This window comes from Zea mays, chromosome 1, assembly GCF_902167145.1.
Source record: "Zea mays cultivar B73 chromosome 1, Zm-B73-REFERENCE-NAM-5.0, whole genome shotgun sequence".
In the NCBI taxonomy this organism is placed as follows: Eukaryota; Viridiplantae; Streptophyta; class Magnoliopsida; order Poales; family Poaceae; genus Zea; species Zea mays.
The window spans coordinates 193,758,692-193,829,734 of NC_050096.1; the positions used below are offsets into that span (position 1 = coordinate 193,758,692).

At 50.8% G+C, this 71,043-nt stretch overlaps 3 protein-coding genes across 3 annotated transcripts; 1 reads left to right on the forward strand and 2 right to left on the reverse strand.

Annotated features, from left to right (window-relative positions):
- The first annotated feature begins 20,040 nt into the window (after positions 1-20,040).
- Positions 20,041-25,581, forward strand: sbp16 (SBP-transcription factor16). The gene is made up of 11 exons (NM_001350289.1): positions 20,041-20,374; positions 20,470-21,155; positions 21,397-21,590; positions 21,683-22,542; positions 22,648-22,722; positions 22,820-22,927; positions 23,018-23,135; positions 23,274-23,409; positions 23,499-23,643; positions 23,730-24,350; positions 24,432-25,581. The coding sequence occupies exons 2-11, from the start codon at positions 20,524-20,526 to the stop codon at positions 24,861-24,863; spliced, it is 3,321 nt and encodes a 1,106-aa protein (NP_001337218.1). The 5' UTR covers positions 20,041-20,374; positions 20,470-20,523; the 3' UTR covers positions 24,864-25,581.
- Positions 25,582-28,888: 3,307 nt separating this feature from the next.
- On the reverse strand, positions 28,889-30,651 carry LOC100273448 (dihydroflavonol-4-reductase). The gene is made up of 5 exons (NM_001147885.2): positions 30,406-30,651; positions 30,116-30,282; positions 29,828-30,022; positions 29,591-29,753; positions 28,889-29,519 (listed from the first exon to the last, which is right to left on the reverse strand). The coding sequence occupies exons 1-5, from the start codon at positions 30,524-30,526 to the stop codon at positions 29,161-29,163; spliced, it is 1,005 nt and encodes a 334-aa protein (NP_001141357.1). The 5' UTR covers positions 30,527-30,651; the 3' UTR covers positions 28,889-29,160.
- A 268-nt stretch (positions 30,652-30,919) lies between these two features.
- Positions 30,920-34,734, reverse strand: LOC100383206 (uncharacterized). Its single transcript, NM_001350290.1, has 3 exons — positions 33,385-34,734; positions 32,024-32,710; positions 30,920-31,908 (listed from the first exon to the last, which is right to left on the reverse strand). Exons 1-3 carry the CDS (start codon positions 34,537-34,539, stop codon positions 31,321-31,323), a joined length of 2,430 nt encoding a protein of 809 aa, NP_001337219.1. The 5' UTR covers positions 34,540-34,734; the 3' UTR covers positions 30,920-31,320.
- Positions 34,735-71,043: the final 36,309 nt, after the last annotated feature.

The window sequence follows — 71,043 nt, forward strand, 5'->3', positions numbered from 1 at the left end:
ATGTTCGAAGGTTCCCTACCCTCTGCCTCACATCGATCAAATCGTGGATTCCACTACTGGGTGCGAAACCCTGTCATTCCTCGACGCCTACTCAGGGTATCACCAAATCAAGATGAAAGAGTCCGACCAGCTCGCTACTTCTTTCATCACACCTTTTGGCATGTACTGCTACGTTACTATGCCATTTGGTTTGAGGAATGCGGGTGCGACATACCAAAGGTGCATGAACCACGTGTTCGGAGAGCACATTGGTCGAACGGTCGAGGCTTACGTCGATGACATCGTAGTCAAGACGAGGAAAGCCTCCGACCTCCTCTCCGACCTTGAAACGATATTCCGGTGTCTCAAGGCGAAAGGCGTAAAACTCAATCCCGAGAAGTGCGTCTTCGGAGTCCCCCGAGGCATGCTCTTGGGGTTCATCATCTCCGAGCGGGGCATCGAGGCCAACACGGAGAAAATTGCGGCCGTCACCAACATGGGGCCCATCAAGGACTTGAAAGGCGTACAGAGGGTCATGGGATGCCTTGCGGCTCTGAGCCGCTTCATCTCGCGACTCGGCGAAAGAGGCCTACCTCTGTACTGCCTCTTAAGAAAGACCGAGTGCTTCACTTGGACCCCCGAGGCCGAGGAAGCCCTCGGGAACCTGAAGGCGCTCCTTATGAATGCACCCATCCTGGTGCCTCCCGCTGCCGGAGAAGCCCTCTTGATCTACGTCGCCGCTACCACTCAGGTGGTCAGCGTCGCGATCGTGGTTGAGAGACGAGAAGAAGGGCATGCATTGCCCGTCCAGAGGCCGGTCTACTTCATCAGTGAGGTATTGTCCAAGACCAAGATCCGCTACCCACAAATTCAGAAGCTGCTGTACGCGGTGATTCTGACGTGGCGGAAGTTGCGACACTACTTCGAGTCTCATCCGGTGACTGTGGTGTCATCCTTCCCCTGGGGGAGATCATCCAGTGCCGAGAGGCCTCGGATAGGATTGCAAAGTGGGCGGTGGAAATCATGGGCGAGACGATCTCGTTCGCCCCTCGGAAGGCCATCAAGTCCCAAGTCTTGGCGGACTTTGTGGCTGAATGGGTCGACACCCAGCTTCCAGCAGCTCCAATCCAACCGGAACTCTGGACCATGTTTTCGACGGGTCGCTGATGAAAATAGGGGCAGGCGCGGGCCTGCTCTTCATCTCGCCCCTTGGAAAGCACCTCTGCTACGTATTGCACCTCCATTTCCCGGCGTCCAACAACGTGGCTGAGTACGAGGCTCTGGTCAACGGGTTGCGCATCGCCATCGAGCTAGGGGTCCGACGCCTCGACGCTCGCGGTGACTCTCAGCTTGTCATCGACCAAGTCATGAAGAACTCCCACTGTCGCGACCCAAAGATGGAAGCCTACTGCGACGAGGTTCGGCGCCTATAGGACAAGTTCTACGGGCTCGAGGTCAACCACGTCGCCCGGCGGTACAACGAGACTGCGGACGAGCTAGCAAAGATAGATTCGGCGCGAACAACGGTTCCCCCGGACGTCTTCTCCCGAGACTTACATCAACCCTCAGTCAAGACCGACGACACGCCCGAGCCTGAGAAGGTCTCGGCCCTGCCCGAGGCGCCCTCGGCCTAGCCCGAGGCGCCCTCGGCTCAGCCCGAGGCACCCTCGGCCCCCAAGGGTGAGGCACTGCGCATCGAGGAAGAGCGGAATGGGGTCACGCCTAATCGAAACTGGCAGACCCCGTACCTGCAATATCTCCACCGAGGAGAGCTACCCCTCGATAGAGCCGAAGCTCGGCGACTGGCGTGGTGCGCCAAGTCATTCGTCTTGCTGGGTGACAGGAAGGAGCTCTACCACCGCAGCCCCTCCGGCATCCCCCAGCGATGCATATCCATCGCCAAAGGCCAGGAGCTCTTACAAGAAATACACTCAGGGGCTTGCGGTCGTCACGCAGCGCCTCGAGCCCTTGTTGGAAACGCTTTTCGACAAGGTTTCTACTGGCCGACCGCGGTGGCCGACGCCACCAGAATTGTCCGCACCTGCCAAGGGTGTCAATTCTACGCCAGGCAGACGCACCTACCCGCTCAGGCTCTGCAAACAATACCCATCACCTGGTCGTTTGCTGTGTGGGGTCTGGACCTCGTCGGTCCCTTGCAGAAGGCACCCGGGGGCTACACGCACCTGTTGGTCGCCATCGACAAATTCTCCAAGTGGATCGAGGTCCGACCCCTAAACAGCATCAGGTCCGAACAGGCGGTGGCGTCCTTCACCAACATCATCCATCGCTTTGGGGTCCCGAACTCCATCATCACCGACAACGGCACCCAGTTCACCGACAGAAAGTTCCTGGACTTCTGCGAGGATCACCACATCCGGGTGGACTGGGCCGCCGTGGCTCACCCCATGACGAATGGGCAGGTAGAACGTGCCAATGGCATGATTCTGCAAGGACTCAAGCCGAGGATCTACAACGAACTCCACAAGTTCGGCAAGCGATGGATGAAGGAACTCCCCTCGGTGGTCTGGAGTCTAAGGACAATGCCAAGCCGAGCCACGGGCTTCACACCGTTCTTTCTAGTCTATGGGGCCGAGGCAATCTTGCCCACAGACTTAGAATACGGTTCCCCGAGGACGAGGGCGTACGACGACCAAAGCAATCGAACCAATCGAGAGGACTCACTGGACCAGCTGGAAGAGGCTCGGGACGTGGCCTTACTGCACTCGGCGCGGTATCAGCAGTCCCTGCGACGCTACCACGCCCGAGGGGTTCGGTCCCGAGACCTCCAGGTGGGCGACTTGGTGCTTCGACTACGACAAGACGCCCGAGGGAGCCACAAGCTCACGCCTCCCTGGGAAGGGCCATTCATCATCACCAAGATTTTGAAGCCCGGAACATACAAGCTGGCCAACAGTCAAGGCGAGGTCTACAGCAACGCTTGGAACATCCGACAGCTACGCCGCTTCTACCCTTAAGATGTTTTCAAGTCGTTCATACACCTCGTTTACATACGCCAATAAATTCTAACCATCAAGGAAGGATCAGCCTTGCCTCGGCAAAGCCCGACCCTCCCTCGGGGGCTAGAAGGGGCGAACCCCCTCTGCGTCAAAATTTTCCTCGAAAAAAGTCTTCCATCAAAACGACTTTCGCGTCTCCCGGCTATATCAGTAATAGGACCCCAAGAAACGAATAAGAGTGCATGTAAGCGGCAAGGCCGACCGAGCCGAGGGACTCCTATGCCTCTAGGATACGGATACCTCACTCGTCGCCTACCGCGAAAAATAACTCTTACTTGGGTAAGCAATCCTGCTACTGACGAACGAGTCCGGATACGCAAAATAGGAGGAAAAGAGACGCAGCCTTATATTACGATGATAAAGTGTTCGGGCCTCGGCGGCCGCAAAAGACACATATGCATTCAAAATAAACTGCTCCGGTAGAATCAGGCGTCGCCCGGAGAAGGGGTCGCGCCCTCGGCTTTGTCTCCACCCTCGGCGAGATCCGCCCCGGCCTCGGACGACGGCACAAGCGGGAGGATCTCTACTTCGAAGGTGGTCGCCAGCACCGCGCTTGGGCCCGCGGCGGCCGCGTCAAGCCTCTGGACTTCGGCTAGGGCAGCTTCATCTTCGTCGGGAAGGCAATACCCCTCGCTGACCCGCTCCAGATCCACGTCGTAGTGGGAAGCGAGCACGGCGAAGGCCCGCCTGACGCCGTGATGCAGCGCCTCGCGGAGTCTGCCGCGCGCGTGGTCACCCAAGGCCTGCAGGCGACTCTGAGGGGAGCTTCCCGAGGGGACATCGTCGAAACCAAAGACCTGGCAGAAGGTCGAGATGGCCTCGGACATGGCCGCGTGGTCGGCCTCCCTCTGCTCGGCCGCCTGGGCAAGTGCCTTGGTGGACTCATCGAGGGCAGACCCGAGCTCTGCAAATAGCCAAAGCAGAAGACTTCAAACATTGGTTGAGGAACGAAGCTGAATCAAAATCTTAAAACAGCCAAGACATACCTTCGGCTCGGGCACGCTGCTCCGAGGATGCGGCTTGGGCCACGGCTAGGTCTGCCGCAAGGGCTCTGGCCCGAGCAGACGCCTCGGCTAACTGGACTCCAAGAGCCTCAGCCCGGCTTTCAGCCTCGGCGGCCCGGCCCTGAGATTGGTCCCGCTCGCCGATGACCTGGCCAAGCTCCAACTGCTGCCGCTGCGCCTCTGCGCATGCCGCCGCTGCCTCTGCTCCCAGATCGACACAGAGCAACCGAAGGTCCGCCACCTCGACGCTCTGTTGGGAGAGGCGCTCGGTAGCCCCGGCAAGCGTGGTCCTCAGGGACCATAGCGAACCCCAGACGTTGGCCTCGCGGCGAATGAACGACGACTTGGCGGCGCTCAGATCCATCAGATCCTGAGGAAAGGAAGCGGGGCGTCACAAAGAATGCCTTGATCACGTGAAAGGTATGCTTGAACTCATTACCTGGAGGATCTTGGGAACGTCTCTGCGAAGGACCTCCAAGGTCGACCGAAGCGACCCCACCGTTGCCTCGGCACACTCACGAAGCCCGTCCCAAGACTGCTCCTCTCGCTCATCGTCAAGAACAAAGAGGGGATCCGAAGCCCCACTGGTCCAGAACCGGAGCGACTGACACCGCCCGTCGGGACTGCGCTGCGCGGGGACGAGGTTGTCGCTCCCCAGGATGGGTCGCGGTTCCGCGCCCCCTCCTCCGAGGCATCAGGTAGCGACGCCTCGACCATCTCAGCATCGGCAGTGACGGGTGACTCCACGGCCAGAACGGCAACGGCCTCGGCAGAAGCCGGTGCCAGCGCTGGCAACACGTCTGGTGGGCTCGAGGCGTCAGCCGCGCCAGCAGCCTCCCTCAGCACGACGTCCGCCTCAATAGAGGAGTCAGCCTCGGGAGCTCGCCCCATGGCAACTTGTGCCGCCTGAGCCCCCCGCTTTGGGGCGTCTTGCGAGGAGGTCAGCTGGCCGGTGAGGCCCGGCGCGACACTAGCTGCAGAAGCCGACGTCGTCTTGAGGACCTTCTAGGGAGCCAGACCGGTCGAACCGTGCCTTCGCTTGCTGAGGAGAAAGGGAAAACCAGGATCAGGACATACGAAGGAGGAGCCAGGACGAAGATATCCTAAGATACTTACCCACTTCGGGCCATGATCAATCGTGCCTGTGGGGAGGTCTCTCGAACCTCGATCCCCGAAGGTACCACCGAGGTCTGCCCCGCTGCCGGCTTCGGCACCATCCTTGCCTTGGGCACCCGAGGCACGGACTGCCCAGGCGCAGCCATGACGACCCAAGGATCACCCTCCTGCGCAGTCGGCACGGGCAACGGTTCTTAGAGAACAGGCGGCTCGGCCTGACTCCCCGGGGTCACCTCAACTACCTCGGCCAAGGGGTCAAGTACCCCCTCGGCCTGCCCCCGTTCTTCGGACCGGGACCCCGACGTCCCGGCCCCGGATACCGACGGCGCCAGCCCGCTCGGGGGCTGGCTCGACGACCCCTGGCCCAGCCTCAGATCCGGGCTGAGGCCAAGGCGGGCAGCCATGTCGTCGTCTTCATCATCGTCTTCATCGTCGTCGTCATCATCAGGCGTCTCCGGCGACGGCTCCCTCGGGAGCCCATCCCTCTCCTACCGACGACGAAGCCTTTCCAAGGCGTCCCGAGCCCGCATCCGCTCGTGGACCCAAGCCTTCTTCGCGTCCTTCTTCTCCTTCCTCTTCTCCGCGGCGACCCTCCGCGCAGCTCGGTCCACCGCGTCCTCCGGGACCGGTGGCAGGGAAGGCTTGTGAAACCCCACCTCCTGGAGATGGACGAAAAGTCTCGACTGTGAGAACCAAGGGCAATCCGACACAAGAAGGAAGAAGGAGCGGACACTCACCAGGGACACACACCCGCGATCGGGACGCATCGAGAGCTGGGAAAAGGCGCCGGTGTCTAACTTCCCTACCGTGCCGGCTACCCGCCTGTGGAGGTCGTCGGCGGGAAGGGGGTCCGAGGACATCTGCAAACCCTCCAAGTCGACCCCCGGCGTCATCTACCAAAGCGGCAACCGCCGCTCCGGCAAGGGGAGCACCCTCCGGTGATGAATGGCGGCAACCACCCCCGCGGCGGTGAGCCCTCCTTCTCGCAGCTCCTCCAGGGCCTTCAAAAGGGGCTGGAGATTCTTCTGTCTCTTGCGCGGGGCCCCGTAGCGCCAGTTATCGCTGGCAGCGGTCACCACTCGTTGAGAAAACGATGGGAGCCTCCCATCGTCATTTCGAAGATAAAACCACTGGCGCTGCCACCCTTTGTTCAAAGACGCGAGGATGGCAGGGATGTACTGCAGCGCCCGCGCCTGCCTCAACTGGAGGATGCAGCCACCGGCCCGCACCGCCATGTGAACTTTTCTTTCCCCCGTCGACGAGGCAAAAAGCTCCGCGGAGAAGAGATGGGTCCACAGGTCCCAGTGGGGGCGATCCCCAAATATCCTTCGCAAACCGCCACGAAGATGGCTGTTTGCGAGATGGAGTTGGGACTGAGATTGTGCAGCTCCATCCCGTAGACGTGCAGAATCGCCCACATAAAACAGCTTGCTGGCACTCCGAACCCCCGCTCGTGAAAGGAGACAAAGCTCAGCACATACCCCGGCGGCGGGGACGGGGCGGCTCCGCTCGGAGGGGCCATCCACTCCGGCTGCAAGTCACCGGAGAGAGGGCGAAGCAAACCATCAGCAACAAGGGCCTCCAGATCATCCGCCGTGACAGTGGAGAAAGGCCACGGGTCACGCGGCGAAACAACGGTCACCCGGTCGGCCATCACCAAGCAGAAGAGGTGGCGGCGGAGAGGATGAGGTGTGCGGTTTCCTTTCTCTGGCTATTCCCTCGGGTTGCAAAAACCTAAGTGGGAATCGAGAAGCAGAGTAAAGAACCGTCACCGGTCCCTCTCCCGAATATATAAAGGCCCAGGCGAGACCCGTTCAACACTTCGCCCGAACCCGCCGCGAGATTCAAAACTCAAAGCGAGACGCCCGTTCTTCGAACGGCTCGCACGCACAACGGCTGCCCCGCGAACCACTCGTCCTGTCGCATTGACTCTGCGGCAGGACAGGCGGCACCTTTGGCCGGCGAAGCAGGCGACGCTTCACCTCCGCCATGATGACCGCGTCAAAAAAGGTGTGCCACGTCATTCGATTTCGTATCCTTTTCCACTTCCTCTTTCTCTCTCTTGCCACAGGGATCGGGAAAGGGGATACTTCGAAAGGGATCCTTCTCCACGAAGGAAGCGGGCCCCGAGCCCCCTTACTGATCAGAGGTTCGAAGGCTGGCCCCTCGAAGGGTTCAACAGCCGCCTCAGAGCACTCGGGCTCCGCGCCCACTACTAGTCAAAGGTTCGAAGGCTGGCCCCTCGGAAGGGTTCAACGGCCGCCTCAGGCCACTCGGGCTCCGCGCCCACTACTGATCAGGGGTTCATAGGCTGGCCCCTGAAGGGTTCTGACAGCCGCCTCAGAGCACGCACAACGAGGGATGACCCTGGGTACGTTCGATACATAACCAAGGCTCGGGCTATGCTCCCGAGGTACCCTAGGACATTTCCGAGACCGACGGGAACGATTTTGTAACGGAATCCCACCAGAGGGAGGCATCGAGCCCTCGGACCCTGTCAAAAGGGGACCGGGTCCGGTGAATCACCCGCAGGTACTTTTGGAGCGCGCCTCCGGGCCACTAGCCGACCCCTAACGAATGGGGCATGGGCGTCCACTCGAATTACCCGTTAACAACTCACTGGAGACACCATGTTCGGCGCCCTCTGAGGGCAACATGGCGCTTTCCCCCCTCCTCCTTGCGGAAAGGCGACGCAGGGGCGTATGAAAAAAGCCGAGTCTGTCCTTGACCGTCCTCTCGCTCTGTGCGGAGGCTCGGGGGCTGCTCTCGCAAACCTAGCTCTGGCCAAACCGTTGACACCGTCAACATACCAGCCCGAGAACTTGGGACTCGACTATGCACCCGGGCTACGGCCAGTTCGCATGAGGGAACAACCAGACCAGCCGAAGCATCACGAAACGCGCTAAGACCTCGAAGGAGTCAAACCACTCCTCCGAGGCCTCGGGGGCTACACCCGGCGGGTGCGCTCGCGCGCACCCACCGGAACGAAACGCAACCGAGAAAGGCCGGTCCCCTTGCAAAAAAGTGCGACAAAAGCCTCCAAGCGAGTATCAACACTCTCTTCGAGGCTCGGGGGCTACTGTCGGGGACCATAATTAGGGGTACCCCCAAGACTCCTAATCTCAGCTGGTAACCCCCATCAGCACAAAGCTGCAAAGGCCTGATGGGCGCGATTAAGGTCAAGGCTCAGTCCACTCAAGGGACACGATCTCGCCTCGCCCGAGCCTAGCCTCGGGCAAAGGCAGCCGACCCCGGAGGATTCACGTCTCGCCCGAGGGCCCCCTCAAGCAACGGACACACCTTCGACTCGCCCGAGGCCCAGTTTTTGCAGAGAAGCAACCTTGGCCAGATCACCATGCCAACCGACCATATCGCAGGAGCATTTAATGCAAGGATCGCCTGACACCTTATCCTAACGCGCGCTCTTCAGTCGATAGAGCCGAAGTGACCGCAGTCACTTCGCCGCTCCACTGACCGACCTGACAAGAAAACAGCGTCGCCCGTGTCGCTCCGACTGCTGTGCCACTCGACAGAGTGAGGCTGACAGCAGCTAAGTCCAGCCTCGGTCGACATAGGAAGCTCCGCCTCGCCCGACCCCAGGGTTCGGCCCCCGTCTCGGCCTCGGAAGATGGACTTCGCCTCGCCCGACCCCAGGGCTCAGACACAGCCTCGGCTCCGGAAGACGACGGTCTCCGCCTCGCCCGACCCAGGGCTCGGACTCGACCTCGACGCTGGACAACGGACTCCGCCTCGCCCGACCCTAGGGCTCGGACACAGCCTCGGCCTCGGAAGACGGTCTCCGCCTCGCCCGACCTAGGGCTCGGACTCGACCTCGACGCTGGACGATGGACTCCGCCTCGCCCGACCCCAGGGCTCGGACACAACCTCGGCCTCGGAAGACGGTCTCCGCCTCGCCCGACCCAGGGCTCGGACTCGACCTCGACGCTGGACGACGGACTCCGCCTCGCCCGACCCCAGGGCTCGGACACAGCCTCAGCCTCGGAAGACGGTCTCCGCCTCGCCCGACCCAGGGCTCGGACTCGACCTCGACCTCGGAAGACGGACTCCGCCTCACCCAACCCCAGGGGTCGGACTCAACCTCGGCCTCGGAAGACGGACTCCGCCTCGCCCGACCCCAGGGGTCGGACTCAACCTCGACCTCAACCTCGGAGGAGCCTCCACCTCGCCCAAACTCGGGCTCGGACCGACCACGTCACAGGGGGGCCATCATTACCCTACCCCTAGCTAGCTCAGGCTACAGGGAACAAGACCGGCGTCCCATCTGGCTCGCCCTGGTAAACAAATAATGATGGCGCCCCGCGTGCCCCATGATGACGGCGGCGCTCAGCCCCTTACGGAAGCAAGGAGACGTCAGCAAGGATTCGACGGCCCCGACACTGTCCTTCCGTAGTGCTCCAGCTCTCCTCCGACGGCCACGACATCACATGAACAGGGTGCCAAAACCTCTCCGACTGCCACGACGGCATGTACTTAGGGCTCTAGCTCCTCTCTGCTAGACACGTTAGCACACTGCTACACCCCCCATTGTACACCTGGACCCTCTCCTTACGCCTATAAAAGGAAGGTCCAGGGCTCTCGTACGAGAGGGTTGGCCGCGCGGGAGAACGGGCCGACGCGTAAGGCTCTCGCTCTCTCTCTCTCTCTCTCTCTCTCCCACGCGAAGCTTGTAACCCCCTACTGCAAGCGCACCCGACCTGGGCGCAGGGCAACACGAAGGCTGCGGGTTTCCCCTTTGCATGTTTCTTCCCCCCTTCGTGCTCCGCCTCGCGCCGACCCATCTGGGCTGGGGCACGCGGCGACAATTTACTCGTCGGTCCAGGGACCCCCCGGGGTCGAAACGCCGACACTGTTCCAAAAGATTTGTTTGTATGCCAAATTTATGTTGATGATATTATATTTGGGTCTACTAACCAATCAACTTGTGAAGAGTTTAGTAGGATCATGATACAAAAATTTGAGATGTCTATGATAGGGGAGTTGAAGTATTTCCTTGGATTTCAAATCAAACAACTCCAAGATGGCACCTTCATCAGCCAAACAAAGTACATTCAAGACATACTTAAGAAGTTTGGAATGAAGGATGGCAAACCCATCAAGACACCCATGGGAACAAATGGGCATCTCGACCTCGACATGGGAGGTAAATCCGTAGATCAAAAGGTATATCGGTCGATGATAGGATCTTTACTCTACTTATGTGCATCTCGACCAGATATTATGCTTTCTGTATGCATGTGTGCAAGGTTCCAGGCCGATCCTAAGGAAGTTCACCTTAGGGCGGTGAAGAGGGTCATGAGGTATTTAGTTTATACTCCTAAGTTTGGGCTTTGGTACCCCAAGGGATCCACTTTAGATTTAATAGGATATTCCGATGTCGATTGGGCAGGGTATAAAATTGATAGGAAGAGCACATCAGTGACTTGTTAGTTTCTGGGGAGATCACTGGTGTCATGGGCTTCAAAGAAACAAAACTCAGTAGCTCTTTCCATCGCCGAAGCCGAGTACATTGCCGCAGGCCATTGTTGTGCGCAATTACTTTGGATGAGGCAAACCCTTAGGGACTATGGCTACAAATTGAGCAAAGTCCCTCTCCTATGTGATAATGAGAGTGCAATCCACATGGCAGATAACCCCGTTGAACACAGCCGCACTAAGCACATAGACATTCGATATCACTTTCTGAGAGATCACCAACAAAAGGGGATATCGAAATAGCTTATGTAAACACCAAGAATCAATTAGCTGATATCTATACCAAGCCATTAGATGAGAAAACCTTTAGCGAACTTAGAAATGAGCTAAATATACTTGATTCTCATAACTTTGATTGAAAATATTGCACACATAGCTCATTTATATACCTTTGATAATGTCTCTTTCATTTTGGTACAAATGCATATTTCTCATTATCCTTGTACCAAGACTACGACTAATGTGTTTCCAAGTGTATTTCTATACTAAGTCGTAGATTGAAAGGGAAATGGAGTATTCGGCAACGACAAGGCTTCCACTCCAACTCTGACGGTATCATTTACCCTTTGCCGCTACTCCCACACATCTCTCAAATTGGTATAATCCTTCACTCATATTTCCTTTACCAATAGGGGAGAAATAAAGAGGGCTCTCAAAGTCTCCGTTTTTGGCGATTAATGCCAAAGAGGGAGAGAATATTAAGCCCAAAGCAAAAGGACCGCACCACCACCGTTTCAAAATTTTCAAAATCAAGTTTTAATTGGTATTTCTTAATTAGTATTTATGCTTCACTTAAGTTGTGAAAATAAAATTTCAATTGGTATCTAATTTACAATTAATCCTTCAATTGGTATCTTTTCAATATTCAAAATTGGAATCTATTTCAAAAATCCTCTTGAAAGCTAAGAGGAGAATTTCATTTAGGGGGAGTTTTATTTAGTCAAAGGAAAAAGCATTTGAAACAGTAGGAGAAATTTTAAATCTTGAAAATGCTTCTCGCAATCTTATTCATATACCTTTGCCTATTTGCAAAAGATTTTGAAAAGATTTTCCAAAAGATTTGCAAAAACAAAACAAGTGGTGCAAATGTGATCCAAAATGTTAAATAAAAGAAAAGGCAATTCCAAGTAACCTATGCACTTACCATATGCAAACTAGTTCATCTCTGCACTTTATATATTTGCTTTGGTTTGTGTTGGCATCAGTCACCAAAAAGGGGGAGATTGAAAGGGAAATAGGGTTAACCTTTTCCTACAATTAATTTTGGTGGTTGAGCGTCCAACACAAACATATAGACTAACTAGTTTGCTCTAGAATATATGTATTACAGGTGCATAAGGTTCAACACAAACCAATAAATGATTCATGTTAGGGATCCAATTCAAAAGGAGCAAAAGGAACTTGAGTGTGCTATGGGCTGGCGCACCGGACAGTGTCCGGTATACCAGGACCGTACAAGGTCAACCAGCCACTCACGGGAAAACACAGGCGCGCTCCGCTATAATTCATCGGACTGTCCGGTGTGCCACCAAACTGTCTGGTGAGCCAGCGGGGTAACAGCTACCTGCGCACAACGGTCGACTCTGACAGCGCTATAGTGTCGTGGCAGAAGTCAGAGCAGCGAGTCAGGGGGGCACCGGACTGTCCGGTGCACCACCAGACTGTCCAGTGCCACAAGAAGACAAAGGCGCCAACGGTCATCTGCTCTAGAACCCTAACGGTTGGGTGACATGACGGCGCACCGGACAATAAACAGTGAGTGTCCGGTGGCGCACCGGACTGTCCGGTGCGCCCATCGCCAGCAGCCTCCCCAACGACTACCTTGGTGATTGGGGGCTATAAATACCTCCAACCACCACAACTTCAAGCATCCAAGTTTTCTAAAGATCACATTCAATACAAGAGCTCTAGCATTCACTCCAAGACACAATACAAAAGATCAAATCCTCTCCGAGTCCCAAATTCACTCCAAACACTTAGTGGCTTGTGAGAGAGAGATTTTTGTGTTCATTCGAGTTCTTGTCGCTTGGATTGCCTTTCTTCTTTTCCCATTCTTACTCTCAAGTGCTTTGTAAGCGAGGCAAGAGATACCAAGTGTGTGGTGGTCCTTGCGGGGTCTTAGTGACCCGTGAGATTAAGTAAGAAGGCTCACTCGGTCTAAGTGACCGTTTGAGAGAGGGAAAGGGTTGAAATAGACCCGGTCTTTGTGACCTCCTCAACGGGGACTAGATCTTTGGAACCGAACCTCGGTAAAACAAATCACCTTGTTCACTTGCCTTATTTCTTGGTTGATTTGTTTTCCCTCTCTTCACGACTTGAGTTTAACTCTAACGCTAACCCCCGACCTTAGTGCGTATTTAAGTTTATAAATTTCAGGTTTTGCCTATTCACCCCCCTCTAGGCGACTTTCAAATGCAGTCCAAGCATCTTGCTTAATGTGGAGAATGCCAAAAAATAGATATGTTTCTTATGAGCAAAGATGGGTCCATAAAAATTAGATAGTAGCCCCACGACACTCCCAAGATGCTCGTGAGGAGGACAGCCCCTAGGGCATGGCTCCAGCACCAAGTGTGCCCTCGACCGGGTTGGAAGTGTGTGGCATTGGACAATTGGGATACAACTACCATTTTTCGTATTTATTATGATTGTCAAAGTTGTAGTTAAAAGACTTAGTTATAGGCATGTCTTAGACCGCATGTGTATTTATAAGCACTATTGAAAGTTCTCTTGTAGTTTTTGGTGATTTGGATGACAACCCAGTTAAAGGACTGAAAGGTGTGTTAAGTGTTGGACAGGTGCTTAGTGTAAAGCTTGTAAAGTTCAACACAAGTGTTCAAGGGTGATTGTCCAAAGGCTGAGTTGATTATGGTTGTGGACATCACAAGCGAAGGAGAACATTGCTTATGTGAGACTCGGTGTGCATAACTTGGAGACAACTGATCAAGCCAAGGATGGAGGCAAGAAGAGCTTCGAGGTATTGAGGGAATGGGAGCAGGTCAAGGAGGCCGAGGGACCCAATAATGCCAGGGGTGAAGAAGAAGACTTGCAAAGTCAAGGTTAATCCAGTTGAGAAGAGACATGGTGCATCGAAGATCATGACTTAAGAATGTGACTTACAACCAATGAAGTAACATATATGGTTATGTGGTGTAAGTCATAAGGCTCAAGATCAAGCTCAAGACATAGAGCAAGGTCACTAAAAGGAGGAGGAGTGTCAAAGTCAAAACCTGGAAGCAACCTAAAAGAGTTAAGTTTACTTTGACCCTGAGTTTGGGTTGTTCCTGTGTTTGGATACGTTCCATGTGACCTATGCAGGGTATTGGAGCTCATAGATGGCAATCTAGATCATTTCGTGAAGACGGAGTTTTGGAGTCCATCATCGACCTCAAACAAGCCAAAAGGTGCAAAACAGTGAAGAATGTTAAGGGCTCGTTTGGTAGAGCTCTGCTCTATGATTCTCTAACTCCGATAGCTGATTCTTTAATAGAGTCATTCTGATTGATTCTCTACTAGAAGTGAATCTATTTGACGAAAACTATTTGGCAAATATGCTATGAAGTGATTCCTGAGGGGGTTAAAGAGTGGAGAGCAGGTTGGGAGTGGTGGGAAGCAGGTTTTTTTGGCTCTCACTTTCTAGTACAAAGTAGAGACTAGATTCACTCCACTCCCACCATGAAACAATTCAGATTTTTATCGTTTGGCTCGGCAAGAGTGATTCTCGCTGGGAGTGGAGGTGCGGGAGCTCTACCATACGGCCCCTAAGTATGCAGGTTTGAGTGTTCAAAGATGTTGCATACACTTTCTACTATGCATATGACACTTTGGTTTTGCTCTCTAACCATGTTTATCGAGGAAGTGTCATCTAGAGTTGTTTTTGAGGTGAAACATAAAAGGTGGGAGAATGCTCTATCTGTCACATTGATAGATCTGAGAAGACGTAGGAAGGAGTTGAAATAGACTCCAAGCCAAGGTGTGGCTAACTCCAACGAGGACTAGGCAAGCATTTCAGACTTGGCCGAACCTCAGAATAAATATCTATGTCTGTGTGCTATGTTCTGTGCTTTGCTTTGTCTCTTTGTCTTTATTACTTTTATACTTGCACTTCAATACTTATATGTGGTATAAGTTGTCTCTGAAGTGCTGGGTATTTTGAGACATGAACTTCAATTCCGCTGTAATCTACTCGAAGTGTCTTAATTTCATTCCTCTATGATCCAGTATTCAAGTAGAGTAAAACTCCAGTTTTAAGTGTTATTTTTTTATTCGCTTATTCACCCCCCTCTATGCGACATCCAGATCCTGTTCCCGAGCAAAAGGAACTAAAGTGTACGTCTATTCAAGAGCTACGAACTATACCGTACTCGACGGTGTAGGCAACCATACGTGCCTATAATTTGCATTAGTGCTGAAACTACAATATATATGTTCTATAATTAGTGAAGATTGTATTTAGAATCCTAGTAATTGGCTCATTATTAATTACATTTAGGTGGATCACCCTTGCACTGAACCCTAGCTACGGCACTGCCACTATCCATATAAAGATTGATGCAACTCTCTCCTCTTTTGTGATATATAAAGGAGAAAGCGAAGAGCAACATAGAAAGGAAAAAAAAGCTTGCTCTCGTTTGGTTGATATTGCAAGAGACAACTAGTGTTGTCCTGACCCACTAGGTCTCACACAATCATCCGAGCACATAAGCTCTCTATCGATACATGCATCTAATCATCTACATATATCGTACGTGTGCATCGATATCATATCGACACTAGCTCTGTGTCCTCTTTTTATTTTTCCGTCTCTAATTTTCTCCAGTATCGTATTCAGCGACAAATACAACACAATAGTGGTTTATATTTAATGCGCATGTGATGGCCGGTAAACCGTGAACAGCTCACCGGGATAGGCCGGCGGGCGTCATGGATGTGTTGTACGGAAACCGACGTGAAAAGAAAATATACGTACGAGTTCCTTTCCTCCCGTGTACTTTTCTATTCCCCGCTGTGCAAAGACTTGTATCATTGCTTTATTATTATTCTCATCATATTCACAATGAATCCGCGATGATGATAGCCATGTAGCCTTAGCAAGCGTACCATGTTCTTCTTCTTTACTAGCCAATTAATCATGCTTTGCTGCTTTGCTACGGTTTTTGAGATATTTATTTAAATATAATTATTATTTATTTTTAAACAAATATAATAGGTGTAGTATGATGGTTAATCTCAAATTTTTAGAGCAGGAGACGTGAATTCGAGTGTTTATTCTACACTATTTTCTACGCGATATGGAAGGCGAGGTCGGATGCTAGACAGACGCAATAGTTGGCTACACGGACGCTTAGGATCGCGTGGAGCGAACCTAGAGTATCAACACGAAAAGAGGGTGAAGCCCTGTACCATCAAGTGCCCTCTTAATAGAGTCACCTTGAAAATTACCTTCTGTTTCGAGGCAGCTAGCTGAGACGGACAGGCAGTGGTAGGTAAACTGGGTAAACAAAAAAACTATTAGAGCCTCTCTCAAAGTTTTCTTTGTTGAGACCCCGTCGCGATCGCATCCTGTCGCGTCCAGCTTCGGCAGCCCAGCCCAGCGCTGCGCTCAGCAACCGCACGGTCACTCCGACCGTGACACGCGTGGGCGCCCGCGGAAACGCGCCGGTCCATCCCGTGGGCGGCGCCGGGCAGCAAAGCAAAGCAAAGCGGCAGCCGTCGTGGCGGCATCGGCGACGGCGAGCCTGCCGCGGGGCGAAAGAAGGATTCCTCCAGGTCCGGGAGAACAAATAATTGAAGGCCGGACGCGGGCGGGACCCGCCCGCCGCTCGATGATCACCAAACACAATTGTGGAGAGAGAGAGAGAGATACCACATGCTCGACGATCTTCAATATTCAGGACCCCTTTCGATTCAGCGGACTAAATTTCTGTATCATCGTATCGAACGTTTGGATACTCGTTAAGCCGTTACACGTATTAGGGGATGTTTAGAACTAATAGTTAGTTGGTTAAAAATTATTAGTGAAATTAGCTAGTTAACAAATAGCTACCTAATTATTAAACAATTTACAAAAAAATAGTTAATATTAGCTAAGGTGTTTGGATGTCTCAACTAATTTTAGCCACTAACTATATCTCTAGTGCATTCAAACACCCCTTAAAATTTAATCTAATCACAGAACTAATTACACAAATAAAAAAAGCCTAATTAGTATACGATTTGCTACATTACACATTTGATAACCATGGATTAGTTGGACTTGATAGATCTGATTCATCGCTTAGTCTTCATCTATATAATTGTTTTTTAAATATACTATATTTTATACTCGTCGTTAGCATTCAAATATCTGATGTGACACGAATTAAATCAGACAAGAGGGCTCTATTTTAAATTATGATTTTTTAATTTTTTGGATCTATTTCAATTCCACTCTAGTGGGGTCTTTGTTTTTACTAGAGCCTTCAGATTTACTAGCTGAGTGCCCGTACGTTGCAACGGAAGTACCAGTATACTACGATAACTTATATACAAAATGAGTGTTATATTGTTATGAGAAAATGTTTCATAATCAATTTGTGATCCTAGCCATACATAAATTTTATTATTTTAATTTAGTTGTTTCACCACTACAATGCAACCATCAGTATCATGCAGACTTCAATATATGTCACGATTTGTATGATCTCATCATTGTAGAGCACGTTCCACACATACCGGAAGAATTTTCCTCGTACATCGTTAGTCATCAGACACGCACCACCATACGCTCTTGCTTAAACAAAAGGTAAGTGTGTGTTTGCGAAGAGAATTAAAGGCAGATCAGCACAAAAGTTACCCTGACGGTGGCGAGGATGACGAACTGGTCACTGTTGTCGATCCTCCTCTATGTCACCTCTGGCGCCAAGATGACGCCACAATCCTCGATATAGTAGTCGTCGAACACGCGCGACATGACGAGTACCGATGACTCTTGATTGGGCTGCCAAACGATGTGCACCCCGGGCTCATCAACGAGGTAGTACCCCTGGTCGTTGCACCACCGGATGCGCTACTCCACTACATACATCATGTTCGAGGACACTCACACAACGTCAGCAACGTCTATCGTCCCAGCGCACAAGAATTCATATCCGGTCAGTAGCGACTTATGTGGCAGGTTGGACTTCAGGTGGACGATGAGCTGGACGGCGTGATGGCGTCGTCGTATGCGGTGTCCAGAACAACCCGAGAGTCGTCGACAACCATGAGGCCCCCCTGCTTAACGATGGACAGCGCGGTGCAGCTGCTCTGGACCGCGTCCAAGCGGTGGCTTCACAAGAGCTTATCGTACACAGCGATGCATACGACCACGTAGGACTGCTTCTAGAGGTCGAACTGACAGTCGCCAAGCTTCTTCTCGTCATCGACGAGCGATGCCAACGCGAGTGTCTCCTGCTAATGGTGTTTGTTCGGGGTTTCAAGTAAGAAACATGGATTCATGCTTGACGTTGGTTTATGAAAATGACTCACAAGTCTGATCCATGGAAAAAATGTTACGAAGAAAAAATGTCACGCATGCAAAAAAGAGAATTTAAGTATAATACATTATTCAAACAAAAGAAAATGCATGCAAAGCTCTTCTTTAAATAATATTACCTCCATCCGAAAATATAATTCAAGAATTTCGGTGATACTTATCTACTACTACACATTGTGTAAGGGTAGCAAGTGAGCTTGATGAGAGATGTAGTAGATGTGTTTCCTGTCATAGATGTAGACATAAACACACATGTGGTGTAGCGGTAGCTACTCTTGGCCTTTGCTTGAGAGGTCACGAGTTCAAATCCCCTTGAGGACATATGTGTTTTTTTAATTTTAGCTAGATGTGAATGGTGGCAGAACACGGGAATGGCAAACTACTGTTGCAGCCTTAATAAGTAGTAGAGATATGAGTAATGGGTATCTAGATTCAAATTGTTGTTTCAAATAAGTTACTACCGATGCAAGGGTACCTTAAAACGATCGACCCCCACCCACTTTAAGCATGTTCGTTTTAATGTCAATATATGTGGATTGGACGGGACTAGATAAGTTTAAATCCATAAAAACTCAAAATCTCAACTAGTTATTTGCATCCCCATCCAATTCATATGGGATGTAAATAATCGAATACGTCCTTAATGATAAAAGAACCAACAACAAAACCTCGATCATACCAAGTAATCTCCACCGGGGCACTTCGATCATGTCGGTCTTGATTTCGCTCATCTCGAACGATCTGATCTGGTCTCCGCGACCAAGTTGGGCCCGACCTCGGTCGCCTCAACAAATCCCGACCATAGTCCATACCGTGGTCGCATGGAGCAACTCCCGTTGTGAGGTAAATCAACCTAGGTCTTATAAACCTCAAAAGTCTCTTAGGCGCCACGGTCTAGAGGTACCATAGATCTCTATGCGGAGGTAACACATTGATGGTTCTCTGACCGTTCGACACATGCTTTTGATTAGGCGTGCGCCGAATGAAACGAACAATAAGAATGGCGCTTGAGACATTCGTGTCCAACCAACAAACTACTTAAAGGACATCCAGGATCAGATAGGCCATGACGGGCCTTGCCACAACCGTAAGACATCCAAGGGCCCAATATTGGTCAAAGCGTACGAGTAACTTTGAGTATAAATGACCGTTCTGTTATTTAATTTTAAAAAATTTAATAGTCACATACATCGATTTATCTTAAAGTGTATTTTGTTAAAAGCATAAATATTTTCATTTATATTTTGATAAAAAATACCGGGCAAAACTATATTTTAGATACCCTATAATTGTCCTAAATGACTTATAAATAGAACTAGAGCGAGTACGCATATTTTGATTTCCGTGCTGATTGTCCAAAGCGTCGCGTAGTAGTAAAAATAATAAAGTGTAAAAAAAAGAAGCATGTGGTAAATATGTTACAGTACACGTACCAAGTACAATAATGCATGTGGCAGGCACGCACAGGGGAATCGTCCTACGACGCCGATAGAGATCCAGTCCATTTTGACGCGGCAGCGCCCCACGTCCGTGCCGGGCCAGGCAAGCCGTACGGCAGAGCAGAGCAAAGCAGGCGCGCACGCATAGCCACTGCGTGGGTGTCAGTCAGGCCAGGCCAGACCAGAGGAGCCGCACTGCACGCGGTGGGGGGCAGCGGTACGACCACGAGTGGTAGTGGCGGTGGTACGTGTGCCCGACTGCCCGGTGCCCGCGACGCGCGATCGCTCTCGCTCCGGCCTGCCCGCCCCCACCAGTACAGTACCACCCGCGCCCCGTACGGCCTCCCCGTCCGTCCCCGTCGTGGGGGTGGGGCCGGCGCCGGCGGCACCACCACCCACCGCACCCGTCCGGGCCCGCCCCCGTGCCCGGTCGCTAATTACGCGCACCTGCCATCCGGCCGTCCACGCACACGGCGCACGCCACCAGGCCCCCGTCCGTCGCCGCGCCAGGACGCTTACCCACGCGGGAGGTCCTCTTCCTCGCCCGCTTTGCGCTGCTGCCTTCTCTCCGCTCGATTCCCCGCTGCCTCTCTCTCTAGTCTCTCTACACACGCCTTCCTCCCAGCGCCGCACCACACCATCAGGGCGGGCAGCACATTCCTCTCTCTCTCCCACTCCCACTTCTTCATCCTCCGCCGATTCCAGCACTACGCAGGTGGGCAGGGAAGGGATATTTTCTGCTCTGGCCCTATTTCTGGACGGCTGGGGAGGCGGCGAGGTGACGTGGACTGGCGCCGAAGACTTGCGTGAGAGGTAACTGGAATATTTCTCCTCAGCTGCTCGCTTCACCCCGGCGCCGCTCGTGTACCCTGCTGCCGCGCCGCTGATCGGGTTGACCTCATCTGCAGATCCCTGATCGGTTGCCGCGGCTGAGTTGGGAGGCCCGGAGACCTTGAGGAGCGATGCAGAGGGAGGTGGGGCCGCAGGTGGCCCCTCCGCTCTTCCTTCACCAGATCCAGCCGATGCCTCCCCACGCCGCCGCCGCCGCGAAGAAGCGCGGCCACCCGTGGCCCGCGGCCGGCGCCGCGGAGGCCGGCGCTGGGAACTGGAACCCCAGGCTGTGGGACTGGGACAGCCGCGCGCTCACCGCCAGGCCGTCCTCCGATGCGCTCCGCCTCGCCGGTGGCCAGCCCCAGCCGGCTGCTGAGGCGCAGCGCCAGGGGGCCGGCGCGCTGAACCTCCAGCTCGGCCTGCAGGAGGACTCCACGACCCCGATGGACGCCAGCCCGACGGCTCCCGCGGCGGCGGCGGCGGCGTCCCCGCCAGCTTCGGCTGCGGCGGGGCAGGAGCCGGTCGTTAGGCCGAGCAAGCGGGTGCGGTCTGGATCGCCGGGGGGCGCTGGGGGAGGGCCGGGCGGCGGTGGGACTGCCAACGGAGGCGCGAGCTACCCGATGTGCCAGGTGGATGACTGTCGAGCGGATCTGACCAGCGCCAAGGATTACCACCGGAGGCACAAGGTCTGCGAGACCCACAGCAAGACCACCAAGGCGGTCGTCGGCAACCAGGCTCAGCGCTTCTGCCAGCAGTGTAGTAGGTAAATAAATGACAGTAACTGCAGTAAACTGAGATTCGTTGTTGTGATGCTGCTGCTAGAGTGCTAGGAGTCTGTTTTTGTGATTTGATCGGTTGACATGGCTTGTGTGCGTGTGTGCTTGCTGGGCCAGAGGCATGTTTCTCTATCATGGCTTCATGGTGTCCGCTCTCGTCCGGCGATGGAGTGTAGGCTATGAGAGTTTTAGTTACTAATAAGCCGGTTCTTCTGATCAATCGTTTAGATTTCACCCACTCGCGGAGTTTGATGAGGGTAAGAGGAGCTGCCGGCGGAGGCTTGCTGGCCACAACCGGCGGAGAAGAAAATCCCAGCCAACAGATGTTGCTTCACAGTTGCTGCTACCTGTAAACCAAGAAAATGCAGCAAATAGAACACAAGATATTGTCAATCTAATTACAGTGATTGCGCGCTTGCAAGGTACTGACTACTAACACTCCATTCTCAACATGTTGTTTCAGGATTTTTGTGATTTTAACCAGTATAGTGGAATTTGTTGTCTGTAATGACAGGCTCTAACGTTGGTAAAGTGCCTAGCATCCCTCCCATACCAGATAAACAGAATCTGGTGGAAATTATAAGCAAAATAAATTCATTGAACAACGCAACCTCTCCGGCAAAGTCTCCTTCGCCAGAAGTCGTCGTTTTGAATACTTCACAAGAGCAACGAGAGCAAGGACATGATTCTGTAGACAAGACGACCAACGGAATCGACAAGCAAACTGTACCATCAACCATGGATTTGCTAGGAGTTTTTTCAACTGGCTTCGCAACTTCAACACCTGTGACAAATACATCTCAGTCCCAAGGGAGCAGCGACAGCAGTGGTAATAACAAGAGCAAGAGCCATTCAACGGAGCCAGCAACTGTTGTAAATTCACACGATATATCAACCCAAGATTTTCCTGCTGCTGGTTTCATGAGAAGCAACAGCACACAAGAAAGCCGACCTCATATATACAAGCAGACAGAACACGAGACAAGACCATACTTGTCACTACAGCTGTTTGGCAGCAGTGAGGAGGATATTCCACCTAAGATGGACTCATTGAATAAGTACTTATCTTCTGAGAGTAGTAATCCTCTGGATGAGAGATCTCCTTCATCCTCTCCGCCCATAACTCGCAAGTTTTTCCCCATACATTCGGTTGATGAAGAGGTTCGACACCCTCATATTACAGATTTTGGGGAAGATGCTACAATGGGTGAAGTTAGCACAAGTCAGGCATGGTGTGCACCACCACTTGATCTCTTCAAGGATTTAGAGCGTCCCCTCGAGAATGGATCTCCACCAAATCCTGGTTACCAGTCCTGCTATGTTTCAACATCTTGTTCAGACCATTCACCTTCAACCTCGAACTCCGATGGACAGGTAGTTTCTACATGAAGCTTGCAATTACAATTGTTTCACAACCTTTCCAAGACCTCTTACCATATTAATCATGTACGTGTGTTATCTTGATTTGCCATTTTACAGGACCGGACTGGTAGGATTATCTTCAAACTATTTGGCAAGGAACCTAGTACAATACCTGGGAACCTTCGTGACGATGTATGGTCATTTGCTTATTTTAGCAAGACACCTTGCAGCCTGTTTACCCTGTTTTTATGACTGTAATTTAAATTGTCTCCTTTCTTATCTTGTGCAGATAGTAAATTGGCTCAAACACAGTCCTACTGAAATGGAGGGTTACATCCGCCCCGGTTGCCTTGTACTATCCATGTACCTATCAATGCCGGCTATTGCATGGGATGAGGTAAGTCTGACACTCAATTGGACATTATGAGATTATTACTCAGCTACAATTGCTACATCTCATGTTGAAATTTCTGTGATGTAAATGCAGCTTGAAGAAAATCTCCTCCAGAGAGTCAACTCATTAGTTCAAAGTTCTGATTTGGATTTCTGGAGAAAAGGAAGGTTTTTAGTTCGAACCGGCTCCAAGTTGGTATCTTATAAAGCGGGTATGTGCAAATTAGTCAATTGCATGTACCACATATATTTTTGTGCCCCAGCTCATTGGAGAGCTTTCTTTGGTGTCTGCTATTATAGATACATGTTGATTCATTTTGGCTGATGTCAAGGTTGCTCTCTTATTTCAGGAATGACCCGTTTATCGAAATCGTGGAGAACATGGAATACTCCTGAATTGACCTTTGTGTCACCAATTGCTGTTGTTGGTGGACAGAAGATCTCCCTCATTCTTAAAGGCCGCAATCTATCTATTCCTGGCACACAGTAAGTTTTGAGTTGTAACTTGTAACTATTGTTAGAATGACAATAATTTCACCATCTTAATGATTTCTTGTGAACTTTGGACGATGCAGGATCCATTGTACAAGTACAGGAAAGTACATATCCAAAGAAGTTCTGTGCTCAGCATATCCAGGTACCATATATGATGATTCAGGTGTGGAGACTTTTGACTTGCCAGGACAACCAGATTTTATTCTTGGGCGCTGCTTTATTGAGGTTCGTAAAATTCCAAATGCTATGCTTTTATGAGAACTTGTTTGCATTGGTAAGATGACCAACACTGTCACTTTTGATATTTACAGGTGGAAAACAGGTTCAGGGGTAACAGCTTCCCTGTTATTGTTGCAAGTTCAAGTGTTTGCCAGGAGTTGAGAAGTCTAGAAGTGGAGCTTGAGGATTCACAGGTTCTTGATGTTTCTTCGGATGGTCAGATTCATGACTGTAGGCAGTCAAAAACGAGGGTTCAAGTTCTGCACTTCCTTAATGAACTCGGCTGGCTCTTTCAGAGGGCTTCTGCCTGTACATTGTCCACCAGACCTGATGTGTCTGATTTGGATTTGACTCAGTTTTCAATCACACGGTTCAAATATCTTTTACTGTTCTCTAGCGAGCGTGACTGGTGCTCTCTTACTAAAACACTTCTGGATATTCTTGCCAAGAGAAGCTTGGTCAGCGAGGAATTATCAAAGGAAACTATGGAGATGCTGGCTGAGATTCACCTTCTGAACAGAGCAGTAAAAAGAAAGAGTAGGAGAATGGTGCATTTGCTTGTACAGTTTGTTGTACTATGCCTTGATAATTCCAAGGTTTACCCCTTCCTCCCAAACTTTCCTGGCCCTGGTGGTTTAACTCCGTTGCATCTTGCTGCATCCATTGAGAATGCAGAGGATATAGTTGACGCCTTGACAGATGATCCTCAACAGGTATGCTCCGTAAAATTCAATTCCTGATTAGCTTTAAGTTATTTCACATCAATGCTCCTAATTTTCGATAAATCACTGCAGGTTGGTTTGACCTGTTGGCAGTCAGCTTTAGACGAAGATGGCCAATCTCCTGAAACATATGCCAAGTTGAGGAATCATAATTCATATAATGAGCTTGTAGCACAAAAGCTGGTGGACATGAAGAACAGCCAGGTTACTATAACGGTCAATGGCGATGAAATTCATATGGATCAGTTAGGGAATGTTGATGACCGTAAAAAATCTGGGGTTCAGGCATTGCAAATAAGATCTTGCTCCCAGTGTGCCATTTTGGAGTCTGGTGTGTTAAGGCAGCCTATGCGGTCAAGGGGACTGCTTGCTCGGCCTTATATTCATTCAATGCTTGCTATAGCAGCAGTCTGCGTATGCGTCTGTGTATTCATGCGAGCTTTGCTGCGGATCAATTCTGGAAAATCCTTCAAGTGGGAGAGGCTGGATTACGGTACAATATAATTGTGGGGACACACCTGAGCCTTGTGGTATTATTAAGTTAACAAGCAGTTGTTATGGAGCTATTTTGGAGCCTTGAAGGGTATGGAGATTGTTTCATGCTTCCTCGAAACTCGCCCATCCGTATGGCTGAGTGGAATAATGTAATATTTTTGCTGGACAATTCCTTTACTTCCTGTGAAATAGAAGTGTTAATAGGTGAGCAGCCGGAGATGTTAGGGGGGTGGCAAAACTTGGTACCAAATGTGGAGCTTGAGCAGAGTTGGAACATGTCATGGCAAGGGCCGTAGCAACTGCGCTCCCACAACATGATATGCATGCAATGCACAAAATGTCGATATGGATGCAATCCGCAAGATGGATGTAATCACAGTTCGGGGAGAATGAGCAAGTAAGTAACCTTGGTTTCCTTTTTGCTGCTGTAAGCTCGACTCTTTTGGTTCATGTATCCCAAGAATGATGTTTAATTTATCTTGCTCACTGTTTCATATTTTTGTGTGTGTGTGTGTATTAAATACAGTACGCTAGCATGAATGTACCCTATATCGACTTTAGATAGTAGCAGGGGTAAATGAAAAGAGGCTTTGCATATGTCTGTGTCGACCATTTTGACTTGTAGCTACATAGAAATGAGGCAGATCTGAAGTGTACTTGGATCTTTCGTTGTTGTTGTTGTTGTTGACATCCACCATATGTTCTCATTCTGATGAAGCTTAGTTACACCTTTGTCCTATATTGTTCTCTTGATACCTGCCGGCTGCTATCATTATCTTGGTTCACTCGCACTTTCCTTCTGACCCAAGTTTTCACTGATCAAAATCCTATTGTATGACTTGTTTGGAGGCTGAAATTCATGTTCGTTTAAGAACTTTGAGCGCGTTCGGCTGCCCTGCACGGAGCACTGTTGCAGCTGCAAATCACTGTTGCAGCTGCAATCCCTAGAGAGAAAATACTGTAGAAGCCGCAGCCGCAGTCGGATTAAAGCCGCAGCGAACAAGGCATTTGTAACTAGGCCACCTACTATCCATGTATTCCTTTCGTTTTTTTTGTTCAAGTGTCTATTGTTATGTGAAAACAGAGTGTGGCAGCGAACTTTCTGCTGGCATTCGGGGTGCCCTGTCTCACGTTAAAAAAAAAACCCGACGGGACGCGGCGTTGGCGGCGCATCGTGCGCTGTCCCTGTTGGAGATAGAGGTGGAGGCCGGCTGGTCCGGACCACGACGATCATGCCTGGCTTGGCGCCTTTTCGGGCGTCGCGGCGTGTGGATCTCCCCGGGGACACGGCGGCGAGATTCTGGCCAGCTGAGGGCTCCATCTGCCGCACCTATCTGTCCATGCGTGATACGCACAAGTGGGACGCAGCCACTGGCGCTAGCTGGCCGGCGGGCACTGCAGGGAGCACTCGCGAGGTGCGCGCACGACCCGAATCGCACGGCCGATTGCTTTCCCGTCCCTTGCCGCCCACATGGCTGTCGGATTGGACGCGCGCTGGCCACGTTCATGAATGATGCCCCCCCGGTGCGGTGCCTGCCAAACCCCGTCGCCACAGTGACGGACGGATGGGGTCGCCATGGCACGGCCCGTGCTCCTTGGCTCGCTTTGTTGTGTTGCGTGGCAGTGGCACGGGCACGGGCAAAGCAGCCTCTGCCGTCCCCGTGCAATGGACCGACGGCAACAGGTGGACCCACCGCGCGTCCTTGGTGCCCACGGATGGGCGAGGGCTAGGAGGCGCTGATCCGTCACGGCACGCCTCGCGAGGGAATGGGATCGGGACGGACGCAGTCACATGGACCACGGCGGCGTCGTTGCGTGCGGTGCGGGCACGGCGAGGAGGACGACAGACGTCACGAGGACTATGCTAACCCCGGAGCGGTAACGTGCCGCTTTTGAGCGCGATAGCGGCCGTCTCCCCCGGCCACAACCTCCCCACCGACAGGCGACGAGGAAGCGAGGTGCAGGCGGAAGAGCACGCCGACGGCGAGAGCGAGAGACGTGCCTGGCCTGAGCGTGTCCCATCGCCAGCGGTGGCGTGGTCGAGTGGACGGGCAAGGTGAGCACGGCGGGCACAGCGACCTGGAGTCCGTCTCCCTGTTGCAGGTCAGCAGCGGCAGGCAGCCCCAGCGCCGCCGCGTCCGTGTGTCGCCACGGCAATTGCTCGGGTCAAATCTGTCTGGATAAGGCATCGCCGTGCTGTCGACACGTTATACAAGACTAGACAGACGTCCAGACCTGTGGGCGGGGTTGATCCAACGCTCCAGCAGCCTGGCCTGGCCTGGCCGAACGGGCACGACACCATGGACACCGCACGTACGGACAGCACAGTGCAGTAGTACGTCCCGGCGACCGACCTAGAACGTCGCTACCACGAGCAGAGTAGCGGTACAGTACGCTGCTGCAGTGGCCAGACGGACAAGATAGGCAAGAGGTGCAGTCGGGGTCTCAGTGCGCGTCACCGTCCTACACCACCACCACTCCACCAGCAGTGTACTCCCACCAGGACACTCCCCGTCACGATCGGCACCCAACACGACGCCTGCCTCCGTCCGGCCGGCGCCAATTGATAGCGTGGAGACGACGCGGCCGGGGCCATGTCAATTATCCGTAACACTGATTTAAATGGTTGAATTTTAAAAATGCAATTGGCAGCATCCAGAACAGCCTGCACGGCCCACAACGCGAAAGGAGCCGCCTTCACGCTTTTAAGGCCCATGAAGGCAGGAGCAAGCAGATACGGTTCGTTGGGGGAACTTCGGGCGGCTCCCTTCGTCCGAGAATGATATTTTATTTTTTAGGGTTTTGCAGTAACAAACCGAACATCACATGTTCTCCTGACCCTCTGAGCAAATAAAAGCAGAGTCAAATAAAACCGAACATCACATGTTCTCCTGACCCTCTGAGCAAATAAAAGCAAACATCATATTTTTTACGGTTCGTTGGGGGAACTTCACGCTTTTAAGGTCCATGAAGTCAAATAAAGGCAGAGTCACATGCTGGCCCACACAAATGACACATCATCAAGCGCTACCGTCCACACCGATCGAAACTACCATGGTCTAACGTGCATACGACGCAAGTTTGGGTACTACGTACATTGTGACTTACTTGTGTCAGCGTGCCATTTCACGTCATCGCACAGTCAGCAATGCCCACGTCGGCATGGAAACAGACGAAAGTTTGTCACGGAGTTTTAGGGTACGTTTGGTTTAAAGAATCACTACATTCAAATTAAGGTGATGCATCATGTGTTCATTCCTCAAATTTGGTGGGATGACTCCATTCCTCGTATTAGTACTAACTAACTAACTATGAGAAATGGGGTGATGATGGATCAACTCATTTCATTCCACAAACCAAACAAAACTAATGAGAAGTGAGAAGATGATGGACTAGCTTATTCCTCAAACCAAACACTCTATTAAGGCGGTGAATAACACTTTCGTCGCAGATGTCCTATAGTAACGAAATTCATATCTTGATTCCCTTCCCGCGACGAATAAGCACAGAGAGAGAGAATAGGGCTAGATATTAAGCCGGCTTGACTGCTGAATCTGCAGAATCAATTAGGCTCGGTTTGTTTATGACCCAAGCTAACTCGTTTAGCTCGTGAGCCAAAACAGAAAAATAATATTTATAATAATTGATGTCTAGTTAATTTTAAACCAATTTAACAATAGAAAATAGTGATTATATTCATAGTTTTACGAACCATATGAATGTAACACCAAATTAACAAAACTCATCACTCATCAATTCACCAACATATTCATCACGCATAGTCATAGTCGCATATACCAATTTAACACATAAACACAGTTTATCAATCACTAATTTAACTCATAGACCATAGACACCACACATGCATATAACATATTCATCAATTGCTACGTAAATGATACACATATATTTCTATTTTGCTGAAATGTGATAGCTCGTTTAGCTTGCGAGCTGGCTTATTAATAAACCGAGCTGAGATGTCAACTCCGCTCATAAAAGAATTCAAACGAGCAGACGAGTATTTCAACTAGCTTAGACCACCAAAGGCCAAATAGACCCGTACGATCCATGGGATAATCTTTCTACTGGTTACGACAAGATTTAGGGTCGGTTTGGTTCTAACCGACTAAATTTTAGTCCATCACATCAGATAATTAAATGCTAGTTAAAAGTATTAAATATAATATAACTATAAAAATAAAACACACTGATAAAGACTAAACGGCATGATTAGATGCTAGTTAAAAGTATTAAATAATTTAATTAGTACATGATACGTTCATTCATGTAGTTTCAGACCAAGAGGCTACGCGTGCCGGCGTTCCTCGGCGGCGGGGAGATGGCCATGGCCTATGAACGAGGCGACGGCGTCGTCGAACATCTCCTCGACGCCCTTGAATTCCGCCAGCCCCAGCGCGCGGGCCTTGGACGTGTCGAAGCCGTACGACTGCTCGCCGTAGGCGCGGGGCAGGCTCCTCGGGACGGGGTACGCTGGGAACCGCCGCGCGAGCAGGGCGGCGAGGTCGCCGCAGTCCAGCACCGCCGCGCTGCAGATGTACCTCCCTCGGGCGCCCGCGGCCTCGTACGCCAGCATGTGGCACCTCGCCACGTCGTCGATGTGGACGTACCCCATCCTCCCGTACGTCGTGAACTTCCCCGTCTCTCCTGCAACAAAGACAAAGGTCTATGAGACTGACGAGAGGGCTCTGGTCTTGCACAAACTTTTGCGGACGTACCTTGGAACAGGCCGAGGACATCAGAAGCGGTGGGGCCGAGCTCAGGAGACAGAGTAGGTCCGACAACGAAGGTCGGAAGAACGGTGACGAGGTCGATCCTGTGCTCTCCGGCGAACTCCCAGGCTGCCTTCTCGGCGAGGATCTTTGCGACGGCGTACCATATCTAAGGGAGCACGGGAACAGCACATTGTCACGCAGGTACGGTCCAAATCACTCTTCTGACGACCGTACGCTCACCTGGAGACTTTCGCAGAACTCGATGGAGCTCCACGACGATTCGTCCAGCAGCACGTTAGGGGGCAGGTCGGCTTCGTCCTTGATCCTCACTGTCGACGACGAGGATGTCAGGACAACCCTCTTGAGCGATGGGTTCTTCTTGCACGAGCGTAGCACGTTCATCGTGCCGTTTATTGCTGAATCAAGCATCTCCTCCTGCCAAGTGGCACCAACATGTTTCAGGTCGCTATATGTCCAGGCCTTTCCTGAAGCTGCAAATATGAGAAACAGAATTGGTGTTTAGCATGCCTTGGAATTAGATCCGGTGACGACGGGCGATGCGGTGTGGAAGACGCCCTCGCAAGCCATCACAGCGTCGTCGAAGCTCCCTTCCTCCAAGAGATCAGCTCTCACGAGCTGCAGCCTTTCCTTTGCGCCTTCCAGGCCCCAGAGGTGCCCTACTTTCTTGCCATTCCCTACCAAGACATCTTTGCTTTCAGGAGTGATTTATTTGACAGGTAATGAAAATGGACATAAACCGTCAACAGGTATTACTAGTATTTTAATTCAGATCATCATCAGAATAAGATGAAACTGACCTGGGTCTCTGACTGTACCCAGGACATGGTACCCAGACTCAAGAAGCCGCTTGACGAGCCAGGAGGCGATGAAACCAGACGCCCCAGTGACACAGACCTTACCCTTAGCAGTGTTAGCCATTCTCTCAGACTCGAGGTGCTCCTGTATTTGATCCCAGCTAGTTTATATTGTGCACATTGAAGTACCCAGTATGGCTAGTGTGTCACCCCTTTTTGGTGACTCGGTTGGGCAGGTGGAGAGTTGGCTTGGTCATGCGCAGATTCCACCACAGCATAGGAGCCTCACAGCTTCTGCATTCCACTGGATTAAACCACTCCCGTCCTACAAAAGTTCACAGCTTAGAAAGGCATGAATTACCAACCTTACATGCATTGCAGGAACCTTCTTCCTTCCTACTGAGACGCTGCTTTATCAAAAATTTCTTAAACATGTGTAATTTCATCACTTCAAGTTACTGGTTAGTGGTCAGTTTTGTTCCAATGGCAACTGTCACTATCAGAATGAGGCAATGCAAAAGGAGTTCCATTCCTGGACATTTTATTCTGGTTACATCCTTTTTCTCGAAACAAAAATCTGTCTACATACTGGTCCATGATGGCATGTCACTGCAATTGAATCAAAACTGGCACAACAAAAGAATTACAGTCTTAATGTACACAAAAAATGCATAGGGAAGCTAAATTCCTACAGAGCATGCAAAATGTATGTTGTACATTTGATCATCCCTATGCTTCCTTCCTACTCTAGTTTGGAGTAGATTCCAAATGCTGGGATTTAAAGAGAGGTCGTTGAGGAGGATATCCTGGAAGGAGAAAGTTTCACACTAGCACAGCTCTTCCCCTCAATATGACAGGTACAACTTGGATCACAGTGCAACGGGCAGACCTGGTAGTGTGCAAATCCACTGTCCAATGTCACTTCTGAGGAGATAGGCCAAATGAAGAAGCAATTTCTACCAAGTGCTGTCCTGTTGAATTTGTTATGAATGCTATAGGAACTACAGGCTGAAACATGAAGTCATTGTCCTCCACCTGAAGGTCATAGCATGTTTTGAGCTCCATTGCTTTAGAATCGGCAGTTTCAGCTTCTTTGCGTAGTATCTCAACTTCTTCATTATCATGTATTTCAGTTGCAGCAGTCAGTTCTGCTCTGGCAGCAGCACAATCCAACCGCAGTCTTTTGTAACTTGTCAATGCTGAGTCCTTTTCTTTCAGTACAACAAGCCCTTCGCATTCTTGTATCTTGTCTGTAGTTGCTGCAATGTCCTTTTCTATTAACTCTAGATCAGTAGCAGCTTTCTCCAACTTGCCACGCAGTTCGTTCTTTTCGGAATTAAGAGCTTTTGCCTCTGCAGCTATCCTTCCTGCTTCCTTAAAGTTTCTTGCAGCAGCCGCAACTTTCTTTTCAGCCTCTAGTTCAGGGCCCCTTTTGTCAATGAAGCTCAATTTCTGCTTAAATGAATCCATTTCTTGTTGTATACTTGTTCTCCTTGAAGATACCTCCTGCAAGACAGAATCCAGTATAAAATATTTAGAAGAGCTTACATGCAAAACATAACATGAAGCTCAGTATTTAAATAATACAAATACTAAAGAAATAAAAGAATAGTTGGTGTACCTGAAGAGTAGTTCTTGCATCTGTAATTTTTTGCCTAAGCATTTGAATGTCTTGCAAAATTTCCTCCTCCATTTTTAGCAACCCAATTCTATCCTCTCTTGACTTCAAAATCGATGATGCAAGCTTTCTTCTTATTTCAACTGATTGTTGGCAAGTTTTTGCTTCAGAGAAACAAGCACCAATAATTTCCCTCAACTCTGAATCTTTTTGCTCTGTTAAAGAAATGAAATTATCAATTTCATTTTTTTTCAACACAAGTGCTTCAGTCTCTAGATCCAGTTTACATTGGGCTTCCTTCAAGGAATTGAGCTTCAAATCAACATCTGACTGAGAGCCATGGAATCTGGAGACCACTGCACTTATTCTTTCTTGAACTTCATGGATCCGGGCATTGTTCTCAGCTATCTCTGCTTCTTTCAACCTCACCAACTCTAGAAGGTCAGCTAACTCCTTGGTGAGGACTTCTCCTTTTATACTAAGTGTACCTTCCTCTAGTTTGTCTTCTTCAACCAAATGCTCTATTGACCCTTCCAACCCAGAACGTGCTTCTAAAACCAACTGTGTTTCAACCTCCATTTCCAACTTCTTTGTTTCTAGTAACTCCATTGATGTTTGCCACCCTTCTATTTCTTTCGACGATAATTCTTGTGCTTGTTTGCTCTCTGAAATAGCATGTTCATTTGCATCCTAAGAAAGGCAGAGTTTTAGGAATTAAGATAAAGAGTAGAAGTCGATGCAGTTATATCATAAATAGCAATTTGTTGTTTAGTTTGTACTGAAGATCATCATATGTTGCGCCCACTTTTAACTGTGGTTTTAGACACCAGATGGTTGCAGCAAGTTAAATAACAGGAAGAAAATATATATTGAACAAAGCTATGTGATGCAGCACAAGGACCTAATGCAGAAACTTAAGCAACAACCAGTCCCATGTAAGTAAGTATAGCTCGTTTTTGTAGACTGTAGTCAAAAGGTTGGAAATATTATCCTGTTTGAAACTTTTGCCAATAAGTACATAGTAAACATAAATTCCTTGGAGTGTCAACAAAAATTGCATGTGATACTAGACACATAATATGATAGGAAGTTCCAGAATTTCCATGTTTTATCTTGTGTTGAAAATTAGCCCCTTGCAGCCTTGCTAAATCATGTTTATAAGTATTCTTCAAACAAAGAAAAGATTACACCAAGATTGTATTACAAGGTAAAAACTGTAAACATGATATATGATTAGCAAGAATTCATATGTGAGTGTGGAAATTCAGATGCCTATGTGTTTCATACTTGAATTTTGAGCAATGGTTGTTTGGGGTTGACAATTCTACGCAAAGTTTAAAACAATGCCGACAGAGCTAATTTACCTTTGCAAATTGCTCCAGAAGGATAGCAGCTTCCTCCTCGGCAGCAATACGGGACTCAAGCACCTCCTGCAACTCCGAATCCACTGAATCGTAGTCAAGCTCAGCATCACGCAGCGCCGTCAACAGCCCATCCTTCTCCTTCTCGAGGGCAGCGAGGGAGTCGCTGATACTCTCTGCCCTCTCAAAGTCCTCAGCCTCGCAGGCCACCTCCAGCTCCCTCTCCAAATCCTTGTGCCTGGATGCCACGGAGGTCGCCTCCTCCGCCACCTTCCTCCGCCGGCCAGCCAGAAGCCTCCTCTTGGCAGCCACAGCAGCAGCCCTCTGCTGGATGGAGTCGAGCTTGCCCGAGATTTGAGATCTGAGGAGACCTAGCCTCTCCTTGACCCCCAAGGCTGCCACTCCAGCATCTTCATCCTCTTTCCCGTCATCGTCCTCCTTTGCCTCCTCCTCCTCCACACGCGGCGAATTGGTATCCACATCCACCGCCTCCACCACATGCGGTGAATTGGTATCAACATCCACCGCCTCCGCGTGCGCCTCGTAGCCGTTGACATGGACATCGAGTTGCCGATCAGGGAGCTGGTCGAGGGTACGAGTAGCGGCCGGATACGGCGAAGCGTCCAGGAAGGCTATAGTACTAGCGGAGATCGCAGCAGCAGCTGCGGAGGCGGGAACCGTGGCAGGAGGGGAAGGCGGCGCGGGTTGCGGCGAGCGGGCGTACCCGATGCGCACGGCCCTCTTCTTCTTGCGCAGCGACGAGGTGGACGGCTGCCGAGAGAGCCCCGGAGTAGGGGCTAGCGGCGCGGGGGCAAGTGCCGCGTGGCTCCGATCCTCGCCTTGCGGGAGCAGGGGCGGGGGTGTCTGCTCCAGCGAGAGCGGCTCCTGCGGCGGGGCGAAGAGGGTGAGATCGGAGAAGAGATCCTCGTCCAGCGGTGGTGGCACGGACGAGGCCGCGTCGGCGTCGTGGCGGGCGGCGGATGGCAGCTCAGGGACAGCGGCGGGGACAGGGACCGAGTCCTCGGCGGGGGCGGGGGCAGGGGCAGGGGCAGGGACCGAGTCCTCGGCGGCGGTGGGCTCTGGCGCGAAGAGGACCATGCCCTCGAAGAGCGAGCTGCCGTCTTCGCCGCCTCCCCACCCGTCGTCCCGGGACGCCATCGCCGCCGCCTGACCAATCGGTGGCGTTGGCTGACGGATCGGGAAGAGTGACGACTACAAAGGCGGGCGGTGGAGTGACTTGCTAGATTAGATCATGGATGGAGCCGGAGGAGGAGTAATCCGTGTGGTAATCGCCGAGAGTGATGATCTGGCACGGAACTGCCTCGGGATGAATAGGAATAGGGCCACAATGAAACACAGCTCCGGCGGATCCTCTAGACGTAGCTGCAGCTGGCCGGCTGATGTGTGGGACCGACCGTAACTGCAGAAGAAACCTTGGCTAGCTTGCGCAGTTAAAAAGCGACGATGCTATGCTGTAACATTCGGCCGGCTGTTAAATGAGGCTACGACTAGTTTCACACGTCAGCCGACTGGCTACAGCAATATCTGTGGACAGAGTAGGGATATGAATGGGTAAATACCAACCGGTTACTAATATCATATATCTATAACCACAACAAAAAAATAATCCTATTAGATCACTTATATATATAGGAAATTTGGATCTATACCATTAAAAGATCACCACTTTGGATCCATACCATTACTATCTCACTTACATGTGGGTCCACATGAGTCAATGACATATGGGGTCCATGGTATATATCTAAAGTTTGGATCTTTTAATGGTATAGATCCAATTGTTCCTATATATATTGGTGGGTCTGGATTTACTCTTATACTCTTAGGCCATGTTTGGCACAGTTTATTTTCAGCTTCTTCACAAATTTAAGCAGAAGTTCTGCCAAACAGACAGCTTCTGCAACGGCTTATCAGTTCGGCCGGTTCTCAAAATAAACTAAAAGCAGCCAACAAGCAGAAGCTGCTTTTTACCAGCTTATCAGATAAGTTTCTTTTTCAACAAGCAGCAGCTGTGCCAAACAGGACCGTACTCATGTGGGTATGGATCATGTCGAATCGTCCGTACCCATAAAGATTAAACATCTATCAAAATGATATATTATACAAATGTCAAGTATATCCATCTAAATACCATTACAAAATTTCTAATATCATTTAACCATTCATTCAACAACACAAAGATAATTTGATAAAGTAGCAACACTAGGATAGTACTACATAGCACATTACATGTTACATTACTTGGTCATCAAATAGTCGTTAATCCTTCTATGATACTATAACACAAAATATTGTTAAATAGTAAAAAAGATGTATGACTGAAGCCCAAGTTCATGCTTTTGTGCTAAGTTTATAATGAGTATTTTATACCCACGGGTTAACGTTGGGTGAGGGCGGTACGTTCTAATACCCGTTTACCCATTGAGTGAAGATTTTTGTCCAATAAGAGACGCACAAATAGAATATTTAGCCTATATACATACTCTAATGCAGTAAATACCTATCGGGTATCGGGTCGCAGGTACTCATTGCCATCTCTAGGACAGAGGCGGATCCAAAGGGGTTAAGTGGGCCATAGTTCCCCTCAATTTTGTACACCCTTTTATATCTAATGATTATTTAGTGTTAAGTATAGAAAAAATCAAAGTTTTAGATAGTATAAAGTTTTGTTCTAAACCTCTAAAACTAATAGCTAATGGCTAAAATTAGTTGAGCGGTTTAGAATGGATCAACTAATTGTTAGCTATAGCCCTCAAATAAGTATTAGTTTTTAGCTGCCCCAACCTAGTTAAAACCAGTTAACAATTATGTCGGGGACCATAATTAGGGGTACCCTCAAGACTCCTAATTCTCAGCTGGTAACCCCCATCAGCACAAAGCTGCAAAGGCATGATGGGTGCGACTAAGTCAGGGATCGGTCCATTCGAGGGACTCGATCACGCCTCGCCCGAGCCCAGCCTCGGGCAAGGGCAGCCGACCCCGGAGGATCTCCGTCTCGTCCGAGGCCCCCCTCCAGCGACGAACATACTTCCGGCTCGCCCGAGGCCCAATCTTCGCCAAGAAGCAACCCTGGCCAAATCGCCACGCCAACCGACCAAATCGCAGGGGCATTTAATGCAAAGGTGGCCTGACACCCTTATCCTGGCGCACGTCCTCCAGTCGACAGAGCCGAAGTGACCGCAGTCACTTCGCCGCTCCACTGACCGGCCTGACAGAAGGACAGCGCCGCCTACGCCGCTCCGACTGCTGTGCCACTCGACAGAGTGAGGCTGACAGGCAGTCAGGCCCGGCCTCAGGCACCATAGGAAACTCCGCTTCGCTCGATCCAGGGCTCGGACTCGGGCTCAGTCCTGGAAGACGGCGAACTCCGCTCCGCCCGACCCAGGGCTCGGACTCGAGCTCAGCCCCGGAAGACGGCGAACTCCGCTCCACCCGACCCAGGGCTCGGACTCTGGCTCAGTCCCGAAAGACGGCGAACTCCGCTCCGCCCGACCCAGGGCTCGGACTCGGGCTCAGCCCCGGAAGACGGCGAACTCCGCTCCGCCCGACCCAGGGCTCGGACTCGGGCTCAGTCCCGGAAGACGGCGATCTCCGCTCCGCCCGACCCAGGGCTCGGACTCGGGCTCAGCCCCGGAAGACGACGAACTCCGTTTCGCCCGACCCCAGGGCTCGGACTCAGCCCTGGCCTCAGCCGACGGTCTCCGCCTCGCCCGACCCGGGGGCTCGGACTCGACCTCGGCCTCGGAAGACAGACTCGACCTCGACCTCGGAGGAGCCTCCACATCGCCCAACCTAGGGCACGGACCGACCACGTCAATAGGAGGCGCCATCATTACCCTACCCCAAGCTGACTCAGGCTACGGGAAACAAGACCGGCGTCCCATCTGGCTCGCTCCGCTAGACAAGCAATGATGGCGCCCCGCACGCTCTATGACGACGACGGCTCTCAGTCCCCTTACGGAAGCAAGGGGACGTCAGCAAGGACTCGACAGCTCCGACAGCTGTCCTTCCGCTAGGCTCCAGCGCTCCTCCGACGGCCACGACACCACACGAACCGGGTGCCAAAACCTCTCCGGCTGCCACGATGGCATGTACTTAGGGCGCTAGCTCTCCTCCGCTAGACACGTTAGCACTCTGCTACACCCCCCATTGTACACCTGGATCCTCTCCTTACGCCTATAAAAGGAAGGACCAGGGCCCTTGAAAGTAGCCTAGAGGGGGGGTGAATAGGCTATACCTGAAAATTTTCACTAAAAACTTCGAAAATAGGTTAAATTAAAGTTGCACAGGTGCAAACCGGTTCAGTCGATTTTAATCACAACTGAACAAGTTTGAACCCACTCAACTTAAATTTAATAATCTATTGAACAAATGCGAAGTAGTAAAGAAAATAGCTAAAGATTTGCCCTACACAAGAACTACTTAAATGAATAATATGAACCAACCACCGAATATGAAGTGCTTAACAAGAACACACAAGAACACGCGATATAACCCGAGGTTCGGCAACCACCACAAAGGTGTCCTACTCCTCGTTGAGGAACCCACAAAGGGCCGGGTCTTTTCCAACCCTAATCCTCCACAAGCCGACCACAAAGGTCAAGGCAATCTCTTCTCAAATCTGCTCAAGGAGCGGGTGATACAAACTTCTTGGGGTCGTCCACAAATTTGGAGACTCCCAAGCAACCTCTAACCGTCAAGGAACACGAGGTTCCAAGAGTAACAAATCCGCACACGGTTAAGTTTGCAACGAGCTCAAGAACAAGAGAATGGGAGAATCGAGATGAAATTGACAGCGAGTTCGATCGAGTTCACCTCACACCAAGGGTCCTTCAAATGATTGAAGGAGATGCGATTGCGGGTGTGAGAGGTGAAGTGAATGCTCTTGTTTGAGGGTTGGTCAGCCAAAGATTCGTGGGAGAGGCAGAAGTAAATGAGAGAGAGAGAGTGTGAAGGGGTATATAAAGGACCCCCCAAAAGCTGGCAGCCGTTGGGAGAAAGTGGGTAAAAACCGGTTGAACCGGTTTCTACCAGGGGGATCCCGGTCCACTGGTCTACTCAGCCGGACACTGGACCGGTTTCAAAACCGGCTGAGTAGGGTCAAATTTCGGCTCAACCGGATTCAGAAAAATATCTGTTGCGATTTTTCTGACAGCTCTGACTGTCAGACAGGTCAGAGCAGAGGTGGCAGGGTGAACAGTACCAAAACCGGTTGAACCGGTTTCAGGACCGGTTGAACCGGTTTTGGGGGCTGAAACCAAACTTTGAGAATTTTGAAGAGAACAAAGGGGGAGACTTTGTGGGAAGTGAAATTTGTTTGTCTCAAGAGCATTCATGATCTAAAAAAAAGATCTCAAGGAGTTTTCAAAAGAATTGAACTTGGCTCGTTTCACAACTTACTTAACCGTCGCGGATCCCTCTTAATTGTACGGCGATTCCTATGACTCAAGAATTATAAACTTAGCACCGCCTTTGTTTCATAGCACTTGGAGCACGCCATTTGATGTGGAAATTTAAATCCGTTGTGCTTTATACTTTTATTCTCGTAGGATCTGTGCTTCTCCTGTCTGTAGAAATACTGTGTACATACTAGGAGCAAACTTGTTAGAATCATAGTTTGTTTTGTCATTAATCACCAAAACCCTCAATTAGGGTTGATTGCACTTACAATCTCCCCCTTTTTGGTGATTGATGCCAAAACAAACTAGAATGGAAATAATGATTAAAAGTTACAAATACTTGATAAAAAAATCTTTTGTGTATGTGTAGCTCCCCCTAAATATGTGCATGAGTTTTGCGATATTAAGATTGACTTGATATGTCAATTTGCAACATATTTAGAGAGAGAGAACAATCAACACCATACACAAAAATGATGAGATATGAAACATAATTGAATATAAAGGGTAAAAGCACATTCAAGCTCATCATCGCATAGCATATGATATGAAAAAGTTCTACAACTATTACAATAATGAGAGCTCGTCTCATCACATCATCAAGTGTTTATGGCTTTCAAGCCATGCATGCAGCAAATAGTTATTACAGACCAAGTGTTCATTACAAAAATAAAGTACTGAATATAAACGTTCTCCCCCTTTTTGGCACCAAGAACCAAAAAGAGAGAGAGAGAAGCGTCAATCCAAGGATCACCAGTGGGGAGGAGGTTGATGAGGAGCAAAGAGGTGTTGCGCTAGGTCGTAGGCAAAGTGTTCCTCTCCAGACTGGGCCGAAGGAGGAGCACTGCCAGACGGGTCCTGGGGCGGAGGATAAGAGGACGATTGGCCCGGATCCCCACGATATGGGGGCGGGTCAAACTGCTCCGGATCATCAAAGTAAGTTTCTTCCTCTTCGACGTCATCAGCTGTAGAAAAAGGTACCCCATACGCCTGCTGGTACCACTCGTTGACATCTGGAGGAGGAGGGTGAAGAGGTACATCAGGAGAGCGAGGGGCGAAGGGAGTACCCAAGGCGGAAGCTTGACGACGAAGGTTGTCGTCGGTCTCCCGCTGACGTCGAGCCACCTCATGGACATCTGCAGCAATATTTCGGCACATGGAGAAGAAGGCCGCAAACCCGTGGGCCAGGCGGGCACCCATCCCACGGCCACGACCTCGACCACGACCACGACCACGTGGTGTGGGAGATCCGCGACCAGGGGAAGGGCGCGAGGCACCAGCGGCAGTAGCAGCAGCAGCAGCAGCACCAGCAGACGGACCAGCAGATGTATGACCACGAGAACTGGAGGGGGCTTTCCTGAGGCGCCCAGCTGGATTGTTGGGATCAATCCAGAAAGAGGTGTATGACTGATGTCGAGTGCCTTTCTCAAATCTGAATTGGGTCACGACCTGAATCATCTTCATAATGAATGGAGCATGAAGACACCCCTTCAAAGGAAAGCAGGCTGCATGAATAATTTCCTGCCATATCATGTCAAAGACATTAATCCTTTCTGAGCTGTTTGGTTTCATAAAAGAGAGCAAGACCTTGCTCTCCCCAAGGATGTTCATCTGATTTCCCCCTTTTGGAATGAGGGTCATCCTGCAGAGGGAGTTGATATAACGATAATACTTATGAACGTTGGTTGACTCCCAATACTTTCCAGATTCAGACAAATGAAGGTCCTTGGCTTCATCTCTTGTGGGCTGACGGAAATCATGAATCTTGATCTTGTCTCCAGATATATCCTCGTCAGAAAAGCCAAGAATGTGAGCAAATCGACGATAGCTCACCTTGTACCAACTACCTTCAATGAAGAAGTTCAGATAGGGGTAGTTGTAATGGCTCTCCTCGTCAGCAAGCTTTATCCAGAGAGTGGAGTAAAATTGTGCAATCACTTCATCATTCCAATCATATTGGAAAGTCATGATGTACTTCATTTGCTTCCTTTCACAGGCCCTCAGTGCCTGTGACATTTCTGGGTCCCCAATTGCTTCGCAACCTTCCCAGTTAATATAACGTTGATGAAGGATGGGTTGATGCTTCTTGGGAAGAATAACTGAATTATAGAAATCCACGTGGTGAAGAGTCCAAAAACGATTTCCATCGATCCTGGCATCGCGAATACGCAATACCGGATTTTGGAAACGCAGATCCTGGAGAAGAGCAGACCCTCCACTGGCCGTGAAGTCAGTGACTGGCTCATTGCCAGCACGCCGAGCCTCGACCCGGTGGAGCACCAAGCCGCGAATCACAGGAGCCTGAGCCAGGGGAAGATCAACTTCATCGTCCTTCCCACCATCATCATCACTTGCAGGCTCCCACGCCTGCGGATTCGTCGCAGGTCGAGACCGACCGGAAGGAGTCCGGGAAGTCCGACCGCGAGCACTCTGAGACCCGGAGGCCTCAGTACCCGGCATGACATTTCCGCATCCGCGCCCTCGCTTGGATCGAGAGCGAGGAGGGGTATCACCATGGATCTCCTGGTCATCCGATGAGTCGGATTCGACCACTGACGAGTTCCTTCGACGCACCATTCTAAGAAATAAGAAATAAGAGATAGAACCTATGATGAGCAAGGATCAACCACGTTTGAGAAGAAACGCATAAGAGATTGAATCATGCACTTCAACCGTTCATATGAGCGGTTCAACTACAACGAACAATATCAAATCGCTAATCTCAAACAGTGTTTGAGACAAAATGAAGATAGTCTAAGTGTTGCAATTACTCAAACTAAAATGTACCCAACGAATGATACATAAGATAATCAATAACACGTAGGATCGAGTACAAGGAAATAACATAGAACAATACCTCGATCCGAAGATGGGGTCAAGATTTCCCAACGAGATGGAGGAAGATGGTGGAAACACGCCGGGAAGAACGGATCTCCAACCACACTTCCAACAAAAAGGTGAGGGCTCGAGAGAGTTTGGAGTGGAAAGAGGAGAAACAGAAATGGCGGCGGCGGCTGGTAACAAGACTGAGAAAGGAAGAGGAGAGAGAGAAAGGTATAAAAAGGAGAGGAGTCGGCCGCCAGAAAACCGAAAACCGGTTCAACCGGTTCCAAAACCGGTTCAACCGGTTTCGGGTCAAACGGCGCAGTAAAAGCGCGCAGAAAACAGTGTTGACTGCGCGAAAAAAACGGCAGTCTGACAGCACAGACTGCAAAACTGACAGCGCAGACTGCGCAGCTGTCAGCGCGGACTGCGCGCGGACTGACGGCGCGACGGCCAAAACCGGTTCAACCGGTTTTTATACCGGTTCAACCGGTTTCCACCAGGAAGAAACCGGTTGAGTGGTCTACTCAGCCGATTTACTCAACCAGATTTCAAATATTGCCCGGAAGGGCTATAATAGCACTTATCAAATATGACATGAGATATTTTAAAGATAAAAATGATATTTCTTATTTCATATTGCTCAACCAAACAATTTTCAACCAACAAATTTAATCCAAATTTTAGTTATTAAGACACGTTTCGAGAATCCAAGATATTTAGCTCACTCCTAAGAAAACAAAACCTAGTCTCATCAAGGGGTTTTGTGAAGATATCGGCTAGTTGATTTTCGGTGCTCACATGAAATAGTTCGGTATCTCCTTTGGCTTCATGGTCTCTCAAGAAATGGTGTCTGATGTCAATATGTTTAGTTCTAGAGTGTTGCACTGGATTGTTTGCAAGTTTTATGGCACTCTCATTGTCACACAAAAGAGGAATTTTGTTAAACTCACAACCAAAATCTCTAAGGGTTTGCTTCATCCATAGCAACTGTGCACAACATGCCCCAGCTGCTATGTATTCAGCTTCTGCAGTGGAGAGTGCAACACAATTTTGTTTCTTGGAACTCCATGACACTAAGGACCGCCCAAGGAATTGGCAAGTCCCAGTAGTGCTTTTTCGATCTACTTTGCAACCGGCATAATCTGAGTCAGAATAGCCAAGCAAATCGAAAAAGGAGCCTTTAGGATACCATAATCCTAGGTTTTGGGTGTGGACTAAGTATCTTAGAATTCTCTTAACGGCTACAAGATGGCAGTCTTTAGGATTCGCTTGAAAACGTGCACACATACAAACACTCAACATTATATCAGGCCTAGATGCACATAAGTAAAGCAGTGATCCTATCATTGATCTATATAATTTTTGATCTACAGGTTTACCTTCCTCATTTAGGTCGAGATGTCCATTTGATGACATTGGAGTCTTGGCGTGCTTTGCTTTTTCCATGCCAAACTTCTTGAGCATATCTTGAGTATATTTAGTTTGACATAGAAAGGTACCTTCCTTGAGTTGTTTGACTTGAAATCCCAGGAAGTATTTAAGCTCTCCCATCATAGACATCTCAAACCTGTTCGTCATTACTTTGCTAAACTCTTCACAAAATTTTTCATTAGTACTACCAAATATAATGTCATCAACATATATTTGGCACACAAATAATTCATTATCAACTTTTCGAGTAAACAAAGTAGAGTCAGCTTTTCCTATTGTAAACCCATTTTTAATTAGAAAATCTTTAAGACAGTCATACCAAGCTCTAGGGGCTTGTTTAAGCCCGTAGAGTGCCTTGTGAAGAAGATAAACATGATTTGGCTTCTTTGGGTCTTCGAAGCCCGGTGGTTGCTCCACATATACTCTTTCTTGTAGTGGTCCATTTAGAAAAGCGCTCTTGACATCCATTTGATATAGCTTGAAATCATGGTTAGTAGCATAGGCAATTAATATTCTAATTGATTCTAACCTTGCTACCGGCGCATATGTTTCACCAAAGTCAAGTCCTTCCACTTGAGTATAGCCTTGGGCAACCAACCTTGCCTTGTTTCTTGTAACAACGCCATTTTCATCTTGCTTGTTCCTAAAGACCCATTTAGTCCCAATCACATTTTGTTTGGGTCTTGGGACTAAGGACCAGACTTCATTCCTAGTGAAGTTGTTCAACTCCTCTTGCATCGCAGTTATCCAATCCGGATCACCCAATGCTTCTTCAACCTTAAGTGGCTCAAGAGAGGAAACAAACGAGTAAAATTCACAAAAATTAGCTAAACGAGATCGAGTCGTTACCCCTCTCCTGATGCTACCCAGGATGTTGTCCACCGGATGATCCCTTTGAATTGTATGATGGACTCTTGGATGAGGCACTGATGGATGTCTTTGTATTTGCTCTTCCTCATCAGTTACTTGATCAAGAGGCACTTCACCATCAATATTTTCTTGTTCATCTTCTACCAATGTTGGCATCCTTTGATGGTTTTCTTCGTGGTTTGGATGACTTGAGGTTGATGGGTTTGCTTGGGTGGAGACATTGTCACTCACCACCCTTGCACCCACATCAACTACCTCATTGGTCATCCACAAGGTTCCTTCTTCATCATCCCTTTCTTGAGGTCTCACCTCACCTATGGCAAGTTTCTTTATGGCCTCACAAGGTAGTTTTTCATTTCCTGCAGTGTCATTAGAAAGATGCCCTTGCGAGCCATTAGACTCATCAAATGTCACGTCTATCGCTATTTCAACAAGACCGGTGGAATTGTTGAAAACACGATATCCATGCGCATTTGATGCATAACCAAGCAAGAAACCCTCGTCCATTCTAGGAGCAAACTTTGAGCTCTTGACTTTCTTGTTAAGAATAAAACATTTACAACCGAATACTCTGAAATAATCAACTTTAGGTTTGTTACCAGTGAGAAGCTCATAAGCAGTCTTTTTGTAGATCTTATGAAGATAGAGGCGGTTGATTGCATGACAGGCGGTGTTGACCGCCTCTGCCCAGAAGTTGTCAGGTGTCTTGTATTCATCCAACATGGTTCTTGCAGCTTCAATTAGAGTCCGGTTCTTTCTTTCCACAACACCATTTTGTTGTGGAGTGTAAGGCACCGAGAACTCATGTTTGATTCCCTCTTCTCCTAAGAATTCTTCGACACCTGTGTTCTTGAATTCCGTCCCATTATCGCTTCTCACTTTCTTGATTTTGAGCTCAAATTCATTTTGAGCTCTCCTCATGAATTTCTTTAAAATTTCTTGAGTTTCACCTTTGTCACTCAAAAAGAAAACCCAAGTGAATCGAGAAAAATCATCAACAATAACTAGACCATACTTACTACCACCAATGCTAATGTAGGCCACAGGTCCGAAGAGGTCCATGTGAAGAAGCTCCAATGGCCTCTTTGTTGTGACCACATTCTTTGATTGATGTGGGACTCCATGTTGCTTTCCTGCTTGGCATGCGCCACAAACCCTATCTTTCTCAAATACAACATTTGTTAGTCCAATGATGTGATTATCCTTTTGAAGTTTGGCCAAATTCCTCATACCGACATGGGCTAGCCGGCGATGCCAAAGCCAACCCTTGTCGGACTTTGCCACTAAACAAGTCTCAGGCGTCACTTTACTTGTTGTGAAATCAACAAGATAAAGCTTACCCTTCAAACGACCGGTAAAGGCAACTGAGGAGTCCTCCCTTCTAAGGATTTTCACATCCACATCCGAAAATAAGCAATTATAACCCATTCCACAAAGTTGTGAAACGGACAACAAATTATAGCTCAAGGAATCTACTAATAAAACATTTGAAAGTGATTGTTGGTCAGAGATAGGAATTTTACCAATACCAATCACCTTACTCTTGCCACTATCTCCAAACACAATTTCTTGTGCTTCTTGAGTTAGTTGCAATGTGTGAAACATGTCTTTCTCCCCGGTCATGTGATTTGTGCATCCACTGTCAAGCACCCAACTTGACCCACCAGAGGAGTAGACCTGCAAAACAAGTTTAGGCTATACTTTTAGGTACCCAAATTGAATTGGGTCCTACAGTGTTAGTTATAGCCTTGGGTACCCACACACTTCTTTTCATGACTTTTTGTTTAGTGTAGGCACCCACATATTTCACAACCAATTTCCCTGAATCCCAAGTCAACATATAATCACAAAGATATGAGTGGGAAATGGGAGCATTAGATTTTTGTCCACTTGAGGATCCCACTTCCTTCATTTTACTCTTTGTGGAACTCAAGTTAACCTTTACCTGAGATGACTTGTCATTTGAGGAGTGGATCCTCCCCAAGGCATCATATAGAGTGGTTCCCTCTATGAACTTGGGGGATCTCCACCCCTTATGCACTGTGCTAGGGTTTTCCTTGGATGAGTTGAACCCAAGCCCCCTTCTACCATTGTTGGGCTTAAGGGACTTGTACTTGGGTTCAACTTTCTTTAACCCATCATTGCTAGAGCATCTTTTCAAAATTTCTTTGACCTTCACCTGTGGGCTATCCTTCCTTGCATGGTTAGTTAGACAACAAGAAGCATGATATTTGGCACAATGCTTGCAGGAATTATTATTAGAGCTAGACTTAGATTCAAATACTAAAGTGGGGGCATTGATGTTCTTGCAATTTTCAAGTTGCACTTGAAGTTCTTGATTTTGAACATTCAAGCTTAACATGCTTGATTCAAGTGCATTCTTTTCATTTGCAAGGTTATCAATAGAGGTTTTCAAGTTAATTACTTCTATATCTTTATTGTGAATCAACTCTTGAAGCTCTAGGTTTCTTTCCTTTTCAAGGATAAGCAAGTCTTCTTGAGCATCAAGAGTTGCCTTTCTTTTATCTAGCTTTTCCATTAATTTTGTGATAACATTGTATCCATTTAAGCCAAATTCTTTAATCATTTTATTTTTCATGGCAATTTGATCATCATCATCATCATTTGAAAAATCATTACTAAATAAAGTTACCTTATCTCCCTTTGCCATGAGGCAAGTTGGAATGTAGGAGTCGTCTTGAAGGTTGGTGAAGAGTTGCGCGCTTGAGGTAGATTGGATGGCCACATTTGCCACCACTTCCTCTTCCTCGGAGCTAGAACTCTCATCATCGGAGTTCCATTCTTCACCAATATGAGCTTGTCCATACTTCTTCTTCTTGAAGTATCCCTTGGTCTTGCCTCCCTTTTTAAACTTATCCTTCTTGTATTCCTTCTTGGCTTCTTGTTCCTTCTTGTTAGGACAATCCGCTATGAAATGACCGGTTTGGCCGCATTCATAGCATGCCCTCTTCTTTCCTTTCCTTTGGAACTTGTCATTCTTCCTTACAAATTTCTTGAAAGTTTTGATGAACATAGCTGTGTCTTCATCACTTGAGCTATCTTCATCACTTGAGGTCTCGACCACTTTCTTTGCTTTGTGGTCTTTGCTCTTCTTGAGATTGTCTTGTTCATTTGTGATCAAGGCATGAGAGTCTCTTGTCTTGATGGGGGCTTCTTCGGACTCGTGTTGTTGAATTTTTGCAAATAATTGATGAGGCGTCATGTCCTCATAATCATCACGATCCCTTATCATCCTTGCAAGACTTTTATCCTTCTCTTTATAAGCTCTCATGAACAATCTTGTGACCTTGGAGTCACTCCAATCTTCACTCCCAAGAACTCTTATTTTGTTGACCAATACCATCAATCGATCAAAGAGTGATTGGAGCGACTCACCCTTTGTCCAATCATATCTTGCAAGCTCACTTTCCAAAGCTTCAACTCTATGTCTTTTAGCTTTGGGATCTCCTTCATGTTACATTCTAAGAATGTTCCAAATGTCACGAGCATCTTCTCTTCCTTGAACCTTCCGGTATTCTTCCGGACAAAGACTTCCTTTGATTATGCTCACTGCTTGAGCATTTCGATGAACCTCTTGCATCATTTCCGGAGTCATCTCTTCTCCTTGGGCGGGCTTATACATACCTACATTAACAATCTCCCAAAGACTAGGATGCACACCGATTAAATGCGACTTCATCTTGTCGGCCCACTCATCATAGTTCAACTCACTAAGAGTTGGTAACTTTCCAAGTGGGGCGGAAGAGAAGTTGGGAATATAATTTCTAGAGTAATCGAATTGAACTTTGCTAAAGTCATTACCTTTGCTTTTGGTAGATGATCCTTCGGTGTTGAGACTTACCTTGCTCAATACCTTAGACACCAAAAGATCCACTAGATCGTCATTATAATCAAATGTTCCCTTACCTTTATCTTCTTCGGCCTTTCTCCTAGCATCTTCCTCTTTCATTTTGAGGAACATTTTCTCGGCAATCTTCATGGCGAGGTCGAGGACCTTGGGGTCCACTTCCTCTCCGGAAGATGTGACAGGGATTTCCTCGAGGAGAGGATCCACATGGTCCCGTTGTGTAGACATGATCGTTTCCTCACGCGGTTAAGCGTAAAACGAGGCACGAAGTTCTGATACCAATTGAAAGTAGCCTAGAGGGGGGGTGAATAGGCTATACCTGAAAATTTTCACTAAAAACTTCGAAAATAGGTTAAATTAAAGTTGCACAGGTGCAAACCGGTTCAGTCGATTTTAATCACAACTGAACAAGTTTGAACCCACTCAACTTAAATTTAATAATCTATTGAACAAATGCGAAGTAGTAAAGAAAATAGCTAAAGATTTGCCCTACACAAGAACTACTTAAATGAATAATATGAACCAACCACCGAATATGAAGTGCTTAACAAGAACACACAAGAACACGCGATATAACCCGAGGTTCGGCAACCACCACAAAGGTGTCCTACTCCTCGTTGAGGAACCCACAAAGGGTCGGGTCTTTTCCAACCCTAATCCTCCACAAGCCGACCACAAAGGTCAAGGCAATCTCTTCTCAAATCTGCTCAAGGAGCGGGTGATACAAACTTCTTGGGGTCATCCACAAATTTGGAGACTCCCAAGCAACCTCTAACCGTCAAGGAACACGAGGTTCCAAGAGTAACAAATCCGCACACGGTTAAGTTTGCAACGAGCTCAAGAACAAGAGAATGGGAGAATCGAGATGAAATTGACAGCGAGTTCGATCGAGTTCACCTCACACCAAGGGTCCTTCAAATGATTGAAGGAGATGCGATTGCGGGTGTGAGAGGTGAAGTGAATGCTCTTGTTTGAGGGTTGGTCAGCCAAAGATTCGTGGGAGAGGCAGAAGTAAATGAGAGAGAGAGTGTGAAGGGGTATATAAAGGACCCCCCAAAAGCTGGCAGCCGTTGGGAGAAAGTGAGTAAAAACCGGTTGAACCGGTTTTTAAACCGGTTGAACCGGTTTCTACCAGGGGGATCCCGGTCCACTGGTCTACTCAGCCGGACACTGGACCGGTTTCAAAACCGGCTGAGTAGGGTCAAATTTCGGCTCAACCGGATTCAGAAAAATATCTGCTGTGACTTTTCTGACAGCTCTGACTGTCAGACAGGTCAGAGCAGAGGTGGCAGGGTGAACAGTACCAAAACCGGTTGAACCGGTTTCAGGACCGGTTAAACCGGTTTTGGGGGCTGAAACCAAACTTTGAGAATTTTGAAGAGAACAAAGGGGGAGACTTTGTGGGAAGTGAAATTTGTTTGTCTCAAGAGCATTCATGATCTAAAAAAAGATCTCAAGGAGTTTTCAAAAGAATTGAACTTGGCTCGTTTCACAACTTACTTAACCATCGCGGATCCCTCTTAATTGTACGGCGATTCCTATGACTCAAGAATTATAAACTTAGCACCGCCTTTGTTTCATAGCACTTGGAGCACGCCATTTGATGTGGAAATTTAAATCCGTTGTGCTTTATACTTTTATTCTCGTAGGATCTGTGCTTCTCCTGTCTGTAGAAATACTGTGTACATACTAGGAGCAAACTTGTTAGAATCATAGTTTGTTTTGTCATTAATCACCAAAACCCTCAATTAGGGTTGATTGCACTTACAGCCCTCTTACAGAGGGTTGGCCGCGCGGGGAAGAGGACGGGACAGGCGCTCGCGTGAGGCCGCTCGCTCCCCTCCCGCGTGGACGCTTGTAACCCCCTACTGCAAGCGCACCCGACCTGGGCGCGGGACAAACACGAAGGCCGTGGGATTTCCACCTCCCTCTCTCCGGCTGCCTTTCCCCCCTTCGCGCTCCGTCTCGCGCCGACCCATCTGGGCTGGGGCACGCGGCGACATTTCACTCGTCGGTCCAGGGACCCCCCGGTCTCGAAACGCCGACAGTTGGCGCGCCAGGTAGGGGCCTGCTGCGTGTTGACGAACAGCTTCCCGTCAAGCTCCAGATGGGCAGTCTCCAGCAACCTTTTCAGCCCGGGACGGTGCTCCATTTCGGGAGTCTTGAGTTCATGTCCCTTGACGGCAGCTACGACATGATACTCCTTCCCCCGCCGTGCGACAGCGACAATGGCGGCCGACAGCCCGCCCGCCGACGGCGGAATCGACGACGTCTTCCCCGCGTGGTGGAAGAACAACATTCGAGCTCACCCCGCCCTCTCCCCCGCCGACGGAGGAGGAGGCGGGGCAACCAAGGCCAAGCAGGAGGCGGCACCTCGTCGGCTGTCGAGCAAGTCGACGGCGCCGGCGCCCCAACGGGCGCCGCGTCGGGCATCGACCTCGCGTTTGAGACGAAGACGAGCGCCGTCTCCCCACAACACGCCAATTCCAAGCAAACGGACGACGCCAGCACGCTCGCGGAAGGCTTGCTGGGCGTCACCCTCGTTCCTGAGACGACGGTGCAGTCAGTCCCTGACGTGACTTCGTCACCGCCCGTCGACCAAGAGGTACCCACCGATTCCCATCTCACACCCTTTAGATTCAGCCTCGACCCGCCAAGCGACTTCGCTTTGGCAGACGCCCTCGTAGAGGCGAGTCCAAACCCTCTGGGGTTTCGTATGCGGTCACCCTGGGACCGGCTGACGGACGTCTCGACCTATGGGCCCTCTGGGTCAGAGGAAGATGACGTGCCTGACTTCTGTTGGGATTTCTCCGGACTTGGTAACCCCAGTGCCATGCGGGACTTCATGACCGCATGCGACTACTGCCTTTCCGACTGTTCCGACGGTAGCCGCAGCCTCGGCGACGAGGACTACGGCCCAAGTCATGAATGTTTCCACGTCGATCTAGGGGGTCCCTCCGAAGGCAACCATCTTGGTATGCCGGAGAACGGTGATCTCCTTAGGCCTGTGCCTCGCGTTGACATCCTACAAGAGCTAGCAGTGGTCCCCGTTCAGGCGGGGGGTCGTGACCCACAGCTCGAGCAAATCCGCGGGGTGCAGGCCAGGCTCGACGAGGGAGCAGGAACACTTGAGCCGATCCGCCGGGACGTCGGGCAGGAATGGGCGGGCCAACCTCCGGTCGGGGAAGTGCGTCATCTACCCCAGGGCTTCCAGCACCGCATCACCGACGATGTCAGGGTGAGGCCGCCACCCGCTTCCAGTGGAGTCGGCCAGAACCTGGCTGCAACGGCAATGCTTCTCCGCGCGATGCCGGAGCCATCAACCACCGAGGGGCGGCGAATCCAGGGAGAGCTCAAGAATCTCCTGGAGGGTGCCGCGGTCCGACGGGCCGAAAGCTCCGCCTCCCGAAGGCAGGGGTACCCCTCGAAACATCGCGCCGCGACTTCCCGATTCATGCGGGAAGCCTCGATCCACACCGGGCGCACGCGCAACACAGCGCCTGCGGCCCCGGGTCGCCTCGGCAACGAGCACCATCACCGCGACCGTCGGGCCCACCTCGACGAGAGGGTGCACCGAGGCTACCACCCCAGGCGTGGGGGACGCTACGACAGCGGGGAGGATCAGAGTCCCTCGCCCGAACCACCCGGTCCACAGGCTTTCAGCCGCGCCATACGACGGGCGCCGTTCCCGACCCGGTTCCGAACCCCGACTACTATCACAAAGTACTCGGGGGAGACGAGACTAGAACTGTGGCTCGCAGACTACCGGCTGGCCTGCCAACTGAGTGGAACGGACGATGACAACCTCATCATCCGCAACCTCCCCCTGTTTCTCTCCGACACCGCTCGCGCCTGGTTGGAGCACCTGCTTCCGGGGCAGATCTCCAACTGGGACGACCTGGTCCAAGCCTTCGCCGGCAATTTCCAGGGCACGTATGTGCGCCCTAGAAACTCCTGGGACCTTCGAAGCTGCCGACAGCAGCCGAGATAGTCTCTCTGGGACTACATCTGGCGATTCTCGAAGCAGCGCACTGAGCTGCCCAACATCACCGATTCAGATGTCATCGGCGCGTTCCTCGCCGGCACCACTTGTCGCGACCTGGTCAACAAGCTGGGTCGGAAGACCCCCACCAGGGCGAGCGAGCTGATGGACATCGCCACCAAGTTCACCTCTGGCCAGGAGGCGATTGAGGCTATCTTCCGGAAGGACAAGCAGCCCCAGGGCCGCCCACCGGAAGATGCTCCCGAGGCATCAACTCAGCGCGGCGCCAAGAAGAAGGGCAAGAAGAAGTCGCAAGCGAAACGCGACGCCGCCGACGCGGACCTTGTCGCCGCCGCCGAGTACAAGAACCCTCGAAAACCCCCCGGAGGTGCCAACCTCTTCGACAAGATGCTCAAGGAGCCGTGCCCCTATCATCAGGGGCCCGTCAAGCACACCCTTGAGGAGTGCGCTATGCTTCGACGCCACTTCCACAGGGCCGGGCCACCCGCGGAGGGTGGCAGGGCTCGCGACGACGACAAGAAGGAGGATCACCAGGCAGGACAGTTCCCCGAGGTCCGCGACTGCTTCATGATCTACGGTGGGCAAGTGGCAAACGCCTCGGCTCGGCACCGCAAGCAAGAGCGTCGGGAGGTCTGTTCGGTGAAGGTGGCGGTGCCAGTCTACCTAGACTGGTCCAACAAGCCCATCACCTTCGACCAAGCCGACCACCCCGACCACGTGCCGAGCCCGGGGAAATACCCGCTCGTTGTCGACCCCATCATCGGCGACGTCAGGCTCACCAAGGTCCTCATGGACGGAGGCAGCAGCCTCAACATCATCTACGCCGAGACCCTCGGGCTCCTGCGTGTTGATCTGTCCTCGGTCCGGGCAGGCGCTGCGCCTTTCCACGGGATCATCCCCGGGAAGCGCGTCCAGCCCCTCGAACGACTCGACCTTCCCGTCTGCTTCGGGACACCCTTCAACTTCCGAAGGGAGACCCTCACGTTCGAGGTGGTCGGGTTCTGAGGAACCTACCACGCAGTACTGGGGAGGTCATGCTACGCGAAGTTCATGGCCGTCCCCAACTACACCTACCTCAAGCTCAAGATGCCGGGCCCCAACGGTGTCATCACCGTCGGCCCCACGTACCAACACGCGTTCGAATGCGACGTGGAGTGCGTGGAGTACGCCGAGGCCCTCGCTGAATCCGAGGCCCTCATCGCCGACCTGGAGAGCCTCTCAAAGGATGTGCCAGACGTGAAGCGCCACGCCGGCAACTTTGAGCCAGCGGAGACGGTTAAGTCCATCCCCCTCGACCCCAGCAGCGATGCTTCCAGGCAGATCGGGATCGGCTCCGAGCTCGATCCCAAATAGGAAGCAGTGCTCGTCGACTTTCTCCGCGCGAACGCCGACGTTTTCGCGTGGAGTCCCTCGGACATGCCCGGCATACCGAGGGATGTCGCCGAGCACTCGCTGGATATCCGAGCCAGAGCCCGACCCGTCAAGCAGCCTCTGCGCCGATTCGACGAAGAAAAGCGCAGAGCCATAGGTGAGGAGATCCACAAGCTAATGGCGGCAGGGTTCATCAAAGAGGTATTCCATCCCGAATGGCTTGCCAACCCTGTGCTTGTGAGAAAGAAAGGAGGGAAATGGCGGATGTGTGTAGACTACACTGGTCTAAACAAAGCATGTCCGAAGGTTCCCTACCCTCTGCCTCGCATCGATCAAATCGTGGATTCCACTGCTGGGTGCAAAACCCTGTCTTTCCTCGATGCCTACTCAGGGTATCACCAAATCAGGATGAAGGAGTCCGACCAGCTCGCGACTTCTTTCATCACGCCCTTCGGCATGTACTGCTATGTCACCATGCCGTTCGGCTTGAGGAATGCGGGTGCGACGTACCAGCGGTGCATGAACCATGTGTTCGGCGAACACATTGGCCGGACGGTCGAGGCCTACGTCGATGACATCGTAGTCAAGACGAGGAAAGCCTCCGACCTCCTTTCCGACCTTGAAGTGACATTCCGATGTCTCAAGGCGAAAGGCGTGAAGCTCAATCCCGAAAAGTGTGTCTTCGGGGTACCCCGAGGCATGCTCTTGGGGTTCATCGTCTCCGAGCGGGGCATCGAAGCCAACCCGGAGAAGATCGCAGCCATCACCAGCATGGGGCCCATCAAGGACTTGAAAGGCGTACAGAGAGTCATGGGATGTCTTGCGGCTCTGAGCCGCTTCATCTCACGCCTCGGCGAAAGAGGCCTGCCTCTGTACCGCCTCTTAAGGAAGGCCGAGTGCTTCACTTGGACCCCTGAGGCCGAGGAAGCCCTCGGGAACCTGAAGGCGCTCCTCACGAATGCGCCCATCTTGGTGCCCCCCGCTGCCGGAGAAGCCCTCTTGATCTACGTCGCCGCGACCACTCAGGTGGTTAGCGCCGCGATTGTGGTTGAGAGACGAGAAGAGGGGCATACATTGCCCGTCCAGAGGCCAGTCTACTTCATCAGCGAGGTACTGTCCGAGACCAAAATCCGCTACCCACAAGTTCAGAAGCTGCTGTACGCGGTGATCCTGACGCGGCGGAAGTTGCGACACTACTTCGAGTCTCATCCGGTAACTGGAGATCATCCAGTGCCGAGAGGCCTCGGGTAGAATCGCGAAGTGGGCGGTGGAAATCATGGGCGAAACAATCTCGTTCGCCCCTCGGAAGGCCATCAAGTCCCAGGTCTTGGCGGACTTCGTGTCTGAATGGGTCGACACCCAGCTCCCAACAGTTCCGATCCAGCCGGAACTCTGGACCATGTTCTTCGACGGGTCGCTGATGAAGACAGGAGCCGACGCAGGTCTACTCTTCATCTCGCCCCTCGGGAAGCACCTACGCTACGTGCTACGCCTCCATTTCCCGGTGTCCAACAATGTGGCTGAGTACGAGGCTCTGGTCAACGGGTTGCGGATCGCCATCGAGCTAGGGGTCCGATGCCTCGACGCTCGCGGTGACTCGCAGCTCGTCATCGACCAAGTCATGAAGAACTCCCACTGCCGTGACCCGAAGATGGAGGCCTACTGTGATGAGGTTCGGCGCCTGGAAGACAAGTTCTACGGGCTCGAGCTCAACCACATCGCCCGACGCTACAACGAGACTGCGGACGAACTGGCTAAAATAGCCTCGGGGCGAACAATGGTTCCCCCGGACGTCTTCTCCCGAGACTTGCATCAACCCTCCGTCAAGATCGACGACACGCCCGAGCCCGAGGCACCCTCGGCCCAGCCCAAGGTACCCTCGGCTCAGTCCGAGGCACCCTCGGCTCGGCCCGAGGCACCCTCAGCTCGGCCCGAGGCACCCTCAGCTCGGCCCGAGGCACCCTCGGTTCAGCCCGAGGTACCCTCGGCCCCCGAGGGTGAGGCACTGCATGTCGAGGAGGAGCGAAGCGGGGTCACGCCTAATCGAAACTGGCAGACCCCGTACCTGCAATATCTCCACCGAGGAGAGCTACCCCTCGACCGAGCCGAAGCTCGGCGGTTGGCGCGACGTGCCAAGTCGTTCGTCTTGCTGGGGGATGGGAAGGAGCTCTACCACCGCAGCCCCTCAGGCATCCTCCAGCGATGCATCCCCATCGCCGAAGGTCAGGAGCTCCTACGAGAGATACACTCGGGGGCTTGCGGCCATCACGCAGCACCTCGAGCCCTTGTTGGAAACGTCTTCCGACAAGGTTTCTACTGGCCGACGGCGGTGGCCAACACCACTAGAATTGTCCGCACCTGCGAAGGGTGTCAGTTCTACGCGAGGCAGACCCACCTGCCCGCTCAGGCTCTGCAGACGATACCCATCACCTGGCCTTTTGCTGTGTGGGGTCTGGACCTCGTCGGCCCCTTGCAGAAGGCACCCGGGGGCTACATGCACCTGTTGGTCGCCATCGACAAATTCTCCAAGTGGATCGAGGTCCGACCCCTAAACAGCATCAGGTCCGAACAGGCGGTGGCGTTCTTCACCAACATCATCCATCGTTTTGGGGTCCCGAACTCCATCATCACCGACAACGGCACCCAGTTCACCGGCAGAAAGTTCCTGGACTTCTGCGAGGATCACCACATCCAGGTGGACTGGGCCGCCGTGGCTCACCCCATGACGAATGGGCAAGTAGAGCGTGCCAACGGCATGATTCTACAAGGACTCAAGCCTCGGATCTACAACGACCTCAACAAGTTCGGCAAGCGATGGATGAAGGAACTCCCCTCGGTGGTCTGGAGCCTGAGGACAACGCCGAGCCGAGCTACGGGCTTCACGCCGTTCTTTCTAGTCTATGGGGCCGAGGCCATCTTGCCCACAGACTTAGAATACGGTTCCCTGAGGACGAGGGCCTATGCCGACCAAAGCAACCAAGCTAGTCGAGAAGACTCGCTGGACCAGCTGGAAGAGGCTCGGGACATGGCCTTACTACACTCGGCGCGGTACCAGCAGTCTCTGCGACGCTACCACGCCCGAGGGGTCCGGTCCCGAGACCTTCAGGTGGGCGACCTGGTGCTTCGGCTGCGACAGGACGCCCGAGGGCAGCACAAGCTCACGCCTCCCTGGGAAGGGTCGTTCGTCATCGCCAAAGTTCTGAAGCCCGGAACGTACAAGCTGGCCAACAGTCAAGGCGAGGTCTACAACAACGCTTGGAACATCCAACAGCTACGTCGCTTCTACCCTTAAGATGCTTTCAAGTTGTTCATATACCTTGCTCCCACGCAAAGTTTAGTCATCAAGGAAGGGTTAGCCTTGCCTCGGCAAAGCCCGACCCTCCCTCGGGGGCAAAAGGGGGGAACCCCCTCTGCGTCGAAATTTTCCTCAAAAAAAGATCCTTTCTGCCAGAATGTCTTTCGTGCTTTTCGACTACTTCGAAAGTGGATCCTGAAAACGATGGAGTACACGTAAGCAACCAAGGCTGTCCGAGCCGAGGGACTCCTACGCCTCTGGGATATGGATACCTCACTCATCACCTTCTGCGATAAGTAACTCGCGTTCGGATAAGCGATTCCGCGGACCGAACAAGTCTTCACGCTCGAAAGCTCCTCTGCCGAAGCGATTCTTCGGGCCTTCTCGACTGCGTCGGTGGCAGAACCCTATGGACGGGCAAGAGTGCGCGTAAGCGGCAAGGCCGACCGAGCCGAGGGATTCCTACGCCTCCGGGATACGGATACCTCACTCATCACCTTCCGTGAAAAGCAACTCTCGCTCGCACAGACAATTCTGTTACCGACGAAAAAGTCTAGATACTCGAAACAAGAGGAAAAGAAGCGCAGCTTTACAACACGGCGAGGGTGTGTTTGGGCCTCGGCGGCCGCAGAAAACGCACACTACAAGATAATCCGATCCTGCAGGCTCGGATCTTGACAGTTGAAGGGAGTAGCAGCACCCTCGGCGTCGACTGCACCTTCGGCGAGGTCCGACCTAGCCTCGGACGGCGACACGGTCCGAGGATCTCCACTCTGAAGGACGACGTCATCATCACGCCTGGGCTATCGCCGCCAAGGTCTTCCCCCTACGGCGCGGGGGCTGGGTCCCACGCGTCATGCAAGCTGACCCAAAGCAGAAGGAGCCAAACCGCCGCGCGCGGTGCATGCAACCGCCCAGCGGTTACGAGCATTCCTCCACCTTCGCCCAGACCAGCGGGCGAAAGGGCGGGCAGCCATGCAGGCGTCATGCAGCCGCGCCAAGTGGGTGCGCCCCTCCGACTTCCAACGCACCCAGCATGGGGGCCCACGCCCACGCGTCATGCAACCGGCACGCCGGTCGCTACGTGCAAGCAACTGCACCGCCACTCGCACCACTGCCACGCCTCCTCGACTGCGGAACCAGTACCGCAACTCGAGGCAACCCTGCGCACGGCCCAGCAGTGCCAGCCAGGCGCGACGGTCAATGCAGCCAAAAATGGGCCGGCAGTAATGGCGGTGGCAGGCGAGCAGGAGCAGCGGTCACGACGTCAGCCAAGCTCACGTCCCGTCCAGGGGCAGCGAGAGAACCCTCTCTCACGGCGTGAAGACGGCGCGCCCGCGTTTCGTTCCTCGAACGGCTCGCGCACGCGCAACGGTCGCCCCGCGAACTACTCGCCCCGTCGCATTAACTCCGCGGCGGGACAGGCGGCGCCTCTGGCAGGGGAAGCGAGCGACGCTTCGCCTTCGCCATGATGACCACGTCAAAAAAGGTACGCCACGTCATTCGATTTCGTATCTGAAAGTCGCCTAGAGGGGGGGTGAATAGGGCGAAACTGAAATTCTCAACAATAATCACAACTACAAGCCGGGTTAGTGTTAGAAATATAATCGAGTCCGCGAGAGAGGGCGGAAAACAAATCGCAGGCGAATAAGAAGTGTGACACGCGGATTTGTTTTACCGAGGTTCGGTTCTCGCAAACCTACTCCCCGTTGAGGAGGCCACAAAGGTCGGGTCTCTTTCAACCCTTCCCTCTCTCAAACGGTCCCTCGGACCGAGTGAGCTTCTCTTTCTCAAATCACTTGGGAATCAAACTTCCCGCAAGGACCACCACACGATTGGTGTCTCTTGCCTCAATTACAAATGAGTGTTTGATCACAAGAAAGAATGCCAAAGAAAAAGAAGCGATCCAAGCGCAAGAGCTCAAATGAACACTACAAATCACTCTCTCTAGTCGCTAAGGCTTTGTGTGGAGTTGGGAGAGGATTTGATCTCTTTTGGTGTGCTTTGCAATGAATGCTAGCTCTTGTATAGTGGTTGGAAGCTGGAAAACTTGGATGCAATGAATGGTGGGTGGTTGGGGGTATTTATAGCCCCAACCACCAAACTAGCCGTTTGGTGAGGCTGTCTGTTCGATGGCGCACCGGACAGTCCGGTGCACACCGGACATGTCCGGTGCGACAGCCACGTCACCAAAGCCGTTGGGTTCCGACCGTTGGAGCTCTGACTTTTGGGCCCGCCTGGATGTCCGGTGGCGCACCGGACATGCACTGTAGATTGTCCGGTGCGCCAGCATGGGCGTGCCTGACCTCTGCGCGCGCAGCGCGCGCATTTAATGCGTCGCAGGTAGCCGTTGGCGCCGAAATAGCCGTTGCCCCGCTGTTGCACCGGACAGTCCGGTGTACACCGGACAGTCCGGTGAATTATAGCGGAGTGGCCGAAGTGAATTCCCGAGGCTGGCGAGTTCCGGAGGCCGCTTTTCCTTGGAGCACCGGACATGTCCGGTGTACACCGGACAGTCCGGTGAATTATAACGGAGTCGCCTCTAGAAATTCCCGAAGGTGATGAGTTCGAAGTCTGAGTCCTCTGGTGCACCGGACATGTCCGGTGGCACACCGGACAGTCCGGTGCGCCAGACCAGAGGTGCCTTCGGTTGTCCCTTTGCTCTTTGGTTGAACCCAATACTTTGTCTTTTTATTGGCTAAGTGTGAACCTTTAGCACCTGTATAACTTATGCACTAGAGCAAACTAGTTAGTCCAAATATTTGTGTTGGGCACACCGGACAGTCCGGTGCGCCAGACCAGAGGTGCCTTCGGTTGTCCCTTTGCTCTTTGGTTGAACCCAATACTTTGTCTTTTTATTGGCTAAGTGTGAACCTTTAGCACCTGTATAACTTATGCACTAGAGCAAACTAGTTAGTCCAAATATTTGTGTTGGGCAATTCAACCACCAAAATTAATTAGGGATTAGGTGTAAGCCTAATTCCCTTTCAATCTCCCCCTTTTTGGTGATTGATGCCAACACAAACCAAAGCAAATATAAAAGTGCAAAGGTTGCTTGGAATTGAGCCAATAAATGTTACTTACTAGATGTGCATGGATTGTTTCTTTGTTTTTAACATATTTGACCACATTTTGCACCACATGTTTTGTTTTTGCAAATCCTTTTGTAAATTCTTTTCAAAGTCCTTTTGCAAATAGTCAAAGGTAAATGAATAAGAGTTTGCAAAGCATTTTCAAGTTTTGAAATTTTCTCCCCCTGTTTCAAATGTTTTTCCTTTGACTAAACAAAACTCCCCCTAAATGAAATCATCCTCTTAGTGTTCAAGAGGGTTTTGATGATTCAAATTGAAATACTACTTTCTCCCCCTTTTGAACTCAATAAGATACCAATTGAAAAATACTCTTTGAAAACACTAAGTTTTTGAAATTGGTGGTGGTGCGGTCCTTTTGCTTTGGGCTAATACTTTCTCCCCCTTTGGCATGAATCGCCAAAAACGGAGTCATTAGAGCCCTTCAAATTACTTTCTCCTCCTTTGGTCATAACTAAAGGAGTGAAGATTATACCAAAGTAGGAGGCCTTTTGCTTTGCTCTCTCCCCCAAGGATAGAGAGCGGCACGGAGTGACGGCGAAGGATGAGTTGCGGAGTGGAAGCCTTTGTCTTCGCCGAAGATTCCAATTCCCTTTCAATACACCTATGACTTGGTTTGAAATAGACTTGAAAAACACATTAGTCATAGCATATATATAAAAGAGACATGATCAAAGGTATACTTATGAGCTATGTGTGCAAATTAACAAAAGAAGTTCCTAGAATCAAGAATATTGAGCTCATGCCTAAGTTTGGTAAAAGTTTGTTCATCAAGAGGCTTGGTAAAGATATCGGCTAATTGATCTTTAGTGTTAATGTATGAAATCTCGATATCCCCCTTTTGTTGGTGATCCCGAAGAAAATGATACCGAATGGCTATGTGCTTAGTGCGGCTATGCTCGACGGGATTGTCGGCCATTTTGATTGCACTCTCATTATCACATAGCAAAGGGACTTTGGTTAATTTGTAACCGTAGTCCCGCAGGGTTTGCCTCATCCAAAGCAATTGCGCGCAACAATGACCTGCGGCAATGTACTCGGCTTCGGCGGTTGAAAGAGCGACCGAATTTTGCTTCTTTGAAGCCCAAGACACCAAGGATCTTCCCAAGAACTGGCAAGTCCCCGATGTGCTCTTTCTATTAATTTTACACCCCGCCTAATCGGCATCCGAATAACCAATTAAATCAAAAGTGGATCCCCGAGGGTACCAAAGCCCAAACTTAGGAGTATAAGCCAAATATCTCAAGATTCGTTTTACGACCGTAAGGTGGGATTCCTTAGGGTCGGCTTGGAATCTTGCACACATGCACACGGAAAGCATAATATCCGGTCGAGATGCACATAAATAGAGTAAAGAACCTATCATCGACCGGTATACCTTTTGATCCACGGACTTACCTCCCGTGTCGAGGTCGAGATGCCCATTTGTTCCCATGGGAGTCTTGATGGGCTTGGCATCCTTCATTCCAAACTTGCTTAGGATGTTTTGAGTATACTTCGTTTGGCTAATGAAGGTGCCCTCTTGGAGTTGCTTGACTTGAAATCCTAGAAAATACTTCAACTCCCCCATCATAGACATCTCGAATTTCTGTGTCATGATCCTACTAAATTCTTCACATGTAGATTCGTTAGTAGACCCAAATATAATATCATCAACATAAATTTGGCATACGAACAAATCATTGTCAAGAGTTTTAGTGAACAAAGTAGGATCGGCCTTGCCGACTTTGAAGCCATTAGCAATAAGGAAATTTCTAAGGCATTCATACCATGCTCTTGGGGCTTGCTTGAGCCCATAAAGCGCCTTAGAGAGCCTATAGACATGGTTAGGGTACTCACTGTCTTCAAAGCCGGGAGGTTGCTCAACATAGACCTCTTCCTTGATTGGTCCATTGAGGAAGGCACTTTTCACGTCCATTTGATAAAGCTTAAAGCCATGGTAAGTAGCATAGGCCAATAATATGCGAATTGACTCAAGCCTAGCTACGGGTGCATAGGTTTCACCAAAATCCAAACCTTCGACTTGGGAGTATCCCTTGGCCACAAGTCGTGCTTTGTTCCTTGTCACCGCACCATGCTCATCTTGCTTGTTGCGGAAAACCCATTTGGTTCCTACAACATTTTGATTAGGACGTGGAACTAAATGCCATACCTCATTTCTAGTGAAGTTGTTGAGCTCCTCTTGCATCGCCACCACCCAATCCGAATCTTGTAGTGCTTCCTCTACCCTGTGTGGCTCAATAGAGGAGACAAACGAGTAATGTTCACAAAAATGTGCAACACGAGATCTAGTAGTTACCCCCTTATGAATGTCGCCGAGGATGGTGTCGACGGGGTGATCTCGTTGTATTGCTTGGTGGACTCTTGGGTGTGGCGGCCTTGGTTGTTCATCCTCCTTGTCTTCATCGTTTGCGTCTCCCCCTTGATCATTGTCGTTGTCTTGAGGTGGCTCATCATTGTGTTCTTCATCTTTATCAACTTGAGCCTCGTCCTCATTTTGGGTTAGTGGAGATGCTTGCGTGGAGGAGGATGGTTGATCTTGTGTATGTGGAGGCTCTTCGAATTCCTTAGGATACACATCCCCAATGGACATGTTCCTTAGCGCGATACATGGAGCCTGTTCTTCACCTATCTCATCAAGATCAACTTGCTCTACCTGAGAGCCGTTAGTCTCATCAAACACAACGTCACAAGAAACTTCAACTTGTCCAGAGGACTTGTTAAAGATTCTATATGCCCTTGTGTTTGAATCATATCCTAGTAAAAAGCCTTCTACAGTCTTAGGAGCAAATTTAGATTTTCTACCTCTTTTGACAAGAATAAAACATTTCCTACCAAAAACTCTAAAATATGAAATATTTGGCTTTTTACCGGTTAGGAGTTCATAGGATGTCTTCTTGAGGATTCGGTGTAGATATAACCGGTTGATGGCGTAGCAGGCGGTGTTGACTGCTTCGGCCCAAAACCGATCCGGTGTCTTGTACTCATCAAGCATGGTTCTTGCCATGTCCAATAGAGTTCGATTCTTCCTCTCCACTACACCATTTTGTTGTGGAGTGTAGGGAGAAGAGAACTCATGCTTGATGCCCTCCTCCTCAAGGAAGCCTTCAATTTGAGAGTTCTTGAACTCCGTCCCATTGTCGCTTCTAATTTTCTTAATCCTTAAGCCGAACTCATTTTGAGCCCGTCTCAAGAATCCCTTTAAGGTCTCTTGGGTATGAGATTTTTCTTGCAAAAAGAATACCCAAGTGAAGCGAGAATAATCATCCACAATAACTAGACAGTACTTACTCCCGCCGATGCTTATGTAAGCAATCGGGCCAAATAAGTCCATGTGTAGGAGCTCCAGTGGCCTGTCACTCGTCATGATGTTCTTGTGTGGATGATGAGTGCCAACTTGCTTACCGGCTTGGCATGCGCTACAAATCCTGTCTTTCTCAAAATGAACATTTGTTAGTCCTAAAATGTGCTCTCCCTTTAGAAGCTTATGAAGATTCTTCATCCCAACATGGGCTAGTCGGCGGTGCCAGAGCCAACCCAAGTTAGTCTTAGCAATTAAGCAAGTGTTGAGTTCAGCTCTATCAAAATCTACCAAGTATAGCTGACCCTCTATCACTCCCTTAAATGCTATTGAATCATCACTTCTTCTAAAGACAGTGACACCTACATCAGTAAATAGACAGTTGTAGCCCATTTGACAAAGTTGCGAAACGGAAAGCAAATTGTAATCTAAAGAGTTTACAAGAAAAACATTGGAAATAGTATGGTCAGGTGATATAGCAATTTTACCCAATCCTTTGACCAGACCTTGATTTCCATCCCCGAATGTGATAGCTCGTTGGGAATCTTGGTTTTTCTCATATGAGGAAAACATCTTCTTCTCCCCTGTCATGTGGTTTGTGCACCCGCTGTCGAGTATCCAACTTGAGCCCCCGGATGCATAAACCTACAAAACAATTTTAGTTCTTGACTTTAGGTACCCAAACGGTTTTGGGTCCTTTGGCATTAGAAACAAGAACTTTGGGTACCCAAACACAAGTCTTGGAACCCTTATGTTTGCCCCCAACAAACTTGGCAACTACCTTGCCGGATTTGTTAGTCAAAACATAAGATGCATCAAAAGTCTTAAATGAAATGCTATGATCATTTGATGCATTAGGAGTTTTCTTTTTAGGCAACTTGGCACGGGTTGGTTGCCTAGAGCTAGATGTCTCACCCTTATACATAAAAGCATGATTAGGGCCAGAGTGAGACTTCCTAGAATGAGTTCTCCTAATTTTGCTCTCGGGATAACCGGCAGGGTACAAAATGTAACCCTCGTTATCCTGAGGCATGGGAGCCTTGCCCTTAACAAAGTTAGACAAGCTCTTAGGAGGGGCATTAAGTTTGACATTGTCTCCCCTTTGGAAGCCAATGCCATCCTTGATGCCAGGGCGTCTCCCATTATAGAGCATACTTCTAGCAAATTTAAATTTTTCATTTTCTAAATTATGCTCAACAATTTTAGCATCTAATAATGCTATATGATCATTTTGTTGTTTAATTAAAGCCATGTGATCATGAATAGCAATGATATCAATATCTCTACATCTAGTACAAATAGAAGTGTGCTCAACGGTAGATGTAGAGGGTTTGCAAGATTTTAGTTCTACAACCTTAGCATGCAACATATCATTCTTAGTTCTAAGGTCGGAAATAGTAGAATTGCAAACATCAAAATCTTTAGCCTTAGCAATCAAATTTTCATTTTCTACCCTAAGGCTAGCAAGAGAATCATTCAATTTCTTAATCTTAGCAAGCAAATCATCATTATCATTTCTAAGATTAGGAATTGAGACATCACATACATGAGAATCAACCTTAGCAATTAATCTAGCATTTTCGTTTCTAAGGTTGTCAATAGTGTCATGGCATGTGCTTAGCTCACTAGATAATTTCTCACATTTTTCTACCTCTAGAGCATAAGCATTCTTAACCTTAACATGTTTCTTGTTTTCTTTAATTAGAAAATCCTCTTGGGAATCCAAAAGGTCATCTTTTTCATGAATAGCACTAATCAATTCATTTAACTTTTCCTTTTGTTCCATGTTAAGGTTGGCAAAAAGGGTACGCAAATTATTTTCCTCATCACTAGCATTATCATCACTAGAGGACTCATATTTAGTGGAGGATTTAGATTTAACCTTCTTCCTTTTGCCGTCCTTTGCCATGAGGCACTTGTGGCCGACGTTGGGGAAGAGAAGTCCCTTGGTGACGGCGATGTTGGCGGCGTCCTCGTCGGAGGAGGACTCGGTGGAGCTCTCGGCGGAGTCCCACTCGCGGCACACGTGGGCATCGCCGCCCTTCTTCTTGTAGTATCTCTTCTTTTCTCTCCTCTTTCCCTTCTTGTCGTTGTCTCGGTCACTGTCACTTGATAATGGACATTTAGCGATAAAGTGACCGGGCTTACCACACTTGTAGCAAACCTTCTTGGAACGGGATTTGTAGTCCTTCCCCTTCCGTTGCTTGAGGATTTGGCGAAAGCTTTTGATGATTAAAGCCATCTCCTCATTGTCGAGCTTGGAGGTGTCAATTGGTTGTCTACTCGGTGTAGACTCCTCCTTCTTCTCCTTCGTCGCCTTGAATGCCACCGGTTGTGCTTCGGACGTGGAGGGTTCATCAAGCTCGTTGATCTTCTTTGATCCCTTGATCATACATTCAAAGCTCACAAAGTTCCCGATTACTTCCTCGGGAGTCATTAGTGTATACCTTGGATTACCACGAATTAATTGTACTTGAGTAGGGTTAAGGAAAATAAGTGATCTCAAAATAACCTTAACCACCTCGTGGTCATCCCATTTCTTGCTCCCGAGGTTGCGCACTTGGTTCACCAAGGTTTTGAGCCGGTTGTACATATCTTGTGGCTCCTCCCCTTGGCGAAGACGAAAACGACCGAGCTCCCCCTCGATCGTTTCCCGCTTGGTGATCTTGGTGAGTTCATCACCCTCGTGTGCGGTCTTGAGAAGGTCCCAAATCTCCTTTGCATTCTTCAACCCTTGCACTTTGTTGTATTCCTCCTTGCTTAGAGAAGCGAGGAGTATGGTTGTGGCTTGGGAGTTGAAGTGCTCGATTTGGGCCACTTCGTCCGTATCATAGTCTTCATCCCCTACGGATGGTACCTGTGCTCCAAACTCAACAACATTCCATATACTTTTGTGGAGTGAGGTTAGATGAAATTTCATTAAATCACTCCACCTAGCATAATCTTCGCCATCAAAGGTTGGCGGTTTGCCTAATGGAACGGAAAGTAATGGAGTAGGTCTAGATGTACGAGGATAGTGTAAGGGGATCTTACTAAACTTCTTGCGCTCTTGGCGCTTAGAAGTTACGGACGGCGCATCGGAGTCGGAGGTCGATGTTGATGAAGTGTCGGTCTCGTAGTAGACCACTTTCCTCATCCTCTTGTGCTTGTCTCCTTTCCGATGCGACTTGTGTGAAGAAGATTTTTCCTTCTTCTCTTTGTGGTGAGAAGAAGAGGATCTTTTCTCCTTCCGTTTGGAGGAGTCCTTCTTCTTCTCCTTCCTCTTGGTGCGGGACTCTTCCGATGAAGTGCTCCCTTGGCTCGTAGTGGGCTTGTCGTCGGTCTCCATCTCCCTCTTGGTGTGATCTCCCGACATCACTTCGAGCGGTTAGGCTCTAATGAAGCACCGGGCTCTGATACCAATTGAAAGTCGCCTAGAGGGGGGGTGAATAGGGCGAAACTGAAATTCTCAACAATAATCACAACTACAAGCCGGGTTAGTGTTAGAAATATAATCGAGTCCGCGAGAGAGGGCGGAAAACAAATCGCAGGCGAATAAGAAGTGTGACACGCGGATTTGTTTTACCGAGGTTCGGTTCTCGCAAACCTACTCCCCGTTGAGGAGGCCACAAAGGCCGGGTCTCTTTCAACCCTTCCCTCTCTCAAACGGTCCCTCGGACCGAGTGAGCTTCTCTTTCTCAAATCACTTGGGAATCAAACTTCCCGCAAGGACCACCACACGATTGGTGTCTCTTGCCTCAATTACAAGTGAGTGTTTGATCACAAGAAAGAATGCCAAAGAAAAAGAAGCGATCCAAGCGCAAGAGCTCAAATGAACACTACAAATCACTCTCTCTAGTCGCTAAGGCTTTGTGTGGAGTTGGGAGAGGATTTGATCTCTTTTGGTGTGCTTTGCAATGAATGCTAGCTCTTGTATAGTGGTTGGAAGCTGGAAAACTTGGATGCAATGAATGGTGGGTGGTTGGGGGTATTTATAGCCCCAACCACCAAACTAGCCGTTTGGTGAGGCTGTCTGTTCGATGGCGCACCGGACAGTCCGGTGCACACCGGACATGTCCGGTGCGACAGCCACGTCACCAAAGCCGTTGGGTTCCGACCGTTGGAGCTCTGACTTTTGGGCCCGCCTGGATGTCCGGTGGCGCACCGGACATGCACTGTAGATTGTCCGGTGCGCCAGCATGGGCGTGCCTGACCTCTGCGCGCGCAGCGCGCACATTTAATGCGTCGCAGGTAGCCGTTGGCGCCGAAATAGCTGTTGCCCCGCTGTTGCACCGGACAGTCCGGTGTACACCAGACAGTCCGGTGAATTATAGCGGAGTGGCCGAAGTGAATTCCCGAGGCTGGCGAGTTCCGGAGGCCGCTTTTCCTTGGAGCACCGGACATGTCCGGTGTACACCGGACAGTCCGGTGAATTATAACGGAGTCGCCTCTAGAAATTCCCGAAGGTGATGAGTTCGAAGTCTGAGTCCTCTGGTGCACCGGACATGTCCGGTGGCACACCGGACAGTCCGGTGCGCCAGACCAGAGGTGCCTTCGGTTGTCCCTTTGCTCTTTGGTTGAACCCAATACTTTGTCTTTTTATTGGCTAAGTGTGAACCTTTAGCACCTGTATAACTTATGCACTAGAGCAAACTAGTTAGTCCAAATATTTGTGTTGGGCAATTCAACCACCAAAATTAATTAGGGATTAGGTGTAAGCCTAATTCCCTTTCAGTATCCTTTTCCTTTTCCTCTTTCTCTCTCTTATAACAGGGACCGGGAAAGGGGGATACCCCGAAAAGGATCCTTCTCCGTGAAGGAAACAGGCTCCGAGCCTCCCTACTGATCAGAGGTTCAAAGGCTGGCCCCTCGGAGGGGTTTAACAACCGCCTCAGAGCGCATGGGCTCCACACCCACTACTGGTCAGAGGTTCGAAGGTCGGCCCCTCGAAAGGGTTCAACGGCCGCCTCAGGCCACTCAGGCTCCACGCCCACTACTGATCAGGGGTTCGTAGGCTGGCCCTCAAAGGGTTCACAGCCGCCTCAGACATAGAGCGAGGGATGACCATGGGTACGTTCGATACATAACCGAGGCTCGGGCTACGCTCCCGAGGTACCCTAGGACATTTCCGAGACCAGCGGGAACGATCTTGTAACAGAATCCCATCAGAGGGAGGCATCGAGCCCTCGGACCCCGTCGACAGGGGACCGGGTCCGGCAGATCACCCGCAGGTACTTTTGAGCGCGCCTCCGGGCCTCTAGCCGACCCCTAACAAATGGGGCACGGGCGTCCACTCGGATTACCCGCCAGCAGCTCACCGGAGACACCATGTTCGGCGCCCTCCGAGGGCAACATGGCGCTTCCCCCCCCCTCCTCCTTGCGAAAAGGCGACACATGGGCGTATGTAAAAAAAGTCGAGTATGTCCTTGACCGTCCTCCCGCCCTGTGCGGAGGCTCGGGGCTGCTCTCGCAAACCCGGCTCCGGCCAAACCGTTGACAGCGTCAACATACCAGCCCGAGAACTTGGGACCCGACCGTGCACCCGGGCTACGGCCAGCTCGCATGAGGGAACGACCAGACCAGCCGAAGCATTGCGCGAGGCATTAAGACCTCGGAGGAGTCAAACCACTCCTCCGAGGCCTCGGGGGCTACACCCGGCGGGTGCGCTCGCGCGCACCCACCGGAACAAAACGCAACCGAGAAAGGCTGGTCCCCTTGCAAAAAAGTGCGACAAAAGCCTCAAAGCGAGTGTTAACACTCCCTTCGAGGCTCGGGGGCTACTGTCGGGGACCATAATTAGGGGTACCCTCAAGACTCCTAATTCTCAGCTGGTAACCCCCATCAGCACAAAGCTGCAAAGGCCTGATGGGTGCGACTAAGTCAGGGATCGGTCCATTCGAGGGACTCGATCACGCCTCGCCCGAGCCCAGCCTCGGGCAAGGGCAGCCGACCCCGGAGGATCTCTGTCTCGCCCGAGGCCCCCCTCCAGCGACGAACATACTTCCGGCTCGCCCGAGGCCCAGTCTTCGCCAAGAAGCAACCCTGGCCAAATCGCCACGCCAACCGACCAAATCGCAGGGGCATTTAATGCAAATGTGGCCTGACACCCTTATCCTGACGCACGTCCTCCAGTCGACAGAGCCGAAGTGACCGCAGTCACTTCGCCGCTCCATTGACCGGCCTGACAGAAGGACAGCGCCGCCTACGCCGCTCCGACTGCTGTGCAACTCGACAGAGTGAGGCTGACAGGCAGCCAGGCCCGACCTCAGGCACCATAGGAAACTCCGCTTCGCCCGACCCAGGGATCGGACTCGGGCTCAGTCCCGGAAGACGGCGAACTCCGCTCTGCCCGACCCAGGGCTCAGACTCGGGCTCAGCCCCGGAAGACGGCGAACTCCGCTCCGCTCGACCCAGGGCTCGGACTCGGGCTCAGTCCCGGAAGACGACGAACTCCGCTCCGCCCGACCCAGGGCTCGGACTCGGGCTCAACCCCGGAAGACGGCGAACTCCGCTCCGCCCGACCCAGGGCTCGGACTCGGGCTCAGTCCCGAAAGACGGCGAACTCCGCTCCGCCCGACCCAAGGCTCGGACTCGGGCTCAGCCCCGGAAGACGGCGAACTCCGCTCCACCCGACCCAGGGCTCGGACTCCGGCTCAGCCCCGAAAGACGACGAACTCCGTTTCGCCCGACCCTAGGGCTCGGACTCAGCCCTGGCCTCAGCCGACGGTCTCCGCCTCGCCCGACCCGGGGGCTCGGACTCGACCTCGGCCTCGGAAGACAGACTCGACCTCGACCTCGGAGGAGCCTCCACATCGCCCAACCTAGGGCATGGACCGACCACGTCAACAGGAGGCGCCATCATTACCCTACCCCAAGCTGACTCAGGCTACGGGAAACAAGACCGGCGTCCCATCTGGCTCGCTCCGCCAGACAAGCAATGATGGCGCCCCGCACGCTCTATGACGACGGCGGCTCTCAGCCCCCTTACGGAAGCAAGGGGACGTCAGCAAGGACTCGACAGCTCCGACAGCTGTCCTTCCGCCAGGCTCCAGCGCTCCTCCGACGGCCACGACACCACACGAACCGGGTGCCAAAACCTCTCCGGCTGCCACGATGGCATGTACTTAGGGCGCTAGCTCTCCTCCGCTAGACACGTTAGCACTTTGCTACACCCCCCCATTGTACACCTGGATCCTCTCCTTACGCCTATAAAAGGAAGGACCAGGGCCCTCTTATAGAGGGTTGGCCGCGCGGGGAAGAGGATGGGACAGGCGCTCGCGTGAGGCCGCTCGCTCCCCTCCCGCGTGGACGCTTGTAACCCCCTACTGCAAGCGCACCCGACCTGGGCGCGGGACAAACACGAAGGCCGCGGGATTTCCACCTCCCTCTCTCCGGCTGCCTTTTCCCCCTTCGTGCTCCGTCTCGCGTCGACCCATCTGGGCTGGGGCACGCGGCGACATTTCACTCGTCGGTCCAGGGACCCTCCGGTCTCGAAACGCCGACAAATTAGCTCTAGAAATTTAGAACAAGGCTTAAAACAAACTTATCACGAGCCTACTTGTCGGATCCTTCTAGTCCAGTCCTTGCATCTACCAGTCTGACCCTAATTTTCACGACACCACCTAAACCAGTTTACCCGCTGGATGCTGCCCCATTTATGTCGTGGCCCCATTCCCGATGCGACGTCGCCCGACCCCGTCCCTTCCTGGCGGCTTGGTCCCTTGCCCCGTTGTCATCGTGACGTCGATCCGCTGGAAAACCTAGATCTCGCTCGTCGCAACGATGTGATCCGTCCCTGATGGCTGGCGGGTTTGACGAACCAGTAAGTCATGACTCTCATGTGGTATTTATCCCTCATGAATAGGGCTGGGCATTTTAAACCCGAGAACCGAACCCGAATAGACCGAATTGGTCGGTTTTTCGGGTTTCGGTTTTCGGGTTTGGTCCACATATCGTATCTATTCGGTTATCAGGTTAGGGTTCGGTTTTTGTATCGCGTAACCCGAAAAGACCAAAAAACCGAACACGGCCACGGCCCACTTAGCCAGCTACGGCCCAGTCGTTCCTCTCCCTCCGGTCCGCAGACAGCCGCAGAGCGCAGACTGCCCAGGCGCCTGAGTCGCCCACCACTTCACGGTCTTCACCAGCCAACCGCCCAATGCCCCAACCCTAGAGCTTCTGCACTGCACTGCTCGGCCGCCGCCTGTCG

Coding starts and splice junctions, on each gene's coding strand:
- sbp16 (NM_001350289.1), top strand. CDS start 20,524: ATGCAGAGGGAGGTGGGGCCGCAGGTGGCCCCTCCGCTCTTCCTTCAC. Junction 22,543..22,647: donor CCTCGAACTCCGATGGACAG/GTAGTTTCTACA, acceptor GCCATTTTACAG/GACCGGACTGGTAGGATTAT. Junction 23,644..23,729: donor TTGGGCGCTGCTTTATTGAG/GTTCGTAAAATT, acceptor TGATATTTACAG/GTGGAAAACAGGTTCAGGGG.
- LOC100273448 (NM_001147885.2), bottom strand. CDS start 30,526: ATGGCTAACACTGCTAAGGGTAAGGTCTGTGTCACTGGGGCGTCTGGT. Junction 30,023..30,115: donor TCACCGGATCTAATTCCAAG/GCATGCTAAACA, acceptor GCCACTTGGCAG/GAGGAGATGCTTGATTCAGC. Junction 29,754..29,827: donor AGTTCTGCGAAAGTCTCCAG/GTGAGCGTACGG, acceptor GTGCTCCCTTAG/ATATGGTACGCCGTCGCAAA.
- LOC100383206 (NM_001350290.1), bottom strand. CDS start 34,539: ATGGCGTCCCGGGACGACGGGTGGGGAGGCGGCGAAGACGGCAGCTCG. Junction 32,711..33,384: donor TTCTGGAGCAATTTGCAAAG/GTAAATTAGCTC, acceptor TGCCTTTCTTAG/GATGCAAATGAACATGCTAT. Junction 31,909..32,023: donor ATGCAAGAACTACTCTTCAG/GTACACCAACTA, acceptor TCTGTCTTGCAG/GAGGTATCTTCAAGGAGAAC.